This window comes from Lepisma saccharinum, chromosome 2, assembly GCF_977018435.1.
Source record: "Lepisma saccharinum chromosome 2, izLepSacc3.1, whole genome shotgun sequence".
NCBI classification, from domain to species: Eukaryota; Metazoa; Arthropoda; class Insecta; order Zygentoma; family Lepismatidae; genus Lepisma; species Lepisma saccharinum.
The window spans coordinates 185,305,129-185,377,217 of record NC_139230.1 but is presented as its reverse complement, the minus strand read 5'-3'; the positions used below and the strand labels follow the sequence as shown (position 1 = coordinate 185,377,217).

General features: G+C 38.2%; 1 protein-coding gene and 1 pseudogene across 1 annotated transcript; one reads left to right on the top strand and one right to left on the bottom strand.

Annotated features, from left to right (window-relative positions):
- Nucleotides 1-30,841: 30,841 nt before the first annotated feature.
- On the bottom strand, nucleotides 30,842-55,175 carry LOC145980861 (battenin-like). The gene is made up of 9 exons (XM_083113946.1): nucleotides 54,996-55,175; nucleotides 49,907-50,058; nucleotides 45,812-45,945; nucleotides 41,062-41,220; nucleotides 39,488-39,631; nucleotides 36,597-37,077; nucleotides 35,556-35,705; nucleotides 34,367-34,507; nucleotides 30,842-31,778 (listed from the first exon to the last, which is right to left on the bottom strand). The coding sequence occupies exons 1-9, from the start codon at nucleotides 55,015-55,017 to the stop codon at nucleotides 31,650-31,652; spliced, it is 1,512 nt and encodes a 503-aa protein (XP_082970072.1). The 5' UTR covers nucleotides 55,018-55,175; the 3' UTR covers nucleotides 30,842-31,649.
- Nucleotides 55,176-64,563: 9,388 nt separating this feature from the next.
- On the top strand, nucleotides 64,564-64,986 carry LOC145983786 (phospholipase ABHD3 pseudogene; annotated as a pseudogene).
- The last annotated feature ends 7,103 nt before the right edge of the window (nucleotides 64,987-72,089 follow it).

Sequence of the window (72,089 nt, the reverse complement as noted above, 5' to 3'; positions counted from 1 at the left end):
ACGTGTCTCGATACAGCCACGGGGAGACTAACCGAACCCAAGTTAATACGAAAGTACTTACGGGACTCTTATGCAGATCAGTTTAAAGAGAAGGATGATCAACGCTCCCAGCGCACTCCACTGCAAGGGATGGACCTTCCCATGTTAACGGAAGATGACCGTCGCTATTTAGAACAACCATTCTCAAAGAAAGAAGTGTACGAATCTGTTCACAGTGGAAAAAGAGGTAAAGCTCCGGGAATCGATGGTGTCCCGATAGAATTGTTCCAAACCTTTTGGACAACGGTGGCTCCACTGTTCACACGCTGGCTCAATGCTGTGTTTACGAAGAAACGCCTTGGACGAACGAGTCTTACGGGTGTTATGGTATTGATTCCCAAAATATCTCAGCCCAGAAAGCCAGAAGACTTCCGGCCAATCACATTACTATGTGCTGATTATAAAATCTTTGCGCGTTTGATCACCCGAAGGTTGCAACAATTTGCGGATACTTTATTAGGGCCGTATCAATATGTATATGGTACAAGTTGTAAAATATTTCACATTCTAACTAGTGTACGTGACATCATCACTTCTATGCAAGATATTGAAGGTTCTCAAGCTGCTTTAGTGGCGTTAGATTTCAAAAGTGCCTTTGACTCCCTCAGACATGACTATCTTTTCCAATACTTTGGAAAAGTGGGATGTGGTGATTTCTTGGTACAATCTATACAGAGCTTATACAGAGAAGCTCGAGTCCAGTTATCTATCGATGGTTTTCTGTTGCAAGCCTTTTCTATTCAGCGCTCTGTTCGTCAAGGATGACCATTTTCCTTATTTGCATTCTGCGCAGCTCTGGCTCCATTTTTACGACTGATGCATGAAAAACTTCAGGGACTCCGGCTTCTTGGGAGAGACCACAAAATATGTGCGTACGCAGATGATGTGACCGTAATCGTGAAAGATCGGCTAGACTTGACTCGTATGGAGGCAGTACTTGAAACGTTACCAAAGCAGACGGGACTTAGTTTGAACCAGAAGAAATCAAAAATCTTACCCCTAGGGTGTAACCCCACTCTGTGGACTGAATCTGTAACTATACCCATTGTTGAAAAAGTGACAATTTTGGGAATAAACTTCACTACGACCATCACAGAGACTGTCTCCAGAACTTTTACAACTATTCTCCCAAAAATCCAGGCAGTGTTGAACATGAATCGTTATAGACAATTATCCTTACGCTCTAGAATACAGTATGTGAACATGTTTGCATTATCGAAGTTGTGGTATGCTGCGCAAGTTTTGCCTGTTCCTGCGAAAGACGCGGCGGAAGTACGAAAGATGATAACGCGCTTCATATGGCATGCACATTTGTTTCATGTCGCACATGAAACGTTATGCCTCCCAGTAAGTAAAGGAGGACTGAACTTGCGCCAAGTGGAGAGACAAGCCTCAGCCTTGTTTCTACAACGGAACATTGAGTTGCTTCTGCACTACCCTGATAGTTTAACAGCAAGATTACTACATACTCTGATAGATGAAGTGGAACTGCGAACACCCATTTATCCAGGGAAGATCCCTTCCCACTACAACTATTTGAGGACAACTCTTGCCGAGTTTTGCTATCTCCTAATCGGTTCACCTCACATGGATGTCGATGGCATGACAGTGAAATTTTTCTATAACCAATTGACTTGCAGGTTACACCACCAGCCACGAATTGTGCTTCTCCGAACTAATGTAGTGTGGTCAAACGTATGGAGAAATATATCTGCCTCTCATCTTTCTAACCGCGTTCGATCTTTGTGGTACCTAGTAGTTCACGATGCCATTGCGACCGGTGCTCGAGAGTGGCGATACCAAATGACTGACAGTGCTGTATGTTCCAATTGTCATCAAGCTGAAGACACTTTACGACATCGCCTCGTAACATGTCCCGCAACGGTAGATCAATGGAAGTATTTGTGTAAATGCCTTGGTACTATATGTAGAACATCGCCCGATACATTTACTGTAGATCATTTACTGTTACCAGATTTTGTGTTCTTCCCTCTTACTAAAGTAAGAGCGGTCCAGTTTTTAGTAGCTCAATATATTTATTATATTTTAGGACATAATTCAGTGTCAATGCAAATTGCGCTGCAATATCACTACAGTGAGCATTATTACCAAATGGACCAAGCCAACCGCAAAACACTCTATGCAAATTTTTTGCAGGCCCTTTTCTTGTAAATACACCTAATTATGTAATATAGATCTGATATATGTGTAATGTTATCATAGGATCATGTAAGTAGACACTACTGCATAAAATAAAGAATATTAAAAAAGAAAAAAAAGTTGGTATAGAGTTAGGCTTTTAACCTGTTGGTCCAGGGTTCGAGTCCCTGTCTACGCGGTTACAATTTTTTTTTAAAATTTTGTCATCGGATCTTGTGTAGACTAGATATAAAATATGTTTATTGTCTAACAGATTATCATTTTTCTTCAAATGTCGCATGTAAGGTTTTAAGTTACAGAATGACCAGTATTTTTCATGGTAGAAGTGCTTTGGTAGTTGAACCTACACCTACTGTAATATCTCTGTGCTATTAACTTATGTGCAGCCCATAACTTTTGGGGAGTGTTGTCTCCGCTGTTCCATTTTCTCTCCATTTATCCTTAGCGTCGCGATTAGCCTCAAGAGCAAGAAAAGATAAATGGAATAAATATCTTTCCTGAACAGATTAAATTGTATTATTTGAGTAAAAAGTTACATAATGTTGCAAAGTAATAAATTAAAGTTGAACAACACATTTCGTGTGTCCAAAGTGAAATAAAACGTCTTTCCTGAACAGTTTGAATTGTGTTATTTGAGTAAGAAAGTTACATAAAATTGTAAAGTAATAAATTTAAAGTTGAAAAACACACTTCGTGTGTCCAAAGTGGAATAAAAAGTATTTCCTGAACAGAATAAATTGTTTTATTTGATTAAAATATTTACATAAAGTTGTAAAGTAATAAGTTAGAAGTTGAAAAAACACTCTTCGTGTGTCCAAAGTAAAAAAAAAAATTTCCTAAACAGAATACATTGTGTTATTTGAGTAAAAATTTACATAAAGTTGTAAATTAATAAGTTAAAAGTTGAAGAAACACACTTCGTGTGTCCACAGTGCAATAAAAGTTATTTCCTGAACAGAATAAATTGTGTTATTTGAGTAAACATTTACATAAAGTTGTAAAGTAATAAGTTAAAAGTTGAAAAACACACTTCATGTGTCCAAAGTGGAATAAAAAGGCTGTCCTGAACAGATTAAATTGTGTTATTTGAGTAAAAGAGAAGAAGAAGTCTAGCGCTTGGACCTACATTCAGTATAATTCTCTGTAAGGTTATATCCAGTCCATATTCTTTTTTTGGCTGGTTGTCTCCTTCGTTTAATTTTCTCTCCATTCATCTTCAGCGTCGCGATCAAGCAAAAGACAAAAATATATAAAATAATCATATAAAACATTCAAGCATACCCTAGCTGTACCTTTGGCTACATTTTGTAATAAAATTCTTAGTGGTAAAACATAGTATCCTGTGTGTAAGTGTTTGAGAATATATTTCCCTAGGAGTTGTAACAAACACCATATCCCTCAGTGTAATATAAATTGAGGATTGTCTTGTATTATTTTTCTTTATCCTAGTGCCTAACACATTACATTTTGACAATTGTAAACTTGTTCTATACAACATTTTATACTAGTTAGCTATACTTACTTCGTGCGTACTTTATTTGAATATATTGTTTTCTTCTTATATCTGATCGGTACCAATAAATTGAAAAAATAAATAAAATGCTTTCACCTTTTCAGGTTACATTTGTTTATTATCCGAAAATAATTATACATACAACTCACATTAGTGTTGTTGACACAATATGTCTCAGTACATTTCTAAAAGTACACTATTGTTGTGAAAATATATATATTTTTCTTTTTTTTTACTATAATATTTACAATGTCCACATGGATATGAATAGTTAGCCTTACACAGTAATTAATTTAAAATTTTCATTTTTTTTACCCTTATTACATTTGTAAAAGTTTTGGACAAGATTTGATTGTTTCAGTCCTTTGAAATAGACTTTTGCATCAAAACTATTCAGATATATACTTATTTATAAAGTCACATTTTGAACTTTATACACTTCACACCCATTAATATAAGTTTCCTTGATAAACAATTCTTGCAAGCACTTTGATTATTTGTAACCTGTTCAATACCAAGATACACTTCCAATTATAAAATTTTTATTATCCTAATCTCTAGAACTTAGAACTTGCACAGATTTATACACCCCACATTTGATTAACATCCATAGCCTGTATCGCCATGCTCAACTTCGTTCTTTGAAATAGCATCCACAAGCACACACATAATATTAAAGTCATTTTAAATATTCTGCAATATAGCATAAAAATCCACATAGTCCATACCGACATATAACTTTTCCAATTCATCAGCAATATTTTCATGGAATTTCATAAAAAACTTCAAAATATCCAAAGTCTTTTCGGGTTCCTTGAAATAATTGTGTAGGCTTTTAAATCGCCAATTGTAGCATAGTTTATCAGCGTAGGCTAATTGTACTATTGTATCTATTAGACATGTACCATCCAATAGTACTGGAAAACAGGAACAGGTTTCCAATACTCCACCAGCAAAATCTTTCACATTATGTGGTTCGCTGATATCAATAGTGGATAGTTTGGTGACCATCTTCGAAAAATTAGTAAGACTCTGCTCGTAGTTCATAAAGCAAAAAAAAAAATTGAACCTGCAACAATAATTTAACATAAACATATCATATAACTCTCATAAAGTACAGGGTGGCTCAATAAGTCACTTAACACCCCCAGTACAACGCCACTGCGGCATGGAACGTGAAAATGGCGATGACCAATCGTTGCCTGGCCAAGGGGGAACCACATTGACGTCACCCGCATGGTCGGCAGCCATCTTGATGCCCGCCATCTTGAATTCAACTTCAGAAATTTAAATGGGATGGGGTCGTGCGACATATCAAAATGGGCTAGAATTTCACCAGGAAAACAACTGTGACATTTGTTTTCACCTAACTTTAATTGTTGCAGAGTTAACAATACCACAAAGTTATGGCTCAATAAGTCACTTAACACCCCCAGTACAAGGCCACTGCGGCATGGAACGTAAAAATGGCGATGACCAATCGTTGCCTGGCCAAGGGGGAACCACATTGACGTCACCCGCATGGTCGGCAGCCATCTTGATGTCCGCCATCTTGAATTCAACTTCAGAAATTTAAATGGGAAGGGGGCCGTGCGACATATCAAAATGGGCTAGAATTTCACCAGGAAAACAACTGTGACATTTGTTTTTACCTAACTTTAATTGTTACAGAGTTAACAATACCACAAAGTTATGGCTCAATAAGTCACTTAACACCCCCAGTACAAGGCCACTGCGGCATGGAACGTGAAAACGGCGATGACCAATCGTTGCCTGGCCAAGGGGGAACCACATTGACGTCACCCGCATGGTCGGCAGCCATCTTGATGCCCGCCATCTTGAATTCAACTTCAGAAATTTAAATGGGACGGGGGTCGTGCGACATATCAAAAGGGCTAGAATTTCACCAGGAAAACAACTGTGACATTTGTTTTCACCTAACTTTAATTGTTGCAGAGTTAACAATACCACAAAGTTATGGCTCAATAAGTCACTTAACACCCCCAGTACAAGGCCACTGCGGCATGGAACGTAAAAATGGCGATGACCAATCGTTGCCTGGCCAAGGGGGAACCACATTGACGTCACCCGCATGGTCGGCAGCCATCTTGATGTCCGCCATCTTGAATTCAACTTCAGAAATTTAAATGGGAAGGGGGTCGTGCGACATATCAAAATGGGCTAGAATTTCACCAGGAAAACAACTGTGACATTTGTTTTCACCTAACTTTAATTGTTGCAGAGTTAACAATACCACAAAGCTATGGCTCAATAAGTCACTTAACACCCCCAGTACAACGCCACTGCGGCATGGAACGTAAAAATGGCGATGACCAATCGTTGCCTGGCCAAGGGGGAACCACATTGACGTCACCCGCATGGTCGGCAGCCATCTTGATGCCCGCCATCTTGAATTCAACTTCAGAAATTTAAATGGGAAGGGGGTCGTGCGAGATATCAAAATGGGCTAGAATTTCACCAGGAAAACAACTGTGACATTTGTTTTTACCTAACTTTAATTGTTGCAGAGTTAACAATACCACAAAGTTATGGCTCAATAAGTCACTTAACACCCCCAGTACAAGGCCACTGCGGCATGGAACGTGAAAACGGCGATGACCAATCGTTGCCTGGCCAAGGGGGATCCACACTGACATCACCCGCATGGTCGGCAGCCATCTTGATGCCCGCCATCTGGAATTCAACTTCAGAAATTTAAATGGGAAGGGGGTCGTGCGACTATAAAAACCTTTTCATTAGATTTTTTTTTCTATTAAACCTTCTTTCCTTTTTGTATAATATACAAAAAGATTCTTTTTATTAGATTTTCTTTCGTATCGGCCTGCATTTCGATTTACAAAATCTGAACCTATTCACTCAGTACCAATACTTTGTCTTCCCTCTCATATTGTAAAAACCTTTTCACTAAAATTTATTTTGTACAATTGAAAACAGCTGCGCTCTCATAGTTGCAACACAAAAACCTTTTCATTAGATTTTCTTTTCTACACTTATCGGGTAAACCTTTTATCTTTGAAACACCTGCGCTCTCACGGTTGCACTATTGTGAAAAACGCAACCGCCATTAATTTTCCGGTTTCCATTTATATAAATATACAAAACTTTTCTTTCATTTACTTTTCCCGTTCGTTCTTTTTGTTAATAACAAAAGAACATTATTTATTCACCCTCCACTTCTTATACAATATAAACCTTTTTTCCATTTATATAAATATGCAAGACTTTTCTTTTCATGTACTTTTCCTCTCTCGTTCTTTTGTTAATAACAAAAGAACATTGTATATTCACCCTACACTTCTATTCACTACATGTCAAACTTGTTTACAAGTTTTGTGAATACGTGCGCACACGTGTGCAATTGTTTACAACAATAGGAGAAGGGGAGGGAAAACAGTGTAAATTTGTTGTTGTTAACAGAGCGAATACTGTAGCGAATACTACTTCCATTCGTCCAAAAGAAGAGAAATGCCCTTGCAGCCTACTTCAACGACAACTTGCAAAACATCAGAGACTGAGAGTGAATATGAAGAGTCCGAAAATTCAGATGAACAGTCTACAAGGACAAGGAAGAAGTATAAGAAAACCAAATCTGCAACCAAATCCCTAACATATTCAAAGCTATCAACCAGCAAAGCAGCAACCCTTTGCCGACCATTATCTCAAGATGGGATCGACATTGAGACACCTTCACAATCTGGCATTTACAGGTCCACCATTAAAGAACCTACTAAACTTAAAGAAGAAAACACTACACCTAGATTGATTGATTGATTGATTTAGTTTATTTTACTTCGCGTTTTGTGCTTCTTGGCTAATTTGTGAAGATGGGGATGAGTGATGAAATGATGAATGGACATTCACAAACAACCAAGCCCAAGCGGGATTCGAACCCGGGACCCTTGGCATCGCAGCACGATGTGCTAACCATTCGGCCACAGGGTCCGGCTCTACACCTAGAAAACTGGTCGTTGCACTTAGATGGTAAACGTATTGATGACCAAGAATATCAAGTGCTTAGTGTTGAAGAATGAAAGACGAGAAGCTTTGGATCTGTCCGAAAGGTACAGACTTGAAGTATAGACTTGACGAAGTGACGTCACCTAGTACAGTCAACGGCAAAGATAACAGAAGGCAAATTGTCCATCACTATTTTCATTACTCTTTATTCCACACCCTGTGTTGTTTTAAGGAATGAATTCCTGTTCATACAAAGCAGATGTTGTCCTCTGCCGTTTTTACTTCAATTTATGATCATCACAGTGTGGAAAACGGACTGAATGAAAATGGTGATGGACAATTTGCCTACTATTTATTTTGCCGTTGGGTGTACAGTCACGGACACTGCCGGATTGTAATGAATACATTGACTTTCAGAAGAATCGTTACAACCCAGCAGTGTCCGTGACTGTACAAGTCCGCATGTGAACAGCTCGCAGTACAGATGGTTGGTGACTACGTCACGTGATTTTCGCATTCGTTGTTCATTTGTTTGGAGGTAGAAAGTCGGCAGTTGTTGGTTAAAGTTCTTCTAATGTGTGGAAATATATGTGTACGAACATTTGAAAATGCTATGTGATTTCTATGGTGAAAAACAAGTGTTTAAATCACAGGGAAAAAAACGAGTACTCAGTTTTATCTACTGATCGTATTTGGCGCTGCAGTCGAAGTGCAATTCAAAAGACTTTCACCTAATTGAGCAAAGGTTTTTCCATATTCGTGTTTCAGGAAAATAGAATCATAGCCAAAGCCTAAACTGCCTTTTTCTTTTTCTAAAATAACCTCTTCTACTTTTCCGGTAGTTGTTTTTTTTAAACCTTAAGTTTAAGTTTAAGTTTAAACTTGAAGACCGCACTTGAAGACCATACTCGGAGGATGCTCGCTTCAAGTATGGTCTTCCACCTTTCGGACACGGTCTAAGTTAGAAGCACTAGATCTACCAGATGGAAAAGCAGATACTGTTGTCAAAGGAATAACAGCTGTTCTTGATTAATAAAATTTATGGAAGAGTATAAATATGATTTTTGCAGAGCTACGAATGTGAAGAATGGGATTGTAATTCTGTAACAAAGACTGTTTGCTCAAAAGAAACTGGAAGATCCACAATTCATTGGTCATCAACATCATGTTCTTGACCGAGTGCATCGGATAATAATGGATGACGAACTTGGAGGAAACAACACAACGCCCAATATCGAATATCCATTTATTCCGGAACTTGTAAAGAACTACGAGCAGCTCAAGATTAATGTCGAGAATGGTAAAGAAGAGATTACTGAAACAGCAGGATGGCGTGATGATATGAAATTATATTTCATTTAACTCGGGTTTCCACTTTTTTGATGAAACTGGAGGATTCCCTGAAATGAAGTTTCAGAAGATACCTAAATTATGTAATGCAAGATGGAATTCTCAATACTACCTCTTTTCGCATTTATCCAGAGAGAAGAGACTCACTACGCAAAATTTGTAGATTCATCTCTTACAGATGATGAGCTGACCATTGGTTTACTGATCAAATCTACAATGTAGATAATTAGGAGAAGCTATTTAGCAGCTTGCAGGTTCATGAAAAATAATTAAGCTGTGTGTGAAAAAGTTTTGGAATCAAGAACCATCGAGACTGGGAATTCTCAGAACAAATCCACGTGCAGAACGGGCAATCAAGTGTCTTCAAGATCTTAATGACGTCTGTAAAATGAAGGAGAAACTTCAGCTCAGATTTATTTTGTCTAACAAGACATGATAGTTATGAATAATGCTATAATTATGCTATTCCTACTTGCAAGTTTCTAATTTTGTATTCATTTGTAATTTTGTATGTTATGTTATAACAATAAACTACATATAGACTTACGCGTATATGGTAAATCGATTTTTTGGTTTGGGGGTGACCCTTTTCCAAAAACTAAATCAAATTATTTCCTTTTCCATTACCTTTGAACAAAAGTTCATCGATTTATGACACAGGAACATGGAGTTACAAAAAAGTCATAACCATTTTATATACACAAACACACACACACATTCACACACACACACATAATAGGGGCCTCCCAGATGGCACAGTGGTTGCGCCGTCACTTTTTAATCAACTGGTCCCGGGTTCGATACTGGGTGGAGGCACATATAGTGGTTTGGATCCCACTTTAAACAGTAGGTCCAGTCCCGATTAGTCTTACTGTGCAAAAAGTGGACTTAAAACACCAACTCAACTAACCAACAACCAACTCTAACGTCGTTTATCCATCTGTTCTTGGGCCTTCCTTGTGATCTTGTAGCAATAGGTTTCCAGTTGCAAATTTGCTTTACAATTCTTTCTTAGGGCATTCTTTCAATGTGACTGAACCATCTCAATCTTCGAGCTTTGACGAATCTTCTAATGTTCTTGTATTTTATTAAATATATCAAGCTCTTCGTTTGTTTTTATTCAAAATATATCATTAGACAGTCTTGTTGGGCCAAATATTTTCCTTAATATCTTTCATTCAAATATCATCAGTAGGGCTAGGATTTTGATGACCTTAAAATTGTCAAAAAATGTCCTTTAAAAAATGCATTTATGACCTAATACATGCAAGAAAATCCCCTATAAACTTAGAAAAATGACCTAAAAATTCTGAAAGATTTGTAAGACAAATTTATAAACTACCGAGAGAAATTCAAATTACAAATTAACGTTACAGTATCTATCACATGTTCATTGCATATGGTAGTACAGTGTCTTTCAAAAGTTTTAGGGCAACGACATTTTAAACTAGGCAACCCAATTTACACAAGGCGTTGGTGGGTTGCGGGTAGAGTTAGGCTCAATTTTAGGGTTGCCACATGCACAATAGAAAGAAATAAAAACAAGTATTATTGTATAAAATTATAAGAACATCACTATTATATCGCAAATGACAAAAAATATTTCTGAATGAAACAAAAAATAGGTTTTCTAGTATTTCATCGCTGATAGTCTACAGAAAGGAAAATAGGTGAGAGGAAACGAAAGGTGACAAAGGAGAGGAGAAAGAGAAAGCTAAAGGAGAAGATGAAATGTTGAGGTGAGAAGAAATAGAGGATAGACGAGGAGAGGAGAAGTTGTGAGAAGAAAGGAAAAGATTGAAGGAGAGATGAAGAAAATCGAGCAAAGAGAAGGAGAGGTGAGGAGAGGAGAGGAGGAGACGAGGGGAGTGGAGAGTAGAGTAATAGAGAGAAAAAGAGAAGAACGAAAGGAAAAGGAGAAGAGTGCAGTGGAATCGTAATTCAAAGTCAGGAGAGGAGATAAGTGGAGTGGAGAAGAGTGGGATGGAGACAAGATGCGAGAAAAGTAGGGAAGACGATATGAGATAAAAGCAGAGGAGAAGGAAGGGAGAGAAGGAGAAGAGAAGGGACTGGAGACGGAGAGAAGAGGTAGTTGCAAAAATATCGTCTCAGCGTCAAAAATTGATGCGTTGATGAAATTATCGACATGAAACATTCAATAACATTTTGAAATGTACTGGAGAATGTATTCGATCGGTGCGAAATGCCTTTTGGCTGAGTTCAGAGCAAGATAAAACCTTCCACGTAAGATCTTTGATTTTACCTGCGATTATATCACTAAAAACATGAATGTAATTTTAATATTTATAAGAATTATCCAACTTTTCTCCACTTCTCGGTTCGTTAAAATGGATATTTTGTAATTTAATATTTCCCCTCCCCCCATCTTTAATTCCAAACTGAATCGTTACATTTCACACGGCGTGGACAATGAACACAATGGGATATGTCTAAAACGTACGAAAAGTTTCTGCCACGGGACGGGTTTGAACCCACGACCATCAGGTTGAAAATCCTTAATGGTAACCACTACCCTACAAGTTTTCGCTCCTAAAAGCAGGTAGAAGCAGCTGACCAATGTGAAATGTAGATGCAACTCTCCTTCTACATGTAGGTAATGTGCATAAAATACTTTTGTAACAAAGAAAACGAAGGTAATACGATTCAGCGAAAACATGTAATGGAGAATTTCACATGATGAAAACTTTTCAGTCGATATTTGTGGAGGTATCTTTGCATTGAACTCGAGTGGGAAAATAGGTAAAATTAGTATGTCCTGAATTGCCACAAATATAAATAGTTATTTCATTAATATTTGTCAATGTCTTTGAAGCAGTACACAATTAGCGTTAGAGTATCAGAATTCACGATCTTATACATGAAAATATCCCTTTGAACGTGTGTCAATTCAGTTTTTTTTATATACAATATATAAATTCCAGATGCAGAACTATGTAACTTTACTCTGCTATTACAAATAATGTCACCGTGCTCTTCATTAATAAAAAAATAATTTAAAAAAAGAGAACAACTCGTAAGGAGGATCGAACCTGTAACCATTAGCACCCAATCAAGAACTCAAACCACTATTTTTTTTTTTATTGTCTCATTCTGATATACAAGTTATGGAATTACATTATTTTTGACATAAGTGTATTACTGCTATTACAATTTGTATTTCTATCTGGTTAACCTTTACATTTTTGTTTGACCTAAATTAAGTATAAAGCACTAATAAGAAATTTGCATACCATTTCTTCCTTGCTTGGAGAGGAATTTTTTCATATTGTTCTTGCAAAAAGATACTGAATTGTTTCTGAAAACTGCTCTCGTCATTGTGAAATATATATAATAAGTATTCTGTTATCAACCATTGTACTGCTCGTTGTTTTGTTGGAGGAAAAAAATTGAAATCAGGAAGAACTATATCTGTATCCGTAAACTTTATTAATGAGGTGCGGCATATACGACTGAGCATTGTTCTTGTTCGCAATTTGTTCCATGCCGTGGAGGAGTTTCGACACTTCGTTATCCTGTGGGCTAAAGAGTCAGGCACGTTGCATGATATACCTGTACAGTTAGGAGAGTCACTGATTCCATATTGGTATGTCCTATCTCTTGTCACTATAACACGATGAACCACTTTGTACCATATTGATTGGCCAGCTTTTGAAAGGTGTTTGCCGGAGACATTTTCCCATATTTGTGGCCAATTATGTGTATTGAAATCCCTGACTATTCGTGGTACGGTGTGCTTGAAACTATTGATTTCACTATATAACTTTTTAACAGATGGTGTAATTGTCTCATGTCGTAATAACTGGTAGCACACCTGTAAAGCGATGTCCTTATAAAACAAAAACCTTTTGGGGATACTTTGGATATCGATGGGAGCTTCTAATGGAATGTTCCGTATTATCATCTGTATACATGCTTGGGTCGTTGACTCGTGCAGTGAGAAAGCTGTTTGAAGGCCAGTCTGGACAAACAATGCTCTTGCCTGTGTGTTCACGTGTATTAGTGCCAACCCACCTGTCTTCTCTGATAACGTGACCTCATTTATTGCCACCCGGAAAATTGTATCGTGCCACAAAAAGCAGCGAACAGCTTTGTTGACCTTGGCTAAGTGCTGTGGTTTGAAGGGCAGGATTTTTGCTACATACCAAAGTTTAGAAAGAGCAAAAACGTTGATAAATCTTACTCGTGCTTTTAAACTCAGAGAGCGCATCTTGTTCACTCTGAGGACGTAGAAAATCCCTCTCGCACGTGAGTTTACTATTGGCTTCGATCGTTTCATCGATATTTGCATAGAAGTTTATACCTAAAACTTTTATTTTCTTGTCTACAGGGATCTCCGTATTGTTTGTGAAAGGATTCTCCTTGCCAAGGGGCATCAGGAATGACTTTCGATTGTTTAGTTTTGCTCCTGATGTGAGCTCAAAAGTATGTATTTGGCTTTTAACACTGTACAGATCTCTTTCATCCTTGAGAAAAATCGTGACGTCGTCCATAAAACTGCCAACTTGTATTGTGGTGGAAACCACTACACCACGCCCTTACCTTCCGTTGCAAAAACAATTTTTACATATTCTGTCCCTCCAATATAGTAAATGTCGTTGGGTATATATGTAGTTGAACCCTTACTTGCTTTGAATTGCTTTCTTGTATCTTGGAGAAATAATTTTCGAAGTGATGAAGAAAAACTAGAATATTGGTAGTTGTGAAAATGAAAGTTATTTCTTCTAACTTATTATTGTGATTAGACATTATTGATGGAAAATATCTAGAGACTTGAACATTCCAGGACGATGTTATCTTCCTGTGATACAGCAACAGACGAAATGCTTGTTTACTGACGCAGTCACGTGTCCATCACAGTCTGCATCTACATTTCACATTGGTCAGATTCTTCTACCTCTTGATTAACACTTTCAAATGTAATGTGATTTTATGAATATAATTTTCCGCCTGTTTACGTATAACGTTTTGCACATTTGGTAGTTCGCAATCAGTGTAATTATTTCGTGTTACCTTAGGCAACACCAAATACATTTCATAAGACTGTTCTGGAGACGAGACTGCGACAGGAAACAAGCATTTTTGTCTGTTGCAGTATCACAGGAAGAGAACATCGTCCTGGAATGTTCATGCCTCTAGATATTTATCATTAATAATGTCTAATCACAATAATAAGTTAGAAGAAATAACTCGCATTTTCACAACTACCAATATTCTCGTTTTTCTTCATCACTTCGAAAATTATTTATCCAAGATAGTTGTTATACTAAATGTTTTCGCTGATTCGTACTACCTTCGGTTTCTTTGTTACAAACAAGTATTTTTTGCACATTACCTACATGTAGACTAGAGTTGCATCTACATTTCACATTGGTCAGCTGCTTCAGTAGTGGAAAGGTATTGTTTCTACGGCCCTCCTTGTAGGTATACTTGCCTCGTTCTTTGGATCCCCAGGCGGCATCAAAGCGCGCCGGTTTCCTTTGGAAACCAGATCCTCCCACCCTCGAGAATATTGCAATCCTGCGACGCGTGCAGGGTGAGCATGATGTCAACAGGCTGGACGTTGCCAAGTCACTTCATCCCCCAAGGCCTTCTCTTCGCCGCCTTTCACAAACTCCGCAACAAGAGAGCGGTGTGAGGTGCGTATGCGAGTTCATATTCTTGGATTGACAAGTGTATTTTTTTATCGAGTTTATTGTTACATCTTAGAAATATTACGGGAAAACAGAGTTTGTATCGACATGTGGAGACCGTGGGACATATCCGAAGTTCCAGATCATTCAACGAACCAAGATAACCCTCAACCAAGCACTTCCGGAGCACCGAACAGAAAAGTATCCAAAACCAAAACGTTGAACAAACAAAGTCAGTTATTTGTGTGTAATGTGCACGAATATGTCGAAAAGAAAAAGCTAGGAAAAGGAGCCATTGCAGAGACAGCCAAAGTATTAGAGTTAGACAGAAAAACCGTGCGAAATGTGATTCGGAGAGGTCCAGTCACACCAAAGAAGCCTGGAAATAAAAAGAGAAAATTTAACAAAGTGGACGAGTTTACTTGCGATTTTATTAGACGCGAGATTTACAAGTTCTATAGTAAAGGACAGTCACCGACAGTGAGTGAACTATTGAAACTTTTAAAAAGTGTGTCGGACTTCCCTTATGAAGAAACAACGCTTCGAGAACTAATAAAAAAACTTGGTTTTCGGTTTGGTCGCTTAAGGAAAAAGAATGTAATAATGGAATCGGCGAGAATTGTTGCTTGGAGATACCGGTACCTACGGAGACTACAGGAGCTGCGTTCGGAAGGTTGCAAACTCATTTATTTGGACGAGACTTGGTACGACACCTACGATGCAGTCAAGAAGGGTTGGGACGATGGTACATGCAATTGTATTTTGAAGTCGCCATCAGGGAGGGGGAAACGTATTATGGTGCTCCATGCTGGGGGCAGTGAGGGATGCGTACCAAATTGTCTCTATCTGTCGGCAAAGAACATTGGAGATTGCAAAGCGGACAGCCACGATGAAATGACAGGAAAAGTTTTCGAAAATTGGTTCGAAAATTATCTTTTGGCAAATATGCCAATCGATACAAAATGCGTCATTATCATGGATAATGCTAGTTACCATTCGCGCCTGTTGGTCAAAATCCCAACAATGAATACCAAGTTGCAGGATATTGTTTCGTTCATGGGACAGCACAGGATCCCGATACCAAACCCAGTTCCAATAAAAGCAGTTTTGTTAGATGTCATTAAATCTGCAAACATAAAAAAAGATATGTAGTGGACGAGCTTGCACACTCACGTGGACATGAAGTGTTGCGTCTTCCCCCTTACCATTGTGTGCTGAATCCAATCGAACTAGTATGGTCTCAGCTCAAATTGTTCGTGCGGAAAAACAATGTAACCCCTACACTGAGTGCTAGCGTGTGTCAGCTATTGCGGGATGGTGCAGCGACAATTGACTCCCAGCTATGGTCATCATGCATCGAGCATGTTATCAAGGTTGAAAGCCAGTACATGCATCACGACACTGATCGTAACCAGAAGCGATTCATCATTCATGTTGGAGAGAGTGACGACGATGAATAAAGGTAAGCCACATTAAATTCTCTTATTAAACGTTACAAAATGCTATGCAAGATTGGAGGAATCAGATGATTATTATGATGTATTTTCGTGTCACAGAAATAATGAAACACCATAATTAATTATCTGTGTCGATTTATTTATTTATGTCACATGCTTTGAGTGCAGCGCGTCGACTGGCAACAACGCGTTGCCTGGAGCTTTGTTGGGGTGGGCTTGCTAAGGAGGTCCTGGCCCATTAGGAGAGGGGCGGGCAGGGTACGATTCCAAAGGCAGCCGCCTGGGGAACCAATGAACGCGACAACTATATGCCTAGTATTTAACCTTAGTTGTGACATATTTTGATGATTTTGATGATTTTTTTATGGATTTTATTGCGTTCGACGATGTTCTAGCCCAATTTTTTGCTCAATCTCATTTTTGGAGCCTCTTCTTTGTAGGTATGCCATGATCTTACGTGATATAACTTAACCTATTCACTTTTTTACAGCCTTTTACGAGTGTAGACTGCCACTTCAGTGTTTAAGCTGTCGTCAAGTGAGGTACACGTGGTTGTTTCTTGGCATCGTAGAGTGTTATTGAAGCAAGCGCACAACAGCTTTCATAATTATTTTGAAAAGTGATTTACTTACCAGATTTATACAACAAAATGTTCAAACTAGTTGCCTTCGATATGCACGCATTTTTTATACATCTTTATTAAGACACCCACTAACATAAGCTCGCGAGAGGGGCTAGAAACCAATTTTTATGGAGGTACTGAAAATAGACATGAACTAAGTGATAAGGGTCATTGATTTGATTGTGTGGTCTATTTATTAGTCTGACGACTGTGAAGTGATAGGATGCTTGTTATGTTTGTCATTTTTCTAGTGTATTCATCCACAAAGTGTGTTATGGATGAGCAGATGTTTTCTACTGCACAGCATGCATGCATTTATTTATGATTCATATGTGTTAACTCAATTGGCACGTGAAGTTCAAAGCCGATTTGAAACAAGATTCCTGGGTGTAAAAGTTCCATGTCATAAATAAATCACTTGTGAAACTAGTTACGGAAACTTGCAAGCTTGATTCATTCACAGTCTACAGTGTCAACATATGTCCATGAGCACCTTACTTGTTGATAGAGCTAAAACATTGATGCAGCAGTGTACACTTCAATGGATTGCTCTCAGGGCCGTATCAAGGTTTGTGGAGGCCCCCATTTTTTTACTAGGAGCTTTATTAGCTCAATTTGTTAACCACCAATTTTCAGCATTTGAAATGGTGGACCTGATTTTAGAATCAGTAGTCATTCACAATCAAACATATCGCAGATAGGTTAGCAGGGAGAATAGCGCAGTAAAATTCTGCGTCCAAATGTCTACAGTATATTATGAAGAGTGAACACCGTAACTACAATATACAGGGTGTCCATAAAGTCTCACCCCACCCTGGGTATTGTGAGAACGGCTGTAAATAGGAAGAAATGGCGAAACACGTATTCCATGATGTTCAGGGGGAAACGTTTCGAGGCCAACCATTCCCTACCCGGGCCCCCCACAAGGTGGTAGGATGGGGTCGACTCAATTTTTTCAAATAGCAAGGGGGTCGAAGAATATGTCGTTTGAAAGGTCTTATCATAACAACAATAATTCAGCAGATCCGGGGTCTCTACGTAGCTCCAATTGACAATGGCGTGAAATCAAATGTGAAACATGACCAGCATTGGATAAGACTCCAACTCTTACAGTAGTAATCGTAGACAACAGTGGGAGCTGGAAAAATGTTTCTACGCTATAGCATGATTCGGAGATATCGTAGCAGTGTCTACAAATACGTACACTCTCCCCCGCCCCCCAAGAGATGGCAAGCGTTCGTACACAAAATCGCATATCATCTCGCCCGCTGAGATTGCTACCAGGAGGACACGGAACGACATGCACAATCGCAACTCAAGGCAAATGGTGAAGGAGGCACGTAGTTAGTTACATGTACAATGTCAACTGAAGGCAAATGGGGGTGGGGGGTTACAAGATGTTACAACACGTACACCACTAAAAGTCAAATTGAGCTTACGTACTATTTACAGAAGATGTTCGAAATGAGCTCCAATCACCTGTTTGAAGGAGAATGCAGACAGAGTATCGAACCAGACCAAGTAATCAGTGTTACTACCGCGATGAAGATTCAACAGGACCATTCTGCTTGTGTTCTCGTAAGCAAACAGACCGGACCGCAAAAGTTCGAAGTGACTTTGAAATACTGGACGTAGAAGAGTTGTAGTGTCGTACACACTGTGTTCTACTAACGTGTTTCCTGTATCTTCCGTTACCGAGGTTCTGTTTGTGTGTGTGTATTGGTGGTTAAAGTGTTTGCAACGACGAGAAAAATGAATGGTGCCGGAAGGGAGCGTTCTGGCGCAGACAAAGTGGAAATTATCTTTCTTTTCGGTGAATATGGCAGAAACTACCGTGCCACTGTTAGACGATTTAACGAATTGTATCCCAAACGCCCTAATACTGACCATAAGTATGTTTCAGACCTTGTGACAAAATTCCATGAAATGCAAAGCGTCAATGGCAGGCGACGTCCAGGACTACCTCACATCGATGAGGCAACAGTGTTGGAAGTTATAGGACGCGTGACTGTAAACCCTGAAACGTCTCTCAGACAAATAGAAGAAGCAAGTAACATTCCACGGAGTTCTATCAGTAAGGTGTTAAAATTACACAAATTTCATCCTTACAAAATGCAGATAAAGCAAGAACTAGGAGATGATGATTTCGATAGACGAATTGAGTTTTTCCGAAATTATGTGCAACAGGATTGCCAACAACGAGAACTTCTTACACAACATCTGTTTCAGTGACGAAAGTTCGTTTTTCTAAATGGCTGCTTTAATAAACACAATGTTCGAGTATGGGAAGATGTTAATCCCCATGTTGTGAGGGAAGTCCATACGCAAAGACCTGAGAAGGTTAATGTGTGGGCAGGTATTTTAGGAAACCACATAATTGGACCCTTATTTCTTAATGGCAATTTAAACGGTACTCTGTACCTGCAAATTCTACGTGACACAGTGGATCCCTTGGTAACGAATCTTGTAGAAAACTCAGTCGATGTCAACGGTGTGCCTGAATTGGATGCAGAAATATCGTTTTTCAGCAAGATGGATGTCCTGCACACTACAGACTTGAGTACTTGAACGAACATTATCCCAATAGGTGGATAGGCCGTCGTGGTACCATCGAATGACCTGCGAGATCGCCTGATTTGTATCCGAACGATTTTTTCCTTTGGAGACACCTTAAATCTGCTGTGTACAAAACAGAACCTAGTAGTCTTGCTGATCTGCAACAAAGAATAATAGCAGCCTGTAGAGACATTTCAGCAGACACGTTCAGCAAAGTGCAAAGTTCATTTCATACTCGTCTGTTCTACTGCCAATTAGTGAATGGGGCTCATTTCGAACATCTTCTGTAAATAGTACGTAAGCTCAATTTGACTTTTAGTGGTGTACGTGTTGTAACATCTTGTAACCCCCACCCCCATTTGCCTTCAGTTGACATTGTACATGTAACTAACTACGTGCCTCCTTCACCATTTGCCTTGAGTTGCGATTGTGCATGTCGTTCCGTGTCCTCCTGGCAGCAATCTCAGCGGGCGAGATGATATGCGATTTTGTGTACGGACGCTTGCCATCTCTTGGGGGGCGGGGGAGAGTGTACGTATTTGTAGACACTGCTACGATATCTCCGAATCATGCTATAGCGTAGAAACATTTTTCCAGCTCCCACTGTTGTCTACGATTACTACTGTAAGAGTTGGAGTCTTATCCAATGCTGGTCATGTTTCACATTTGATTTCACGCCATTGTCAATTGGAGCTACGTAGAGACTCTGGAGTTGCTGTATTATTGTTGTTATGATAAGACCTTTCAAACGACACATTCTTCGACCCCCTTGCTATTTGAAAAAATTGAGTCGACCCCATCCTACCCCCTTGTGGGGGGCCCGGTTAGGGAATGGTTGACCTCAAAACGTTTCCCCCTGAACATTATGGAATAAGTGTTTCGCTATTTCTTCCTATTTACAGCCGTTCTCACAATACCCAAGGTGGCGTGGGTTCAGACGGAAACAGAGAACTGATCAGTAGACTGTAATTATGTACATACTTTATTATAAATGATATTATTTACAATTAAGAGTAAATATGTCACTGCATATGCACGGTCCACCTACTGGACAATTACCGACAGGTTGATTGTGGAAATTGTAGTAACTACACTTTCTTCAAGAAAATTCACAAAGGCTTAACACTTATAGTAGACACACTTTTCTTACCTTTTTCGCCGACTTTTTTTTTTTTTGGTGGAGGCCCTTCACAGTTTCCTTTTGGTGGGGGCCCCGGGGCAATTGCCTCAGTTGCCCATAGGTTAATCCGGCCCTGATTGCTCTGTATATTGAATATTAAGAAAGTTCTTTTTGGTAAGTTACCAGTATGAGAAGCAATGCAATACCAATATAAATCATACCTAATCTATTTGATTCTCGTTATTTGCATTTAGAATATATTTTAGGACTGTGGAGATGGAGTGTCTACACATTGGAAGAGAGCTGCACCACTTGAAGTCAGCACTTAAGAGCACAAAATTAATTAACTGGAACACTCAATTACTTTTAAAAGTGTTCATGTAAATCATAGACAATCAGTGTTAGATGTTGCTCAAGAGATAGAAAGATTGTCATCAGGTACAGTGGAACCTCGATTTTACGTTTTTCAGGGGACCACACTGAAGAAACTTAAAATATGGGAAAATGTAAAATCGAGGAAAATTTTATAACATTTTGTTATGTTGGGATCATCAACATTGAATGTACGTATAATGCGGGAAAATGTAAAATCTGGAAACGTAAAATCGGGGTTCCACTGTATATGCAACATGTACTGGATCCAGCATGACAAGGCAAAGGACATAGATATTCGATAAGAACCCACATATGTAAATGCAGGAAAAGAGCTTACAAAACAATTGGGTTTCAAAGGTAATGAAGTTCTTGGGGAAACATTTGTAATTATGTTATCAAGATTCTGAAAAGAAGGAAAGTTGAAAGAGGAATATCTTTGACCTGCTATTTATGTGTAAAATAGAACTTGCTGTTATGTTAACTTTTATCTATAGAAGTAAATTCAGACCACATTGGAAGTTTCAATTTGCATCTATCTGCATTACTAAGCTAACTAACTAACTAACTCTCTAGCCTTCTTAAACCCGAAGGTTCATGGCTGCAGCAACACAGGCCTTCCATCTGTCCCTATCTTGTGCAAGATCTATATACTCTTTTCCATCCCTACCGATTTCCCTTAGGTCCATCTCGACGTTGTCCCTCCATCTTCGTCTTGGCCTTCCTACTGGTCTCTTACCATCAGGTTTCCCAACAAGAATCCTGTAAACTCCTCTTTCCTCTCCCATTCGTGCCACATGGCCTGCCCAACTAAGTCTTCTTGATTTAATTATTCTAATAATATCTGGACATGAATACAAATTATGTAGTTCTAAATTATGTAACCTTCTCCACTCACCTGTCTCCTCATCCCTTTTAGGTCCAAATATTTTCCTAAGGATCCTATTTTCAAATACTCTCAATTTATGTTCCTCTTTCAATGTAAGGGACCAAGTTTCACACCCATATAATACTACAGGCAAAATTACTGTTTTGTATATTTTAACTTTTAGTTTCTTAGATATTAAACGAGAAGACAAAAGTTTATGAAGAGAGAAGTAACATGCATTTCCTGAATTAAGCCTACTTTTTATTTCCTCTTTAATATAATTTTCATTTGTTAATATTACTCCTAAGTATTTGAATTTGGAAACTGGTTCAAACGAGTTGTTATCAATAATTAGATTTTGATTATTACCTAACACTTGGTTTTGGCCTGTAAGCATATATTTAGTTTTCTCTTTGTTAACTTCCAAACCTATCTCTTTAGCAGTTTTGAAAAATATTTTAGCATTATTCTTAATTGTATTCACATCATCCCCCAGTAAGTCTACATCATCTGCATATGCTAACAACTGAGTCACACCATTTAATTTTAGTCCTTCTTTATTTTCGTTTACCTTCCTAACAGCATATTCTAAGGCAAAATTAAAGAGCAATGGAGATAATGCATGTCCTTGTTTTAACCCATCATGAATTGTAAATTTGTCAGACATATTAATACCCACACGAATTTTACTTTCTGTTTCACTGGTGCATATTTTTATCATACTAACAAGCTTCTTAGGTATTCCAAACTCTACTAATATATTATATAATTTATCTCTTTTGACCGAATCATATGCTTTTTTGAAATCAATGAATAGCTGATGGACATTTTGATTATATTCCCACTCTTTTTCAAGTGTCTGTCTGATGTGAAAAATTTGATCTGTAGTTGATCTGTTGTGTTTAAATCCACATTGATAATCACCTATAATTTCATTAGCATATGGGGTTAGTCTTGTTAAAAGAATGTTAGATAATATTTTATATGTTGTTGAGAGTAGAGAAATTGCACGGTAATTATTGCAGTTCATTTTATCACCTTTTTTAAACACAGGAACAATTATGGATTCTTTCCACTGTTGAGGGATTTCTTCTTTATTCCATATTAAACAAATTAATTTATGAATTTGACATATTAATGAATTTCCACCATATTTAATTAACTCAGCTGGTATTAAATCAATGCCAGGTGCTTTGTTATTCTTTAGCCTTTTAATAGCTTCTTTAACTTCAGTCAAGTTAGGTTCTGGAACTAAAGGTTCTGCTGTGTGGACTTCATTTACTTCTGATTTATCTCCTACATGGACATTTAAAAGGTCATTAAAGTAGTTCTTCCATCTATTTAGAATATCGCTTGGGTCAGCTAGAAAATCACCGTCTTTATCTTTTATCAAGTTTACTTTAGGTTGCCACCCCTTTCTAAACTCATTTACACCTTTATATAAATCTCTGATATTTTTATTTTTGCTGTTTGTTTCAATTTCGTTAATTTTGCTTTTCAAGTAATCTCTTTTTTTACTTCTAAATGTGCGGTTAACTTCTCGCTTTATTCTATTATAATTGTTTAGATTTGTATCATCAGAGTTATTTAACCACCTAAGTCTAGCCTGATTTCTTATTTCTATTAGATTATGACATTCATTATCAAACCATGGCTTACTTTTTCTCGGTTTATGGTATCCTATACTTTCTATAGCTGCTGATTCTATTGCATTACGTATGTGCTCCCAATTCTTATTTACGTCTGTTTCATTTATATTTTCGTCATCATTTAAATCCTGCAAAACATCAAATCTATTTGACAGTTTAATTTGGTAATCTTTACTAAGCTCCAGCTTTAAATAATAACTGTGTGTTCGGGCATTTTAAAAGAAGACTGGGGCCAAACTACTTCACCAACTAATACTTAATCAGGCATTCTTCTATAAGGTCTGTAAATGGTCGATGTAAGTTATAAAGTTTGATGAGAACATTTTCATTCAAGGTGCCCACCAGATGTTAAGACAGCACTTCTTGAAACTTCACATATACAACAAGTTCTCCAATTCTGGCCATTCGCTACATCGTCATCTAGCAACTTGATTGAGAAAATGATAGAGCTGAACCAAGGATTTGGAATATTTTTCCAGAACAGCTGAATTAATCTCTTGGATATTGTGGACTGAAAATAGAGGTTTAGGATTGTTACACACAATGGAAAATTATCACATAAAGAGGATATGGTAAGGTAGTTGTCAAAGCTCTCTGTACTGAAATGCACAAACAAGGAATGCATCCACTTGCTACAAACGTGGAAGGCAATGTTGCTTCACAACAAATGTTTGAAAAACTAGGTTTCAAATGTATTTGTAAGATAGACTGGATCCAGTATGAACCATATGCTTCTGAATAAAAGGAAGAAAGAAGTTTGTTTTCTTTTGCAATTCAACAAACATACTTCCTTTCCAATGCCAAACATATATTTCAGTGATAAAAAAACAAAAATTGAATGAGTCATGCATGAACACAGGTAAATCTTTGAAACTGAGTTTTCAGTCCCATCTACGGGACATCACAAAAATTTACAGGTTGAGCTTGAAGTAGAAATTCCTAGACCCAGGATGTTTGCTTGAGCCTTGGCATCTCCACCTTGTAATAAAGGGCTCTCAGGTTCAATATCCAATGAAGGCAATTGCACAGTGATTGAGATCCCACTTTAGACTGTAGATCCAGTCCTAATTAGCCTATCTGTGCATAAAGTGGACTTAAAAACTCAAAACTTAGGAATAGACTGGAAAGGAGTGCTTTATGTAATTTATCCTAACTGAGGGATAAATTACTTTGAATTCTGTATTCAATATGTGGGGGAAATTCGGGGTGGAACAGGGTACTTAATAAAAGGCAATATAAGGGAACTTATAATGATGAGAGAATACTAAAACTGAATGGAATTTATTATTTTATGTCTTAGTTACAAAAAACACCTGTACTTGCAGTATATTTGTCCAAACCTAAATATCTAGAGGCTTTTTTCTAAAGTAGTGTTTTTTGGTTTTCACTTGAACCCACGGGGCACAATGGGGTACTCAGATTTAAGGCTGGAATAACTCACGTACATACACATATTCGTCATCACTCTCGGCACCTGCACACACGTTATGTGACCACTTCTTGCACTGCATACACACAATCCATCCCTCGTTGGACTGGGAATACCATTCATCACAATGAAGACATGCGGCGTCCGCTGATGAACTAGCGCTCAATCTCTTCTTTCCTTTTTCTGTTGTCACCTCTGATGAACTAGTGCTCAATTTCTTGTTCTCTTTTGGTGCTGTCACCCCTCCTGCATTCAGAAGCATGTCACCTTTCCACTTTGCCAAATTCCTCTTGCACCCCTGCTTCCCTGATGGCAACATCTTAGACAGAGCTCTTCTTGCCCAACATGTTGCTTCCTCGTCCTTCTTCCTCGTTTCCAATACTGCTTTATAAGGCGATGATGTCAATATTGCTGTTTTTTTGTGCCTTCTTGGCAGTCTTGTGGTACCATCTTTAACTTTGGGGAAAGGTAAAATGTCTGTCGTCGACATTCTTGAAAAAGTGGTCACATCTGGTAGGTCTGTTTCTGTTGTTGAAGTCGAAGGTCCTGGTTTCGGTTCGTCAATAGGTCTAGGCATACTTGCTGGAACCGTTTGCAGACGTTGCTCGCTTGTGTGGGTGTGTTATCTTTCTTGTACTGTGATATCAGTAGGCAATGATGGCAGGAAGTCATCATCACTGAAAATGTTCATATTCGGGGGCCATATTCTCAAATGCATAAAGCGCATTCTTCATTGTGGCAGTATTCACAAATGCAGCTCCAAATAAGGTGGAAATCTGGAACAGTGTCACTACCTTCCCTGGATTCATGTGCAACAACCGTCGCACTTCTTCTTCAAAATAGAGGCTTAAAGGTCTCATTACAGCAATGTCCAGTGGCTGGAGTCTGTGAGAGCAATGTGGTGGAATACAAAGTAATGTCACACCATTGTCTCGTGCAGAATCAATTAGTGCAAGATTCTTCATGTGTGTAGCATGTCCATCCAAGATGAGTAGCACACAGTGGTTTTTACTTGCGTTTGAGAAAACAATCAACTTGTAGAGCCACATCACAAAAATGTCAGATGTCATCCACCCACTTTCATTCATCATGACAGAAGAACCTGGCGGCAGTCCGAGCTCAAATTCTTTATGTGTCCTTTTCCTAGGGAATAATAACATTGGCGGCATGCAAGAACTCGATGCAGAAACACACAACTCAACACTCATATCTTGTCCGGGTTCTGCAGATGTCATAACCCCAACTTGAGAATTACCTTTTGTGGCTACAATTCGTGAAGTAGTCTTTAGATTAACACTAATACCTGTTTCATCACAATTGTAGATCTGAGATGCGGTTAACTTGTATTACTCTATAGTTTCTGTAAGCAACTGAAATAACTGGGCCACTGCAACTCTGTTAAAGCCCATGGCTCAGGCTCCTGACATTGCTTCCGGCTTCCTGATGCTCAAATCAGGATGTCTAGAAATAAAATTATTCATCCGGTCCTGCCCGGCCATCTGTTGGGACGAGTTGAAGTTATTAGCAATTCCGTTGCATTGCACAAGTTCATATGCTAATTTTCGGCAATCTTTCATTGTTAATCCGAACAGCCTCTTCTCCATACCCTTCAAATGGTCACCTAATTCTTATTCTTGTTCCTTGGTAAATACAGATTTGAATTTACCAGCACTTTTATCAATAACAAATTGTTCATTGTCTCTTTTCTTACTGACGTATCTCTCGAGAGTGGTTTGCAGTACCCCTGTACTGTGTAGCAGCTTTCTTGTACCCCATGATTCCAGTTCTAACATCAGATATTGCTTGATTCATGGATAGTACAGGCCAGTTCTGCCTGTTGGTCTTCCTGATGTAATCACGAACCATCTGGAATCATAAGGGAGAAAATCAGACTGTTAGAATATTACGGGGCACAATGGGGTACTATCCTCTTCTGCCCCGATATACATAATATATAGGAACTGCATATGACGTCAGCGAAAACTGGCCGCGAAGGATTACACACTATAGCCACTAAAACATGCCCCGTATATGCTACTGTCAAACTATAATTAGAACTTATACATTCTTTATGTTACTGCTGTGCCTACCTTGAGTTGATGCTGATATTACAACTCACTTCGAAAACAGGGAGAAAACAGAGCAAAGATTCACACGTGCCACTTTACTTCTGTAACACCGAGGTCATTTTCTCCTCTGATGGGCAAGGAGTAAACACTTCGTTTCATGAAGCTTCCGCTAGGTTGCAGCAGCATAGCGCAGAAATATGTACATGCATTCAATAAATAACTGGAAAAGAAGTATAAAAAATCTAAAATACGACTGTGATTGTTATAGGTTTTGTGAAAGTATCTGTAAGCTATTCATAGCTAGGCATGCCTGCATCGCTCATGGGACGCTGGGAAACAGTTACACAAGATGGCAGCACCCTTACAGGAGTGCTCCAAGCTGGGGTAGCGAATTGTCGTGAGATTTTTGTTGAGTGAAGGCATGAAACCGATAGAAATTCATCGCCGCATGACAGTTCAGAATGGTGACAACTGTATGACTTGATCACAAGTGTACAAGTGGGCTGAGAAGTTCAAACAGGGCATAACCAGTGTTGAAGATTCTCTGCATCCAGGTCACTCTGTCACTGAAGTCATGGAAAGCAACATTACTCAAGTGGAGGGCTTGATACGGGAGAACCGGCATATTACTCTAAGTGAAATTGCTTCCCAGATGGAAATAAGTGAAAGATCAGCCCACCATATCAGTCATGACATACTGAGGTTCAGGAAAGTGTGCATAAGGTGAGTTCCGAAACGTTTGACACCGGAAATAAAGGAGAGACGTGTTGATGTGTGTAGGAAGATTTTGTGCCGTTATGAAGCTGATGATGAGGTATTTCTTCATCGCATTTTCACTGGAGATGAAAGTTGGGTTCACCTCCATGAACCAGAATCTAAGAGGACAACAATTGAATGGTGACATCTTTTGTCTCTGAGACCGAAGAAAGTGTGTACACAACGGAGTGCCGAAAAGGTCATGTTAACTTTGTTTTGGGACCACAAGAGGCCCAATTCTTAAACATTACATGCCCCGAGGTCATAGTGTAAACAGTACCACCTACTCCAAATTTTTGCATGAAAAACTGAAACCAGTCATTCTGCAGAGATGACGTGGTCTGGTGTCCAGTGGTGTGCTTTTGCTCCATGACAATGCAAGACCACACACTGCCAGTGTCACATTGCCTGCCATCGAAGAGATAAAAGTTTGAGTGCTTACCCCACCCTTCATATTCACCTAATCTCACACCTTCCGATTTCCACACCTTTGGCCCACTGAAAGATGCACTAAGTGGACCGATGTTCCAGAATGATGATGAAGTCCAGTCAGTGGTGCATGAGTGGTTACACATGCGTCCAAAAGAATTATTTTCCTGTGGAATCAGTGCCTTATCATTCAACTAGGGGGGGAGGGGGAACTATGTTGAAACATAGTATTGTCTTTTGGTGCTTGTAGTAAATACAGTTTGTAAAGAAAAAATAGCGACATTAGCTCGCACACCGTTTACAAAAGATATATTAACCAGAATGAAGGTTGATCACAGTACAATCTATATTGTCAATGACCATTACAATCTCCTCGTTTACACCACAAATTGAAACAAACAAACACATTATATTGAATTTATATGCATATATATGTGTGTGGCCTACAATAATACAATTATGTGCTTTAATTAAAAATTGCGAATTAATATCAAAACATCAACTGAAAATGATCAAGAGTGAGTTTCTTGTACAAAACAGCTCACTAGTATTTGGTACCCCCCTCCCCCCCTTGGCTTCTTCATGTAGCCAATCGTCGAGGCTGCTTGCAACAAGATTACAGCAAAGTTCAACCTGGATTGATGAAACCACACCCTGACGATCTGGTCTATGAGTTCCAGCCTACTCGAAAATGTCTTGTTGCACATTTTTGTACTCATAATGACCCACAGATTTTCAATGGGATTCTTATCAGGGGAGTTAGGTAGCCAATGAAGTCTCAAGAATATCCATGTCCGTGAACTACTGATTAACCATTCGTGATAGATGCCATGATGCATTGTCATCCTGGTAGATGAAGTAGTTCATATTTGACCCAGAAAACTGATCTCTGGCTGTTACCAGTACTTTTGCTGTAGAATGTGCAGATATTTTTGAGAATCGACTGATTCTTCATATATCTCGATCCTTCCAACACCTTTAGCTGCAAAGCAAAGCAAGCACATACCATTACTCCCCCAGAGAATTCCTGTGTCTCAGAAATACAATCATTTTGAAGTTCCTTGTCCTTTCTTAGCCACAACTTCAGTCCTGCATTGTATTTTCATCTGTGAAAATCAGGTGTTTCTAATCATCCTCAGTCCAGCTTGCGTATGGGCTCACAAACTCACATCTTTCTGTCCTGTGAGCTTGTGTCAGCTGCGGCTTCTTACGTGTTTTTTTCTTGGTAATACCCACATCTTGCAATCGAGGCACTACACTAGTATGACTGAGATCAATTAAAAGACTGTTCGTGGAACAGATGCAATTTGGAGGAAACTTGGTCCTCGATTTGTCAATGCTGTTGTTCTATTTTGCGATCTGCCCTAGGTGATGTTTTCTTCCTTCTGCCACAATGTTGTCGGAGAGACGATTTATGATGTTCATTCTGTTCTCTGCCTGCTTTTGAATTATGAATTATCAGTATTCCACCAATCTGTCTCAGGGATTTGCTTTCACTATGCAAAGCAAGAATTTGCCCTTGCTTACAAGGTGAAATGTCACATTTTTTACCCATTTTGGCTCATTCACACTTTCCAGATACCAACAATACTATCATGTAACACTGTTGAAACAATACACAGTCACTGCACAAAACAATAAAAAGTCACCACGCGGTCAGTTAACGCAGATTAAAAAGGAACTCCTCACACAGACTTCTTACACCTTCACAGTAACTGCTTTCTCAGAAAAATAATGAATGTACGATTTCAGCATCATCTGGATGGTAAAGGTAAAATGCTCCCCTGTGCATAGCACTACGCCATGAAGGCGTATAGGGGGTGACGCCCAACACTTTTTTGATCCGGTCGTGAGTGGGGGTGATGTGATCAGCATCATGCCCCTGACCGCCTTTACCCCCCAGGGTTTCCCCCAGGTACCCATTTTATTCAACGCTGGGTGGGCACCGGGGCTGCTTCCATTGTTAGAAAAGTTCCCGGATTTGAACTGGCCGGGGATCGAACCTGGGACCTTTAGCATGGTAGTCAGATGCATTACTGACTGAGCCACCGCGGCTACAGCATCATCTGGTGGTTGTATTAACAATACAGAAACAAGTGACTAGCACTGCTCATGGGAGAAGATGTCCCATAAAACCCATTAGTATTCTGCTTTCATTTGCTTCTTATATGCCTGTGTTATGTACTGATATTCATGAAAATTTCTGTGAGGATGATGTGTCACTGTTATTTCTTTACAAACTGTATTTGTTACAACATATTTCCGGTTATATATTGAATGAAACTTGTATTATATGATCATAAGCTTAATGGTGAAATGGAATCATTTGCAGCTGCTTGCCTAAACCCAAATGTCACCACATGCTCCTGTTTCCTATGATGTTCTGAAGATTACATTGTAAGAAGTATTTTTAAAATTATATTTAGATTTTTTTATGATTCTTGGTGTAAATGATTGCACACACAGAACAAAGTAAAGTTTCAACATGTAAACTTACTGTTTTTGCACTGAACGTACTGTCATTCATGCCATTTACCTACTTAATGTTATTACAATTTTCCTTGCCTATGATAAACCAAGTGTTTTCACATTTAAAAGTCCACTTTTAGAAATCCCCATTCCATCACCACAAAAATCAGAAGCAATATAAAGGGTTATGGCAGCTGAACATAGAAATTTCTGTTTCATAGATCATTACTCTATTGGGCCCTACAACACATTTATTATGTAGCAATGTAATGGAACACAACTGTGTGTGGATTGAACAAGAATGAAACAGCTGACAAATTTATCGAAATAATAAGTTTTAATAAGATTCATCTGAACAACAATTTTGCTTCAACACAAAACCATATTAATTATTGTCACATGTTAATAATATGACTTACATTTTCTTTGATACACATGAAACTTTTATGACTTAACATGAAGAGTTTGGATAAGAAAAACTTCTTAACTATTAACAAATACACTTCAAACTTTCTACATTAATTTTCTGCCAGTACTTAAAATGCTGATAGAAAGGCTTTAGGAAAAATATGTTAAGTACCACTCAGTAACGTTTCTGAATGTGGAATGATATATGGCAGTATCAGCCAAATAATGTGTGTGTATGTAACAGACTAGATTTATTTGAACAGTTTTTCACTTTTAAAATCTTATATCACTAGTATCACAATGTTTCTTTGGTTTCATTCATAAATATCACACTTGAAATCTCCCATAATACTTAATATCATTCATGAAAAATGAATTTTATTTAATATACATGAGTCAAACAAATTCAAAAAAGTAATTGTATCACCTGACAAAAATTCTGTTTATAGCTGTATCTAATAAAAAATTTTCATCATATAGCACTTACAGATCAATAATTAAAATAAACATGTGATAGTTAAAAAGTCATTGTTTCAAAATATTTAAAAAAAACTCTCCGAACTGTCCTTTAATATTTTGGAAACAAGAAATCTGGACTAACTACATATAGACAACACCAATTTAAAATCGTAGGTGGTTGACCACATGAACACTTAAAAAAAAATTAGAATATTGAACAACATTAAACACTGAACAAATCTTAGTACTGAAAATATAAAGCTTCGTTACTGCCACTTTCCAGAAATGTTGTTCTTTATTGAGGCTCTGGCAGGGCACACAATATATTATGAACTGGGATAGAAAGCAATCCTGCCAAGGTAATTCCAATAGCATCTGCAACACAAGTTATTCCCATAGAGAATTCTCTCTTGTCTTCTGGAATCTAGAAAAGAGAAAAAACATCAATTTTCATCACTCTATATCTTCATGACACTACCATTATGAAGTGGTGTGTGTTCTATATTTGACTGAGGGTTTATGAGCATCTATGTTACTTATTCTACAGTTATGTATCCCTAGAGAGGGATGACTTAGGCACTTACCCAAGGCCTTGCACTTGAGGAGACCATTAACCAGATATAAATTACTTGGGTCACAAGTTTGTAGGACACTGGCACTTCAAACTGAGAAAGTAAGATCTTCATTTTTTTTCCATGCTGAAGGAATTCATATGAACCAATTTGTTGGTCATAATTTCTGTGCATGCCTGGCCTTTCAGTGATTCTTCCATGGTGCATGTATTTAAGGGAGCTTTCAGACCAAAGCAGCAGGTGATAGGTGACACAACCAGTGACTCGGGGATTAATTACACACCTTCATTGTGTAATTGAAGCGAGATAGGCCTCTTTAGTCTAAAGCAAAACATTTATCATGCATGTGTGAACAACAGACCGAGATGACACAATGCACAGTATTGAGAAAACTGCCCAGAGGCATGCAAGTGACATGTGCAGCTTGTCATGTTCCTTGTCACCCATCACTCCTCTTAGGGTTTCCACATTTTGTGAAGTAAAACGAAGAACATTTTTACATCAAGATGATTGTTCATACTTTATTACATCTTTTTTATAACAACTTTCTACTGTAACTATAAAATGCAATAAAAAAGCACACTAAATCATCTGGATGCCACATGATACCGTGTAATGTAGTAGACACAAGTTTGAATCTGAGATGAAGCAACATGAGAGATGGTTTGTGTAGGTTTCTGATATTGACTTATTGGTCACTATCAACATTATCTGAGAATTAAATTTAGTGATGATTGTATTCAAGTTTGAAATACAGTACCATGACATCCAGTGAGCATGTTGTGACTTGCTATGCATATTTTTAACATTTTAAATTTTTGTTAAGGGTTTGTAAGAAAACCCAGGTATTTTTACTCTGAAAAGAAAATCCACCTGGTTGACCCTTTTATTATCTAAAGAAGAATTATTTGGGGAAGAGAGAACATATGTTAACCTTGGTGTATTCTGTAAATGAAGACCAAAAGAGTTTAGTCAAAATTTGTTTGTTTAAAGACCACATGCTCAGAAAGGCTCAACATGGCTGGATCCACAGTTTAAAGTGGGGTCCGAACAACTATGCAATGTGCCTCCAATGGGGATCAAACCCAGGACCTCTTGATTACAAGGCTTCAGCATTACCACTAATCATAATTCCAATTGACACGAAATATGAAATAACACATTGAAATGATAATTTTTCATGTTTCAGAAAGGTGAAACTCAAACAGGTGCCCTGTTTTGTCACGAAATGAACTGCAAAATGTGAAATGGACTCTTAAAACGAAATTTAGTGTTTATTTACCGACGCAACACTTTCTGAAGTTTGAATTATCCTGCAAGTTATGCAATTCACGGAAAATTTATTAATTTTGCTGTAAATATTTCAGAAGCAAAAATGACCCCTTTATAAACGAATAAACTTAATACTCTGTTAACTACATAAATGTACTATTAGAAGGGATATGTTTATTTTGTGTAATAAGTGCAGTGCAAATTTAGGATTATATTCACAATTTTCAAACCAAAATGTCATTTTTGCATACTGCTTTTGGTCCGATATTTCACCACAAAAATACCAGAACTTTATTTTATTTACAACTTTTGACCCTGAAATCAACTGTTTTTGTACCAAAATTTTGCTTTTTTATTTTCCAAAAATTTGTGCATCTATGTATTTATAATTATTTTAATTTTATTTATTCCAATGAATCTCTAAAGTTCATAAGTACTGAATTGGTAGTGATGGCAAGCTAACACAGGAACACGTACTTACAATTTACAACATAAATTGATTGTTAATTAAATTTCATACTATATATTATTACATTTCCATTACATAAGATATTGCCGTGTTAAAGACTGGTTGGTCTCTTGAATTCACAGGAATATAAAAAAAAAATACCTTTGGGGACAAGTAGAAAATGTATCCCCCTTCCGCCTCTCCTCAAAATGAACAATAAAAGACATAGTGAGAACAAAGGCATGCTATGTGGCTTTTTCAATGGGTCAAATATGATCTTAAAATAATTCAGTTCTTCAGTTAAAATTTCCAGTTTCCTTGGAGTTTCATAGTCCAGCACAATACATCACTCATAACAGGAGGATTTCCATTTATCAAAAGCAGTTATGCTAATTCAACAATATTTAAAAAAAGATACAGTAAACCTTAAGTTATGAGTAAAATAGGAATCAAATGCAGAATTTAAGATGTATTTTGTTACCCTTGGAAAATGTGTGATATGTTCCAAGTTTTTAGAAAATTCCAATTTGTTTAATTTACAATTCTTCTCTGTTTGCTTGATATGTTTTGTTAATTTAGAACTCGCAATGTTACCTGGTTCCTGTATATAACTAATGAAACTAATATCTAATTTTCAATAAAAACATAACTACCGTAAATATAATGCTGTTTAAATTTATTATTTATTCAAGTTCAAAGTAGCTGGTGTTATATACTTACACTGTACAAAATTTTATTGTATGTGTTAACATACGCAGCTCCTCCGAGCAAGCCTTCCCACAGGATTAAACCAAAAACAATCCATATCACTGGGATGTATTTGTAAATCACTTGAAACGTAAACATGCCCACATTTATTGCCTGAAAAAAAAAAATATTTAGAAACTTACAGATATAGTACATTCTACAAATTGCTTAAGGCTGACCTTCCACCAAATTATTATTATTATTGACATTAATGATGCAACTGATCTCACTTAATTGATATAGTTTATTTTACTATGCTTTTCTGCCACTTTGAGCTAATTGTGAAGACGAGGATGAGTGATGATACGATGAAATTGAATAAGGGACACTGACAAAGAACATCCACACCCAGGCCAGGATTCGATCCTAGGACCCCTGGCAACATAGTATACTGCTCTAACCACTCTGGCATGGAGGTCAGCTACCTCACTTGAGGATGAACTTGTGGCAAGCGTTACAATGCTACATATATTTTAAGCATTTCATTAAATATATTAACCTGTCACATGCAAAGAATAGTCCTTTTCTTTTACTCTGGAGTAACAAGCCTCCACAATCAAACAGAAGGCATTCAAGATTGATGCATAAAGCTAACAAGGAAATGTGTAAAATATGTTGCTGCACAGATAAGATTCCTCTGAATCTCTAGGCTTTCATGATAATGATAATGAGTCATGATTAGACGAAATTAATGAAAGGATGCTCACAAGGGAATGTCCATGCAAGACCTGAACACTGAATGTTAGGTGGCAAGATTTTGAGTCAAGTACTCAATGTTCCATCAAGGTGGAACATTTTATTTATGTTATTTAGTGCCACTTTTGACTAATCATGATGATGTAGAAGAGTGATATGATGAAATTGATTAACAGACACTCACAAAGAATGCCCAAGACAGGATTCGAACTCAGGACCTCTGGCAACATAGCTCCCTGTGCTAACCACTCTGCCTCACAGGCAGGTGGCAAAATATATAATCCATAAAATATATCACTGCTATGGGCTATAACTAAAGGAGATGCTGGCTTTCAAATGTCAAATGGAAACATGAATGAAACAAGACTAAAGCATATATAATGAATTAGATTATTATTTCCATTTGTCAAAGATGATAACAACAATTATCATGTAACATTTTAGAGTAGGCACATGACATAATTACCTGCCATACTGATAACACCCACAGACGGTCAATAGTGCAACAATTAACCGATGATCTAGACAAAAAGACTCCAATCTGGTATACAACTTGAAACCATCTGTACTGCTCTTGGTGGCTTATTGAAGTGTTATCAAAGTAGATCAGTTCAAACTAAATGAAGGAAGAAATAACGAAAATAAAAATATAAAACATGAAAAATACATCGTCACAGATAACAGGTTTGTAAAGTAAATTTAACAAGTGTAGAGGAATCAACATAAAATAAATTAGAGAAGGAAACATAGAAAAATTAGAAAGAAAAGCTAAAATATAATTTTAGTCAAATAAGTGTCTCCTGATTATACCTTGAATTTGCGAGGATGGTGATATCTTGAGAATTTTCATAATGCCATTTGCAACATTACATTTTTAATCACACACATTCCTACCAATCCATCTTCACCTTTCTTTCCTCTCTGAATGATTTACAAATTACTATGTTGTCTCAATGACAGTGGAGTTTGCGGCCAGCAGAAGAAGCAGTTGCCTGAACATCTTTTGCCTTCATCTGTTATGGTTTTACAAAAACTCCCACTGATGTTCAAATACACACTTACAGAAAAATGTGATCACGAGATGCAGTCACAATAAGAGAACCTCTAATTTTCTATTTGTCATATTCAAAGCAGAAATAGGAAAAGGACTCAACGAGTCTCTGATTTAACAATATTTTCTCAAGATTTTCCAGGTGACTGTAATAGATTTTACCTTAGTTTGAATTTTTGTTTTAAGTCCACTTTATGCACATATAGGCTAATTGGGACTAGACCTACAGTTTAAAGTGGGATCTGAACCAATATGTGCCTCCACTGGGTATCAAACCTAGGACCCCTTGATTACAAGATGATGGTGTTACCACTAAACCATTGGGGAGGCCCCTGATTTTGCCATACAAAAACAAACCATGTATCAAAACAAAAGTAGAGTACATGAATTACATGAAAAATAATTATGATAATTTATATTAATCTATAATATAAACACATTTTGCATGCAACTTACCAATCCCTGGTTGATGAAATATTCAAACAAGAAGACCGTTCCCAGAGCAAGCATGTAGTTAATTAGCGCTGGCACAGACTTAAGCTTGTCCACAAACTCAGAAAATATATTTCTACTCAAATCAGCACTTTCGGATGGAGGAGTGCCTGGTGGACTGCCTGCTGGACTGCATGGTGGACTGCCTGGTGGACTGCCTGGTGGACTGCCTGGTTGACTGCCTGGTGGTGTGGGTTCGGTTGATGTCTCCACATCGCTGGGCATTTCAGTTTTAATTTCAACGCTAGCTCCAATGGGAAGTTCAAGATAAATTTCCTTGCTGGAAGATTCAGTTTCAATGGTCAAGTGAGTAGCAGCACTACCAACAGTGCTAACGGCAGTACTGACGGCAGATTGAGGGCGCACTGCAGATGTACTTTTACTGGCAACCTTTCTTGGACCGCATACACCTTGTCCTTCTGGATGCTTAAGTAAGCACCAAAATCTATGGACAGAAAGAATATAAAAGATGAAGTTAAGTTGCAGTGTAACAAAATGTTGAAATACTGAATAAAGTCTAGCACCAAAAAAAAATCACTTGTAGGGAAAATATTAACAAAATAATATATTTTTCCTGTAAGGCCTTTTAATGTGCTTTTAAGTACATATCCATTAAGGTAAGAATTGACCTCTGTGGACTGAGCACATTTTTCCGATGGGGACTTTTTAGAAAACCCCACCTAAAAAACACCAAAAATGCACGTTTTTCCAGGAAACTTTTGCATCATCAAGATAGAAGTCATGATTAGTGAACAGATTGGGGTAGAATTCTGAAAACAATGCTTAATAGAGCTTCTAATACCTCCACTGAAGTAATGGCTCATTTTTATACAGATAATTTTCTGCATTTAGTGTTGATTATACTTCACGAAGGTTAGTGTTTTAAAAAGTTTGTTTCAAGTTGAGTTAATGCTCAAATAGGTTAATTGGGGATGATCCTACAGTTAAAGTGGGAACTAAACCTCTATGTTCATCTATGGATATCAAACCTGGTTTAATGGGTGATATTTAGTGGTTAATGTTGTGATCTCAGGATAACCACCGCTATGCTATTGAGGAGCTGAATGCACTCAGCATTGATAACAATAATTACTTGCTTGTTAGAATGATTGGCTGAAATTTCTACAAAGTGCATCCCCTATGTTTGCCATATTATGAGGTAATATACAGCTCCATGCTGGAAGAAACTAGGCACTGTCAACATATCAGTGTTTCAAGGGCAACACATCCTGTAGTGATAGCACAGAAAGACAATTCCACACATGTCAAATAGCAGCAGCAAAACCAGGCAGACTCTCTAGCTCAGTTGGTAGAGAAATGGCACAGTATGAAATGGATCCAGGTTCAAGTCCTGGTTCAGCCTGCCTTTTTCACTAAAGTTCCTACATACTTATTTTTCTTTAAAAATACATTTCACACAGGTAAGGTAAAAAAAGGTAAAAGGAGCTAAAGGTTGTAGGGTAGTGGCTATCGTTCAGGATTGTCAAACTGATGGTCGTAGGTTCAAACCCTTCCGGTGGCAGAAAATTTTCGTAAGTTTTAGACATATCCCATCGTGTTCATTGTCCACGCCGTGTGAAACGGAATGATTCCGTTTGAAATTAACGATGGGGGGAGGGGAAATATTGAATTACAAAATCTCCATTTCAACGAACCGAGAAGTGGAGAAAAATTGAATAAATATTAAAAATTACGTTCATTTTTTTTAGTGGTGTAATCGCAGGTAAAATCAAAGATTTTAACTTGCTCTGAACTCAGCCAAAAGGCATTTCGCACCGATCTAATATATTCTCCAATACATTTCAAAATTTTATTGAATGTTTCATGTCGATAATTTGACCAATGCATCCATTCTTGACGCTCAGAGGATATTTTCTGCAACTACCTCTTCTCTCCAGTTCCTTCTCCTTCTTCTCTCCCCTCTTTCTGTTATGCTTTTATCTCATATCGCCTTCCCTACTTTTCTTGCATCTTATCTCCATCCCACTCTTCTCCACTCCTCTTATCTCCTTTCCTGTCTTAGATTTCCGACTCCACTGCACTATTCTCTCTTTTTTCGTTCTTCTCCTTTTCTCTCCTTTACTCTACTCTCCACTTCCCTCTCTCATCTCCTCCTCTCCTCTCGTCTCGTTTTCCTTCTCTTTTCTCTTCTTTGTTCTTTTTTCCTCATCTCTCCTCGAATCTTTTTCCATTCTCCTCACTACATCTCCTCTCCTCGTCTATACTCTCTTTCTTCTCTCCTCCTTTCGCTTTCTCTTTCTCCTCTCCTTTGTAACCTTTCGTTTCCTCTCACCTCTTTTCCTTACTAGAAACTCATCAGCGATGAAATACTAGAAAAGCTATTTTTTTCTTTCAGAAATAATTTTGTCATTTGCGATATAATAGTGATATTTTTAATAATTTTATACAATAATACTTGTTTATATTTCTTTCGTGTATTTTATAAATATCTATTGTGCATGTGGCAACCCTGAAATTGAGCCTAACTCTGCACGCAACCCACCAACGGCTTGTGTAAATTGGGTTGCCTAGTTTAAAATGTCGTTGTCCTAAAACTTTTGAGAGACACTGTACCATCAAAAGGGCTTTGCACAAAACATGCATGTGCAATCAGAGCCATATTAATCGAATCATACTACCTATGCAAATAAGTTTAAAGATGGCAGCATCAAAATTAGTAAGTGCACCTAGCCTTCATTGTGAGGGAATAATATGTTTAAGTTGAGACCTGTGCAAACTTTCATTGCAGAGTGAGGGGGAGGGATTGTGGATGAGGGAAGTAAGATGCCAATTACATAACAAACCATATAAGCATACCAAATGGAAATGTTTTTTTAAAAAAAGTATCCACTTACGTGAATGCCATGATAACTTGAACAGACAGCATGAGAAGCAATGAATTCCTTGGTGAAATTCCTCCAGCCGTAAGCCAGGCATAGGACACAGCGCCTGCTATGCCTGCGCCACCAGTACCAGATGACCACGTGGAAATGACATTTCTAATTTCGGGAAAAAAGCAATTGTGTCTTAATAAATTAAATCAATGTGAAAGTAGCATGATTTGATCACAATAAAAGATGATGATGAACATGATGAAATGGAAGTTATAAAGCTATAATGTATGATATTAAGGTCTTTATTTCGCACGGAGGATAATCTGAATTAGATCTGTTCTAAATAGGACTGAACAATAGTCACACAAAGAAATCAAACATAAGACTTAACCCATAATGTATCATGAATTTCCACATAGTTAAAAAAGTCTTCCATTTGGAATATTAATTGAATATAGGATACTTCAAAAACTGATCAAATATTACACAAAAATGACATTGTTTCATCTTCTACTGCCCTGTAAAGAAGTTTTGTCTGTTATATGGAAACTTAATTCATCTGAGATACGAGGGCAATTCAGAATAAAACCTCAGTTTTGTTATCAATGACAGACACTCGTAGATTCAGAACTTTTATTATACACATTACAAAAGTACAATATTACATTATTTTTCAACATAATCACCATTCAAATTGAAGCACTTGTCATAACGTTTTACAAGGTTTGAAATTCCTTCTGCAAAAAAATTTCCCTCGTGGGAATGAAGCCACTCTCTACCAGCACCGTGCAGCGTATTGTCCTTGCCGAAGCGCAAGTGACGCAAGCCACTGTTTCATGTGCCTGAAGAGCAATTGTGTGACTCTGTTACTGTTGTGGACACGGGTGTCATTAGCTGGAACAATGTTGTATGTATTTGTTCGGTGCAAAATCTGAGCTATAGGGAGAATGATCATAAACATCCCAACGGAACTACTCCAAACGTTCTTGTGTGTGTCCATCAGTGTGCGGGCGAGCATTATTGTGAACCAAAACCACACCGTAAGTCAGCATCCCCCGACGCTTGTCAATTTCATTGCTGACTACAGATGGGCGCCCACTTCTTGCCACATCATGCACGTTAGTTAGTCCATCTTTAAACATACAACCATTCATGTATGACACCTTCACTCATCACGTTTGGTCCATAAACATTGCACAGTTCGCGATGAATCGCAGCTGCCGAAAGGTTTTTGCACACAGAAATTGTATTACTGCACGAACTTCACATTTGGCGGGATTTTTTATTGTAGCGTTCATTTTCAATTGTTGTAGCAGATGAGTCAACTGAAACACAACCTTCTCCTTTCACTTCTCACTGCCTGCTGAACTACTGCGCACAGCACCACAAGACTGACGTCGCTATCCCGAGCTATTTCACGCATATGCGCAAACGGAGTTTTTTTTCTGAATTGCCCTCGTACAATTAACTGATTTGTATAACAAAGGAGACTGAACCAGTAGCTTAGAAATGAACAACTTATTTTCAGATAGCGAAACAAATTATATTGTACATAAATATCATGTGAAATATATGAATTATTAAAAAATAATCACCTTTCAAAAAAGGCTGAGTAAGATAGAAAGGTGCCTTCTCCCAACCCAGAACCCAAAGCTGTGCAAACTACACCACAAATAGCAACCCATCGAGCAGATGACAACGCAACAAGCAAAAATCCAGCAGCTCCTAGGATGATGACCATGAGCACCCTTATGCTAGAAGAAAGAACAATATTTTAAGTAAAAAATTCTCAACCATATTTTTTGCAAACACTTGAACATAGAAGTTATGTTTCTTGACATACAGTGCTCAAAAAAAGTTTTGCATATTATGATTGCATGCGGTTTGAGTCGCGATATTCCCAAAAGGTATACAATGTTCATTATGTGAGCAATGCTCGAGACAGAAACCGACATAATGCCCCAAGTGAGTTCGATATTCAGCAGATAGAGGGCAGCCACATGATCCCTGAGCAGATTTGAAAGCAGCCCGATGGGAGGCATTGTCCGTGTCTTATCCGCACCAGATTCGAATTGTAACGCTGCTGCAAGAGGGATATGGCCAAGTAGACGTCAATGCCCGTGTTGGAGTGAGCCAAGGTGATGTCTCTTGAGTGTGGAAGAAGTTCAGGGAGACACAATAAGTTGCTAATCGACCAAGGACAGGGCAGCCACGCAAAACAACACTCAGGGAAGATCGGTACGTGGTGATTTCGGCACGTCATAGACCCATTGCAACTGCTACCAGATTGTGCCAAGATCTGCGGATAGCCTCAGGAGCGAATGTTTCCAATCAGACAGTGCGGAATCGACTTCATGAGGATGGATTGACGTCAAGAAGACTCATACCCAAGTTTCCTCTTAATCCACACCATAAGGGAGACCATGTAAGGTGGGCAACAATGCACAGTGAATGGAGTCAGGAACAGTGAGAGCACACGTACTTTACAGACGAGGTCACCATCAGTTTGCACCCATTAAGCAAAAGCATAAGGGTTTGGAGACTATCAGATGAGAGATTGAACGAGCCCCTCATCCAGGAACGTCACCAACAGCAGGCGGGCTCCATCATGTTTTGGGGTGGAATCATGTTTGGTCGATGTACGCCCCAAATTCCTCTCCAGGGTCACCTGACCGGTCTTATGTACAGAAACGCTATTCTCGAACCCATGGTAGCAGGTTTCTCTACAACTTTGGGGGATGGCTTCATGCTGGTGGATGATAACGCTCTACCACATCGAGCCAGAGTGATTCAAGAGTTCCTCGATGTGCATGGCATTCGACACATGGTGTGGCCGGCGTATTCACCAGATATGAACTGTGTGGAACATGCATGGGGACACCTGAAACCAGCAATTGTCAGCCGCGAAAATTCTCCTGTGAACAAGGTGCAATTGTGGGAGGCTGCCATTCAAGAGTGGGACAGTCTTCCTCAGGAGAAGTTGAATGATCTGTCCTTAGCATGCCCCGTCGTGTTCAAGCATGCTTTCGGGCTCGAGGTGGCTAAACACGGTACTGAACTCCCATCTGTTGATCCCAAGCATGCCTGTGAGACGTAGAGCATGGCTGCACTGTTTTCTTTCTGTTTGTATATCTCCCCTGTACTCTTGGATATGATTCCATGTATCTAGTACAATAAAATGATCATAAACCCTGAATATGCAAAACTTTTTTTGAGCACTGTATATACATATACAGGGTGGCTCAATAAGTCACTTAACACCCCCAGTACAACGACACTGACATGGAACGTGAAAATGGCGATGACCAATCGTTATCAGGCCAAGGGGGAACCACATTGACGTCACCTGCATGGTCGGCAGCCATCTTGATGTCTGCCATCTTGAATTCAACTTCAGAAATTTAAATGGGAAGGGGTCGTGCGACATATCAAAATGGGCTAGAATTTCACCAGGAAAACAACTATGACATTTGTTTTCACCTAACTTTAATTGTTGCAGAGTTAACAATACCACAAAGTTATGGCTCAATAAGTCACTTAACACCCCCAGTACAAGGCCACTGCAGCATGGGACGTGAAAATGGCGATGACCAATTGTTGCCTAGCCAAGGGGGAACCACATTGACGTCACCCGCATGGTCGGCAGCCATCTTGAATTCAACTTCAGAAATTTAAATGGGAAGGAGGTCGTGCGACATATCAAAATGGGCTAGAATTTCACCAGGAAAACAACTGTGACATTTGTTTTCACCTAACTTTAATTGTTGCAGAGTTAACAGTACCACAAAGTTATGGCTCAATAAGTCACTTAACACCCCCAGTACAAGGCCACTGCGGCATGGAACGTGAAAATGGCGATGACCAATCGTTGCCTGGCCAAGGGGGAACCACATTGACGTCACCCACATGGTCGGCAGCCATCTTGAATTCAACTTCAGAAATTTAAATGGGAAGGGGGTCGTGTGACATATCAAAATGGGCTAGAATTTCACCAGGAAAACAACTGTGACATTTGTTTTGACCTAACTTTAAATTTAAGGGTGATTTCTGCATGGGAGAGTGACACATCCTTTCCATTTTGCTTAAATGTTTAATGTTCAAATAATCGTTAGTATGTGATGATGTGCTATTTATTGTTAGACCAATCACTGAAAATGTCCAGATATTTACTTACCGGTATGTACATATCTTGTAGTATTGGTTGGCATGGGAATTACGATTGTGTTTTGTCTTTACATAAAAGTTTAAAAGAGTGATGATGTGAATTGATCATGTCAAGTAGCATATTTCCTTTTTCACTGATCTGAACGAAAATGCCACTAACACGTGAGGAACGGATTGCCATCATATTGATGTCAGGGGAGAGAAGTACGCGTGACATTGCCGCAGACTTCAATAACCGCAATCCTGCAAGACAACCGGTGTCACATGTGGCCGTCAGCCACAGCCGTCAGGGATCTGGCCCACTTGCGCACACGCATTGTGGATGCCTGTACTGCAATAACTCCTGAAGTTCTTCAGAATGTGGTAAGGTCATGGGAGAGACGTGTGTGTTGCGCAAGAGGGACGTCATATTGAGCATGTGTTATAACTTTGTGGTATTGTTAACTCTGCAACAATTAAAGTTAGGTGAAAACAAATGTCACAGTTGTTTTCCTGGTGAAATTCTAGCCCATTTTGATATGTCGCACGAGCCCCTTCCCATTTAAATTTCTGAAGTTGAATTCAAGATGGCGGACATCAAGATGGCTGCCGACCATGCGGGTGACGTCAATGTGGTTCCCCCTTGGCCTGATAACGATTGGTCATTGCCATTTTCACGTTCCATGCCGCAGTGGCGTTGTACTGGAGGTGTTAAGTGACTTATTGAGCCATAGCTTTGTGGTATTGTTAACTCTGCAACAATTAAAGTTAGGTGAAAACAAATGTCACAGTTGTTTTCCTGGTGAAATTCTAGCCCATTTTGATATGTCACACGACCCCCTTCCCATTTAAATTTCTGAAGTTGAATTCAAGATGGCTGCCGACCATGCGGGTGACGTCAATGTGGTTCCCCCTTGGACAGGCAACGATTGGTCATCGCCATTTTCACGTTCCATGCCGCAGTGGCCTTGTACTGGGGGTGTTAAGTGACTTATTGAGCCATAACTTTGTGGTATTGTTAACTCTGCAACAATTAAAGTTAGGTGAAAACAAATGTCACAGTTGTTTTCCTGGTGAAATTCTAGCCCATTTTGATATGTCGCACGACCCCTTCCCATTTAAATTTCTGAAGTTGAATTCAAGATGGCGGACATCAAGATGGTTGCCGACCATGCAGGTGAAGTCAATGTGGTTCCCCCTTGGCCTGATAACGATTGGTCATCGCCATTTTCACGTTCCATGCCGCAGTGGTGTTGTACTGGGGGTGTTAAGTGACTTATTGAGCCACCCTGTATAATAAACAAGAAGAAAACAATTACAATACAAATGACTTGCAATGATTGTGTTGTTTAGTGTTACCTGATTTTGGTGCTTTTTCCATCATGAAGAAACCATCTGCACAAATTAAAAATATGACAAATAGCCCCACATATTGTTTTATAAATCTGATCCTGGCAAAATATGTGCTCATAAAAAAAATACATATTCTCTCCCTTCTTTTGCAGTAGACATTTGTGAAGAAAATTCACTCAAACATTCTAACAAAACTCCTGAATTTTACTAATTATAGAATACTCTCAGTTCACAGTCTTTCCAAATTTCATCTCACATTCTACTGAAATACGCAATCTGCCTGTATGCCCCATATACTGAGAAAGAGATGTTTTTATCTCTCTGAAATGGAAACCTCTACTATACTGTTAAGTCCCGCACCATGGCCATGAGTTCTAAGGTGCAAGCTTTGGGCTATGGGAAAGCGCAAGTTCAAATCTTTTGGAGGAAGTGTTACAAATTTTCTGAGATTTCAGCCAGTGGTCATCCACCATGATGAGGAAATGTACAATAACCCAGTCAGAGAAAACCTACGATGAGAACTTGGGGTCGACCGACCACATGTTGCCCCAAAACTGGATGATCTAACAAGTCTGATGGGAGTGAGGCTGGCAGTCTGTAGGTAGGCACTGACCCTCACAGGCTGTTATACCATGGGTTATTATTATACTGTTAAACCTAAATCAGTTCTTCAGACATGTTATCTTCTTCTATGGCCTTTCGACCCATCTGCATCTTCCCTCAATTTTTATCTACTGAGTAGCTACAGCTTGCAATTTAAAATGTAGTTATTGTTTTTTACATGGTTGTTTTAATATTTTTAAAGATCTGCTTTACACATGTATGTCATATTTTCAGTCAGATACTTACTGCACTAGAAATGGGAGAAAAGGAGCTATCAACTTAATAGTAAGAGATGGAATCACATCAGCCAGCAGAATGGCACCAGTTGAGGTAGGGTTGCAGTCTCTTGAACCGTTGGTAACATTTTTAACAGTCTCCCCCTGCAACAAAAAAGGAAATCTGCTAATAAAATTGGTATTCTTTGTTTTCAGCATATCCTGGAATTTTTCAGTTATTTCTTAATTATCCTTTTCTATTTCATATCTACCACAGCCACTCAGTTTTCATAAGTTAAGGTTAACACCCACCGAGATGCCAGAAATGAGCCCCTCTGAATAGAAAATTACATGTGCCTTTCCAAGGGCAGTCAGTCCATATACTGTGCCATCATACTGCAATGCGGAACATTTTCCATGCTCATCTGTAGCGGGGCCGAGCATGACACTTCCTGGAGCTAAACAAAGACATGCGGAATTACAAAAGAGTACAAAATAAATATGTAAATAGTATCAAAACTGTTCAAACTTACGTGAGTGAATATATGTTAATCCGGGCGACGTTTCAGAGGTAAATACTTCCTCCTTATTCAGGTCTAACTAGAAGCCTAGACACCGGACATGGTGTCACGTGAAATAGTGTTAAATAGGAATATGGTTGAAGGAATTGGTAAAAAACACTTAAAAATCCTAGTTATTAAAATGGTAAAAATCCCTTTCCAGGTAAAACATTCTAAAAAATACTCATATTCAAAACTAAAAACCAGGTGCCCACATGGCAGCCGAGTAACTCCCGTCCAGCAGTAAGGTGAAGCGCATGGGTAATGGTCTACACGCACAGAGTTGGAGATTACCTCCTCCCCCACGGGACTGATTCCCCTCAACTGCAACGTCACCAATCCAATGAGAATTCACGTTCTTCCCCTACAACTCTCAAAACTTCAGCGGCGACATGAAAACCCAACTTAGCGTAATTTTTACCGACATTATCCCATTTTCTAAGGAAATGTATCCACCCCTCTAGACCGGTGTCAAAACCTCTAGTTAGACCTGAAGAAGGAGGAAGTATTTACCTCTGAAACGTCATCCGGATTAACATATACTCACTCACGTAAGTTTGGAAAGTTTTGATACTACTTACGTATTTATTTTGTATTCAATAGTGAGTAATACGCACTTTCTCATCATGTTATTACAAAAGAGAGCTTTTGGAGATGCGGCAAATGGAAAATTTGCACCCTAGAAACCTGCAGACATCTGGCACAGAAATTCTGCACTTCAGTTCCGTGTGTTTCACTGTAGTAGGTTTTACACCATTTGATTACAATAGAAGCAGACAGCAGAAGTTCTGTTGCTGCATTTCTCCTTGTCTTAGTGGGCATTAAGTTTTAAACAGGAGCTGAGAACTACCTGTTGTAAATCTCACATTCTTGTCTTGCAAACATGACTCGCACACACATGGAACTTGTAGCACGATACTATGGCAGAGGGTCTACCAATGCAACAGTCAATGATTTCTTGGAATCTCTTAGAATTTGCACTGAAGCGACAAGCAACACGTGCCACTTAGCATTTCACCAATGGAATGCAGGCTTGTGTAGCCTGTCATGCCATTATGGTGTGAAATGTTGCGGTTGATTGGCTCGTTCCCAAGCTACATGCATCATATGTTACTTGTTCCTTCGATCTGAAATCTCCTTAGGTGTCCTGTGCATATTCCCTGAAACAGGTTTCTTGCACCTGGACCATATAATTAGATGTGAATAATTTAAATTTTTGAAATGCAGTTTTAGGTCCTGAAATGTGCCTCTATCCTTTAGCATTTGAGCAAAATGGCTCCCCATCCTGTTCTGTGGAGACATTCAGTGTCAGCTCATACATATCCCATTCCACTTAGAATTCCATGCATGTATGGGGCCAAACTTATTCACTTTGGGAAAAAATACTCAATACCAAGATTTAGAAAATCACAAATACTTGGTAGAATAAAATATTACATAAAATAAATCAGTATTCACAGCAATTTTCTCACATGTCTCATGAAATAAAATGGATTCTCTAATGAATCAAAGAGGAAATTATGTATTCAGTGGTACTGATGTTAATCAAGGAAGATCTATGCCCTTTGCAAGATGGTCAATGATTTTTTAATGACTATATAATTAGATGTGAATAATTTAAATTTTTGAAATGCAGTTTTAGGTCCTGAAATGTGCCTCTATCCTTTAGCATTTGAGCAAAATGGCTCCCCATCCTGTTCTGTGGAGACATTCAGTGTCAGCTCATACATATCCCATTCCACTTATAATTCCATGCATGTATGGGGCCAAACTTATTCACTTTGGGAAAAAATACTCAATACCAAGATTTAGAAAATCACAAATACTTGGTAGAATAAAATATTACATAAAATAAATCAGTATTCACAGCAATTTTCTCACATGTCTCATGAAATAAAATGGATTCTCTAATGAATCAAAGAGGAAATTATGTATTCAGTGGTACTGATGTTAATCAAGGAAGATCTATGCCCTTTGCAAGATGGTCAATGATTTTTTAATGACCATATAATTAGATGTGAATAATTTAAATTTTTGAAATGCAGTTTTAGGTCCTGAAATGTGCCTCTATCCTTTAGCATTTGAGCAAAATGGCTCCCCATCCTGTTCTGTGGAGACATTCAGTGTCAGCTCATACATATCCCATTCCACTTATAATTCCATGCATGTATGGGGCCAAACTTATTCACTTTGGGAAAAAATACTCAATACCAAGATTTAGAAAATCACAAATACTTGGTAGAATAAAATATTACATAAAATAAATCAGTATTCACAGCAATTTTCTCACATGTCTCATGAAATAAAATGGATTCTCTAATGAATCAAAGAGGAAATTATGTATTCAGTGGTACTGATGTTAATCAAGGAAGATCTATGCCCTTTGCAAGATGGTCAATGATTTTTTAATGACCATATAATTAGATGTGAATAATTTAAATTTTTGAAATGCAGTTTTAGGTCCTGAAATGTGCCTCTATCCTTTAGCATTTGAGCAAAATGGCTCCCCATCCTGTTGTGTGGAGACATTCAGTGTCAGCTCATACATATCCCATTCCACTTAGAATTCCATGCATGTATGGGGCCAAACTTATTCACTTTGGGAAAAAATACTCAATACCAAGATTTAGAAAATCACAAATACTTGGTAGAATAAAATATTACATAAAATAAATCAGTATTCACAGCAATTTTCTCACATGTCTCATGAAATAAAATGGATTCTCTAATGAATCAAAGAGGAAATTATGTATTCAGTGGTACTGATGTTAATCAAGGAAGATCTATGCCCTTTGCAAGATGGTCAATGATTTTTTATGGTACAATTAAAAGGGTCATCTACTTGCCAATGTACACTACAATATAGATAACTTTCAGGTGATACAAGTTCTGTTTGTCATATAAAAATGTCTTCTTCTGTTCAATAATACACAGGGTAATTCAAAAGTCCAGTTACATAGGACAACTCCATTATTAGTGTACATAGCAAAACATGGGAAGAGGGGAAATTTGTTAACACTATGTGGGTTTCAATTTAAAGCATTGGGATTATTAACACATGCACAGCTGAGGCTGTACCCTGATATGAGACTCAATGGTAGCTGAAAATGCCCTGTGAATCATGAACTGATGATGATAATCATAGGCAAAGTAAAAAGTGTGAACACGTGACTTGTGCAGTCCCTTCCAACTGTCCACATCAACCCACAGAAAAGGAAAAACATGTACAAATGAAAATCTGGCTATATTACACTTGATACTGTTGGATGGTAAACTCTGTTGTTTCCTGCACTGAAGGAGAGACTGATGGATGTCTGTGACTGGCAGCACAGTCCAAGTTTCGTAAGTGTAGGATGGGGAGGGGCCTGCATTTGTCACATGTTCACATCTTATTTTGCCTCAAATTATGGTTAAGGTATTTTGGATAAAGATGGCAACATTTTTTTTTTTTTTTTTGCAACAATAATGGAGTTGTGTTGTCCTACGGGATGGGGCTCTTGAATCAGCCTGTACACTGGGAGAAGAAGGATGAATGAAAACATCACAATCCACAAATATATACATACGGCAGCATGAAAATCAGAACTCAGTATGTCGTGAGCAGCACTCAGCATAACAACATATCCATAGTTGTTGCAAAGACCCAGCAGCCAGTAGGCAAGCAGATTCCATTTGTTACGGGGGCCTTCTCCAGATGCTGCTGTCATGGTGCTGCTACCTGTAAGGGAAGACAAGTGATATAAAATATACCAATGCCAATAGTTCAAGTATTTAGTCAAAACCCGAATTCAATAATAAAAGCTTATGTGTGAAATGTGAAGTCAGGTGGTCACGAGTAGATTTACCTTAGAAAGAGAAATTAAACATTAAAAATGTTGCTTGTTTATGCACACATAGGCTAATTGTGACTGAGCCTATAATTTAAAGTGGGATCTGAACCACTGTACAATGTGCCTCCACTGGGGATTGAACGTGGGACTCCTTGATTATGGCAGAGGCCGAAATTATACATCTAATGAGTGTACCAGGGTTATTTACAAAATAAAGCAACATGGAAATATTGCCACTGCTGTGCTGGGCTCACAATGGCATGCATGCTTGCCAAGTTTGTTGATTCTTTGGAAAGGCATGAATGCCATTTGCAGACATTCAAGCAGCATTTAAACATTGTGATGTGTGTTTGTATTGTTTAACCCTTCATCGGTCACACCTGGAAAAGTAACACGATCAGTTGTGTTGTATCTGTGAAATACAGGTACAGTTTTATTACCATATCCATGATTAATTTTTAATTTTCACTTATTTTATTTTAGTCTTACATATAATGATTCTTAAGCATCTAAAAAATACTTCTTTAGCACTACATATGATATTTAATGTCACCTAACAAACATTTATATACATCACTCTGTTGTTCATCGTAATCATTATTACATTCCAGTTCAGTCTCCAAATCACCTTCTATATTCTCTACATTATCACAATCGCCAAGAGACCCATATCACTGATATCCTCATATTACCTGCATTCACCACACTGCTGCAGAGAATGGAACAAATGAGTTCAGTGTTTTTCCGGATCCTGACAGTCCTTTCTGCGAGCAAACTGTGATATCATTAACCCGACTGGAATCAGTCACTATGTATCTCCGAGATACAAAAAAAGCTTGCTAAGCCCAGACATGAAGGGTGCCAGGCAGAGACCGTGGTCATCTGTATTCAGACAAAGAGGAAAGAAGCTACCGACAAGCTTAGAACAGCATGCCTAATCATAAGCAATTTTATTTGCATGTGCCTTCGAGATACAGCATGACCAATGGAGGATAAAGAATATCGAGGAATCTGCTGCATGTGTAAAGCAGTCTGTAATCTGTTTCTTGAATGCAAGGAACATGAAACCAACTTAAATTTGTTAACTTTGTGAGATGTATGGAGAACATAACATGACTAATGCAATGGCATGGAAATGGGTGTGACTTCAATGAAGGATGTGGAAATGTGCATGATGATCCATGGAGTAGCTAACTGTCTGTGGTGCATACAATTGAAGAAAATATTAGAGAAAACAGACAACATTATATCACTTTCCTGTGTGATTAGCCATGGCTTTCATGTGCGGAACATTTTTTTCATCCCATTTCTATATGCTTCGGTGAGTAGGTTAAGCAGATCAGATTTTGGTGTTCATAGCACAATAATTAAGTTTCTACAGGCTCATCACTATTTATACTCTTTAAGTAAGGGTTGTTTGTCTTGAACCCACACTTTCCTTCATCTCCTGCATGTGTAAACAACATTTGTTTTGTAAGAAGAGTGCCTCCCTAATGGCATAGTGGTAACATCATCACCTTGTAATCATGATGTCCCAGGTTTGATACAAATTGGAGGCACATGGTGGTTCAGATTCCACTTTAAACTGTAGGCCTGGTTCCAATTAGTGTAGATATGCATAAAGTGGACATTAAACAAAAACTCAAGCACATGTGAGAGGAAATTTTTGGCAGAGGTGATCTACAAGCATGGTCACTTGCGCAATCTATACGGCTCAAGTTCCTTTTATTTTATTGAGATTTCATCATGCCATGTATGCAATTTTTACAATATTTATGTTGAAAAAAAGAATTAAAAAATTACCTTATGAAAGCATGCACGCTTCCCATGGACAATGTATTTTCCATTAACAAGCGACTGCATTTAGTGATTTTATTATAATGCTAAGAGAACCAAACCTGGCCTGCCTAACCTAACTACAAAAGCATACATTGAACAAAATCTTAAGGGTAAAATTTAAGTATACCCGAAACATATTTCTTCAATCTTACAGGAGAAAGTACTTACCGAAAAGAGTTTCTGTATACTCTACGAAGGTTTCGGAAGTGTTTTTTCCCCCTTGGTGAATGAATTTTCGTGGAAAACCATATATTTTTCAACATTAATGTCTCTCCGATGCACGAAACCTGTTCCATTGATGTCCTTCTACTACGTGAACAAAATTTTGCATGCGCTTGATGACATGACAACAACCGGTCAGTGTTTCCAAACACACGATTTTCCTACTGTGTATAATGTAAATGAACGTGCATGTAACTGTGGGGCTATCCGTGAATGGTCCGTGGGGCTATTTATGAATGTTTTTAACAATTTTGAAGATGACAATTTGAACTATGTTTACCGAACCTAACCTTGCCGTGCATGGTTTGTTGGGCTATTTATGAATGGTTCATGGGGCTATTTATGAATGTTTTTAACAATTTTCAAGATGACAATTTTAACTATGTTTGTCTAACCTAACCGAACCTTGCCATGCATGGTTCGTGGGGTTTTCAAAACTGGAAAAAAAAATACAAAATCAGTAACATGAAAGTAGGTATTTTTCGATGAAGAAGGTTGTGCAACACTGCATAACCACCAATCATCGACAATGCTAGTCAAGATTTCTCCGCCATATTGTGTGTAACGCAAATGAAAACGAACAAACAAGAATTACTCGATATGTTGAAAATTGAGATTATTTGCATGAAAAAAAACAACTAAATGGCACCTTCAAGAAAATAAAGGAATTCCAGACATTTCGGGGATACTTAACATTTAATAATCTTAAGTAATCGCTAAAACTCAGCAGTATGCGTTAACAGAAGTAAATCAAAATCAAACCATGTGAAAATTGCATAAGCAAAAAAAAAGGAACTTGGGCCATACAATTTAGTTTCCCCAAACTTCAAACTTCCATCCACAATCATTTCCAGTATTATAAATATTGAAGTATTTTCTCTATCCTAGATATTTAAGTATCTGAATATTTTCCTTTACAACTTGCAAAAATCATTATACAATTGGAGCAATAGTAAGTTTGAAAGTAGTATCTTACTAGAGCATCACAACAGCTGTCACCTCAGAAAAAAAATATGCACATTTCAGGCTTCCAAATGTTCTAAACATGTGAGAAACACCACTGCTCCCAAAAGTACAGGTGTGGTGGTTGATCAGTAGATACAGTAGTTCCAATAAATATATTTAGTGACAGGTGACATCATAACATGTTATTTCAGTACTATTATCTTGCTTTAATTTGAAATATGTTGCATCTTTTACAAATGGTTCAGCCCTACTCAGAAAAATCTCTTGCCTACACACCCATGACTACAATATTTTAGATGATTTTGCACACTGTACAGAAAAAAGAAAAGCATTCACAGGATTAGAAAGTAGTATGAAAATATCATAGAAGCTTTGAAGATTTCGAGGTAGTCCTTTTTATTCTTTATTTATGAGTGAAGTTCTGTCCTCAAGTACAGGTTTTTCGTTTGTTTTTGCATGCATTTTATGTTCAATATCCTACAGGAAAAAGGAAGTAGAAAAAATTCAAGCAACCAAATCTAACTGACCTAACTCACTCAAAACATTATCAAAAATTCCTACTCTATTTAGTTTAACCTACTACAATACCATATAACATTCAGTAGTTGAACCCATCTTACTTTCACAGGATGATTTTTATTACAACTATCGAACCTCACACTGCATAAAATTAAGTCACTGTAAATGGTGGATAATTTTAGTACACGCTCATTTTAATCAACCATATCTCAATTTCAACCCACTGTAAAAGTAAAAGTGTTAAAAAAGTAGGTACCAGTTTCATAGATCGGAGACACATTAAAATCGCATATTCGCATGGTTCGTAGTTACCAATTGTGTATTGCGGAACATAGTTCAAGGTGCCATTATGCTTTTTACACGAAAACAAACACAATTTTTCACATTCTGAGTGCTTTTTTTTTTATTCATTTCTTCGCTTCCAGAACACACAATATGGCAGGCATATCTTGAGTCACATTGTATGCAGTGTTTCAACCTTCTTCACTGAAAAATACCTACTACCGTGTTTGTCACCAGTGGAAATTATAACTATGCACGGGTAGCTGATGGATAGCCCCACGAACCATTATGCACGGTAGCTGACCGATAACCCCATGAAACATTCACGGATAGCCCCACGAACCATTTCCGGTAAGGTTAGGTTAGGTCTGGTTGTTAGGCAAGCATAGTAAACAAAAGGGGGTTGAAATACTGACATGGACTTACATCATCAAACGGTTGTCGTAGGGCAAGGAAATGAAAGCAATGCCAATTGTGCATTGGTGAGATATTCCTCTTGAAAAATACATGCTTTCCCGGTCAAATATATTCCACGGTGAAAGAAAATACCTCGACGAACGTTGTAAACCTTGGAGAAACTCATTTCCGTAAGTAGTTTCTTGTGTAAAATTGAAGAAATGTGTCTCCGATGTATGAAACTGTTATTGTATTCTCAAAAAAGTTATGTTTATGGTATAACCATAAAGCATCAAAGTATGGATAGGCTTGCAACATACAATTGCCGGGTTTCAATCGAAGAATAGGTTAACATTAGTTTGTGTTAGCATTATATTTTGTTTTACCCTACGAATTCTATGTAATTGTTTTTGCTATTGGTATGAAATATTTGTATTTTCAAGAATTACTAATACAATACGCGAGAAACCACAACGGCTTAGTTTCATATGCAATGGCCTTTTCCATTTGTAAATTCATACTCAGTTTTCATTTTCAAAATAGTATTACGGGCAAAAAAACAGTTCGTTTGTTTAAAGTTACCATTACTTAACTAACTTACCATAATGCAAGAATTCAAGCATTGTCACTTATATTTGTTTATGTGGGCATTAGTTACTCTTCTTAGTCAGCTTCTCTTTAAAGCTCTTCACAGACTACCACCATTCAGTTACATAAAATCGGTATTAAAAAGAGTGATTTGAGGTTGGAACGTAAGCTCACTTCACGTCTTTTGAAAGCGGCCGCGTTGTATCCAATGTCAGAGAGCAGCCAATGTTGTCGTCACAATTTCCCTTTTAAAGGTGAAATATTTCCCTTTTTCTTCCAATGTATCTCGTTTCATCCAAAATTTCCCTTCATCTTAGAAAAACCACTGGAAAAACTGATATCGCTATCACAACTTCATAATTTTTTATTATTGTCTCTGACATTACGATTTAGTAGTAATAATAATAATAATAGAACTATTACTATTATTTCCACTTGTTCACAGAACAATTCGCAGAAATATTGAAATTGAATTATTAATAGATTAAAATAAGGAAGGAGAAATGAGTAAATGAGTGATACCAATATCAATACGTTTATTATTCATTAAGCATTATTTATCAGTCTTTTGTAAGGCAAAGTTCTCCGTGCATGTTGCACCGTACCATGCATGAAGGCACATTTAGGGGATGTGGTCAGTGGCGCATCCACAGAGGGGGGATTGCCACCCAAACTTGGACGGAATATTATTAATGCATTGCAAATTACCAGAGAGAGAAGTAAGACCAAATATGTACTTCCGACTGTTGCTGCTGAACAGTTTTGTCTTAAATGCATTAACATGCGAAAGGCAATTGTAGACTGAAAATAAAAACCGGGCTAAGTGCCACAACAATCGATTTCCATTTTATTGCTAAAATATGGGCCATGGGCCTATGCCAGTGCGGTATAAACCGGGCTATGTGATATTCAGTCTGCAAGTAGTTCAAACTTTGGCCATAAGAATGCACCTTGGTCTAAGTGCCACCTGCTGTGTATCAAAATACGGGCTATGTGCCAAGCGACATGTGACTGGTTTTGTGGTCACTTGGACGTCTTGGAGGTTATTGTGTGGTGTGTTTCCTTCAAAACACGCCCCGTCTAATGAGGTAAGCCTAGAACGGTAATGTTAACCTTGTAGGATATCTTCCAAGACAATGTTTTTTTCTGTTTTTCTCGGAACTTAGATTTTGGCACTTAGCTCGGTTTTTGTTTTCAGTCTACAATTTATAATATTATTATTGTTGGTTTGTTATGAGATGGACGAATTGATTATGTAATGTATTTAAGTAATATGTTTCTCTCTCTCTCTCTCACACACACACACACCCACACACACACACACACACACACACACACACACACACACACAGGGCCGTACTTAGGATCTGTAGATCCCTAGGCTCGCTCAACCTGTGGTGCAGGCCCTACCGGGAGGAAATTATTTGAAAATAATATTTTAATTTTAAAAATAACATACTGTAATTTTAAGTAAATATGTTACACAATTTTTTTGAAAATAATATTTTAATTTTAAAAATAACATAGGGGAGAGTTGTACAGTACCGACCGTCCTACAATATCGGCCAATTGTTAGTTCGGACATTTGACGCTACACAGCAGTAGTTCACGGGAGTAGGAGGGAAGGGTATGTGTTCGTGTACTCTATAGTTCGGGGTCACCCCCTTTCACGTAGTATTGTGAGAGCTGTGCCTGTGTTACTCAGGCCCGTAGATAGAGGGGGGCAGGGGGGCAACTGCCCTCCCTGAGAGCCTGCTTTGCCCACCTGTGAAAAGTACAGAACACATTCCTACCTGGAATTCTCACTAATCTTTCCAATTATATCCTGTATTACTAAGCAACATAACAAATACATTTATTGATTTTGTGATTTATGAAGGTGTGTGGGATTCCGTATAATGTCGTATCAGGATTGAGGGGAAGCATTCCCTTCCAGATTCAGACTTCGGGAAATGATTTCGCAATTTTCAGTATCTAGAACAGTTGTGGCATTTTGGGTAGCCTTGTATGAAAGGTGCCTAATTTATTTGAATGTTTTTCTTGAATGTGTTGCTATGAAGTTTGAACTGCATATTTTCTTGTTTCCCAAGTCTACCTTTTGGTAATAGCGATTCATATGATAGAGAGAGGGAGTGGATATTTGATTTTTGTTACTTAGTGTTGCTTTTCTGCCACTTCTAGCTAATCGTGACAATGAGTTTTGACGTGAAATTGATGAAGAGACACTCACAAACAGTACTGCAACCACGGGTGGGGGTAGGGGCATTGTCCCTCCCCCAATCTTGGACGGAAGTCCAATGTACGGGGGGCAAACATTGAAGTAAAGAAACATGACTAGCAGAATCTAATAATATCAGGACAAATGGATACTCAAGATGTAATTAGTTTTCAAGCATTTCTTGCATTTTTCTCCCAGACGGCTAAGGGCACTTGCAGGGGGCACAACGGGGCCCCCTCGATTTCAAATTTTATACAAATAATAGTACATTTCCTAAAATTTTCAATATCTGCTGCTCTTATAGACCAAGTTCAGAGCCATAGAAAGGGGGCGGCGGGAGTCAGCTCTGGGAGCCGAAAAAGAAAGTTAAAGAGAATTCCATGGCCGCCCCGTGAAATTATTTGCGCCTTATTAAATCAATATTGTTTTCAGTTTGCAAATACTTGGATCTAAAAATTTTCCTGCTCGCTACGATCCCAATATGATTACTTTTTTTGTAATGCTTTCTAAATTACCCGAGAGAGAAGTAAGGCCATATATATACACAAAGCAGTGGCGTAGCTGCCGCCCTTGCAGCCCCCGCAATTCGGGGGTCCCCGAGTTGTAGTGGGCCCGCAATGTGCTTCTGAAATTTTATGTAACTGCAGAAATTCCACACAATTAGTGTCGCTTACAAAAAGAAAAAAAATTATAATAATGAAAAAAGTCGATTTGCGAAACAGAAATCTGGTTTCCAGTAATATCATGTGACGACGTCTGTGATAATAAGCAGTGGTGCATTATCTCAGCAGGAGGGGCCCGGTTAACTTGTCATATGGGTTCCCTCTGAAATGCAGAATTAACTTATTTGCTCCGCAGATAGTAATCGATAGGAAAATATCCCTCATTTATAGCTGCGCAGTTTGTGGTAAATGTAGTGTAGTGAGATTCAGTTGCTCAACCAGTCAATTCCTTATTGCTACACAATAAACATCAAACTTGGTAATTCTTAACCATTTTACCGCTAATATTAGTGCTACACGTGATATTTAAAATGTAACTTCACGTCAAATATTTTCAAAGGAGCCCCAAGCATTTTCATGTTGAAATAAGAACTGAAATGAATTTCCAACATTGTCTACACCTGATACGTTTTACTTCAAAGGGCACCAAGAATTCAGTAGAAGGTGAGGCCCAGGGGCAATTATCCCTTCTTTGCCCTGAGGGCCATTATCCCCTTCTCTGCTATGCAGGGTATATGACGTATGAGTGAAATATGTCCATTATTTTGTGTAATTTTGTGAAGTTCATTTTTCTTATGTATTGAAATTTTGTGGACATTTCTGTCAAACTAATTTTTTCTTTTCCAATGTGTTAAGATTTCTGTGATTTGCAGTATTCGAAGTGAAAATTCCTAGCTGCGAATTTCCTTGTTCTAGTTTGGGATAGAAGGAAAAAGGAAGTATCCTTGTATGGATCAGCTTGAAGACAATGCAGTACACTCTGTCCCTAATATCTCTGGAGCAGGCGAACGAAAACAAGTATCTGTGCAATTAGTGACACGAGACGGGTCCACCAATGAACACGTGAGAGGAAGTGGGTTGCGTGGAGAGGGGAGGGGGGAGCGACTGCAGTTACCAGCATTGCGTGTACTGCTTCGCTCTGTCCAGTCGATTTCGCCTCCCTTCTCTGCCGCTATGCACGGCCTTGCTCCAGAGATACCTGAGACAGGGTATATAGGTGGAGGAGGATGCTTATGCAAATTCGAGCACTGATGATCTATTAATGAAACGGTTCTTGTTTCATGAAAAAGTCTTTGAAATATATGATCAATAGTCTATCGAAAAGAAGTGGCAACGTTAAAATTATGAATAATGAATGATATTGAGGTCCAATAACACCAAAATTAAACATTATGTCTGTGGCAACCTTTCTCTGGGAGGAAGGGTCATCCTTCCAAGCAGCATTTCATTGAGAGACAAATTTTCAGCGAATAGAGTCCTATCGCGGCTTTATCTCTCAAGACCGGAGACCGCGGCCATTTCTTCGTACCATATAGCAATTGATTTTATGTGATGTTAGGTCACCACCGACAATCTAGAGGTCCGGTTCAACCCCCATAACTGCTTGAGTATAATACTCACTATTAGTCAGTGGCGTGCGGTGACATTTTCAGTTGAGGAAGCAGATCCCGAAAAATTAAGAAAATCAAGAATTCATTGCTTCTACATGGTACGTTATAATGAAAATAGGGCACTCTACCGGATACTGTTTCCTTAACGCCTCTAAGGGAGAGATTAATGTCCTGGCGCAGTTGTTCAGTTTTTCGAATTTCAGTTGGTGTGTTGTCAAACCCATTTAATGCAACAGACGATCGCGGACGATTGAATGAATTTTCAAAATTTTCACACATTGCAATATTCACAAATCCACTTTGGCACCACGTAGTTCTCTCCGTAGTAAATAGTAAACAATACCAACACTAAAGTTTTTGAAGCAAACAAATAGAAATTCACCCGACTGAAAAACCGTAACTTTTCACCTCGCAAAGTGCTTGAAAAAGTGTGACCGCGGCCAGTGAGTTTTACCAACTCTATTTGGCGGATGTGTCCAGGGACATGTCAGCTGTCTTAATAGACCGAAAGCTCGGAAACGTTAATCTTCACATAGAATATGTCATCTGTGTGTCAGCAATCATATTTTTGTGTATCTCCTGTGTTTTGAAACATTATAGCTTATTTAGGAATATAAATTTTAACTAGCTTGTTGGATATGCTACATCGCTGACAGTATACAGTACACTTGGACACTTAATCGTGCTGTTTGCAACACTGAGGACATCAGCAAACTGAACCGATGGCACTCTCGGCTTTCTTCCAGCCCTTACGGGTTGGAAAACAAACTTTGTCTCCACACAACTTACCCTCCCATTGGATCCCTCAAGGTCACCGGGGTATTTTTCGGGCTCCTGGTGGCATTGCCAGGGAGATACTACGCAGATGTTTTGTCAACACGCCGCGAGAGGGTGTTGATGGCCCCATATCGGAAAAGGAGGAACCTTGGAGGCTTGCAGGTTGATATTCTGTTGAGGCAACCCGGAAGAAATAATGAGAAAACCAAAAGTTAAATAATTAATTTGTAACAGTTATGCTGTGTGCCACTACTGCTGGCCTTGCTGTACCGGAGTGCACGCGCATACTATTAGTATTAGAAGGCTAATGTGAGCGACTCTTACATTGAATTTTGGCTTGGCGCAACCAGGGATGGCTTAGGGGTTGAAGGCGCATCCACCTCAATGTCCAAAAGAAGAGTGTTTACTATACTTTAACAATTCCCCCAAAACAGTATTTTTTTAAATATCTTTGTAACCTCGTTAAAAAATGTTTCAAGCAAAAAACACAAAGGATCAGGAACAAAATATTTGGCAGTGGGAAGATCCCCCCCTCCTCCAAAAAAGATTCCTAGCTGTGCCGCTGCATTGAAATAAAATAAAATATTTCCAGATTCTTTTTCCAGTTATTTATCAGAGATTCAGATCATCCTGATTTAGTTTCAAGAAGGTACTATACTGATATACAATATAAGTCGATAACAAAAATGAGAAGGCAGAGTATTTGGGGTAAAAGTTAATTTCTTGTACAACTTAAGTGGGAGGAGGATTAGCTAACTATTGCACGTCCGTTCCACTCCGGCATCATGATTTTTTTGTCACTAAGAGCGGGTTCCCCATGTTTTACTTGTAGGGTGACACAAGACTGCGCTACGCCACTGATACAGAGCATTCCCTGACATTCGCTACGAGACTCGGCGGCAAGCGGCCCGCATCAGCGCTTGTCTTTCCCGGTGAACGGGGTCCGCAACAGTCACTAGAGTCGGCTATTAAAATTACAGTTTTCTTATTGTGTACTAACCTTGACTACAGAAAGTGTTGACAATGGTGTCCCTCTCCTGCAACACATTCCTGGCATCTCCGAAGGAAATTGGCATTTACACGTGCAAGTTCGTCTACTGTAATTCTCCCGATTTATCGTACAATACTCTCTTTTAACTCACCGATGGTGTGCGGATTGTCTTTGCATACTTTATTTTTTAGATTTCCCCATCTTTCTTTCTACTTTTATTAAGAACTGATCCTGTTACTCTAAACTTTTTTACGAGGTTTAATATAGTGGTCCTATGGAACACCAGGAAATTTCGATGTAAAACGTCGTCGCACTTCTCCACAATTCCTCTTTCCGAAGTAACACTCGACAACATAAATCCTTTGTTGTAATGTAAACTTTTGTGGTACCATATTAGAGCCACAATCTTCAACACACGGATACGATACAACACAACTTCCGAGCGAGGATTATACTGGCGTCAGTCTGCAACGTCAACAGAAAGGGAAAGAGAGCGAAGGCAGGGAGAGCGAAAAAAAACAGACTGTAGCGTGCCACTGTCGCGGACCCGTTCACCGGGAAAGACAAGCGCTGACGCCGGGCCGCTTGCCGCCGAGTCTCGTAGCGAATGTCAGGGAATGCTCTGTATACACTACTTCAGATTGTTGCTGCTTAAATGCATGAACAATTATTTTGAGGAAAAGGAGCGCGCGTATTTGAGAGACAATTTGGCGGATGAATTGATCATATAATGTATTTAAATAATATACAGAGCATTCCCTGACATTCGCTACGAGACTCGGTGGCAAGCGGTTCGGCATCAGCGCTTGTCTTTCCCGGTGAACGGTTCCGCGACAGTAGCTTATATTAAACCTCGTAAAAAAGTTTAGAGTAACAGGGTCAGTTCTGAATAAAAGTGGAAAGAAAAATGGGGAAATAAAGTATACAAAGACAATCCACACACCATCCGTGAGTTAAAAGAGAGTATTGTACGAAAAATCGGGAGAATTACAGTAAACGAACTTACACGTGTAAATGCCAATTTCCTTCGAAGATGCCAGGAATGTGTTGCAGCAGAAGGACATCATTTTCAACACTTTCTGTAGTCAAGGTTAGTACACAATATGAAAACTGTAATTTTAATAGCCGACTGTCGCTGACCCGTTCACCGGGAAAGACAAGCGCTAATGCCGGGCAGCTTACCGCCGAGTCTCGTAGCGAATGTCAGGGAATGCTCTTTATATATATTAAAGATACTTTGAATACGTACACAATTTAGCGTTAACATGTTGCATATACGTATGTATTTTCTTATTTTATATCGCTCCATGTTGCATATGTATAAAATATATGTTGCACATGAAAGTTATACGTGTCATATGTACAAAAAGAATAATGTTCGTCATGCATATTCTGTCTTTCAAAAATATAGTTTGTGTGCTTGTTTTCCATTATTAGCTAATATGAAATTGAATGTGTGAAAAAATATTTGAAATAATTTTTTCGAACACAAACGCTTTAGCACCGACCTCTACCCCCTTTTGCATGATTTACGATGATAATAACGTCTTTTAATGCTACTATTATTACTACCACCACTATATTACTATTATTATTATTGGCACGTTTGTACTGGTACTTGACCCCGCCCCCTCTCCAGATAAAAAAATTGTGGTTTCGCCTCTGCTCACAAAGAACACTCATACCCAGGCTCGAACCTGGAACCCCTGGCTTCGTAGTGTGTTATGTAACCATCCCATCATGGAGGTCGGCTAGTGAAAGATGTAGGACATCTTACTGGTTCAAATTATTATCAAACACGATAAAAATGTGATAGTGTTTCACATTCATTACTTCGGTTAGAAAGCGATAACATTTGTAGTTTGATACGGGTTACACTAAGCATCTTATGGAGTGTAAATATCAATTTCAAATCTTATGAATCATTTCTGTATGCAAACGCATCAAATATGATAAGCAACATAGGTGTGCGTTATGATATCCATTTTACAAAGGAAAAGTTAAGTTTTAACCCTGACTGTTTGCATGATATCGTTTCCATAGCATGTTATATATTGCTCTCAGCATTTTAAACGGCACTAAAAATAAATGACATTTGCAACTGCGAAGCTATGAATGGGATTGCATACATTAAGGACAGAAGATGCCATATTTCGATTGCTTGTAACATCGAAAGAATTGGACGAGCAAATAGTACTGAGAAAAGTTGTTTGCCTTGATGTTGTGAAAGTTATCTATGTTATCAGGTGGCACCCTATGAATATAGGTTCAAGAAAATGACAAGTAGAAAAAAGCTGCAGTGAAATAAATACGATTGAAAATCTCTCAAATTATATTCTATTTATATTCCTATATTTATAATATTACACTGTGTCTGTAGAAGACGTTGTCTGTTAAAACACCTCAGCACAACCTAATTTTTTGACAAATAATTATGTCAACTCTTCTGCTGCGGAGTGGATTCTCCTAATTTTATTCGGCTCCGGTACCCCTTTCTACACCCTCGATTTCAGGCACATTTCAAATATTTTCGTGAAAATATTTAGTTCCTCATAACAAACAGTGTTTGCAAATAGCGCGGAAGTTCATTTTTTAGATCTACGTGCTACGAAACTTAAGTTTTTTATGAAATTAAAATTCCTTGCGTAAGGTCAAAAAAGTTTTTCAGAATTTCTATGATGGCGAATGATGGATTCATGTCACAGGCGCAAGTCTGAAGATTTGGGATCATGGATTCATGTCACAGGTGCACGTCTGATTTTTTCCTTTTTCTTCTTATGATTGACTTGTGCAATGGGAACATTTGCGATTGCGATATGTTATTTGTGTGATATATTGGCGGATTGGACATTTCATTTATGCGACTTCAGAAATTGGAATTAATTATTTCTTTTTGGCAATTGCAGGCCGTAAAGGGGAGGGTTGCTTTTTCTAAATGACTTGTGGGATGGGATAATTTGCGACTTCTTATTTTTATGATGGGAAGGTAGTGGGGGGTAGTATTCTGTGGAAAAGAACAACAAGGACTTTCAACGTAAGAGTTACTTCATTTATGGACTTACAAATTTAACTTCGACCCGCAATTCAGTGTCTGGCCTTGGTAAGAAGAGGTAAGTTACTTTCTTAGGTTTAATTTTAGCCTTCATTTTTCGTATGTTCATGTGTCAATGCGAAAAACAGTGAGATATAGTGTTGGGAGCAGGTGACTCCGGACAATTTCTAACATGCCTTTAAAAGGGACTCCATAGATAAAGGCGGGGCCGCGGTAGCGGTAGGGGGCGTAAGTCAATTACCACAGGGGCGGAGCCCTGAATCGGTGGGAAATTTCGACTCAACAATTCCAAACGACAAAACCTCAACTTTAAACGGCTGTACAGTCGTAAATACTTCTTTCGCAATCCAATTTTTTTATTCACAATTAGGATCACATAATCTTCATAATGAAAGAAAAAAAATTGAAAATTCCAGGGTGTAGAATAGGTGTTTCAATGGGTGGGCTCATTCTTGGCAATTACTTAGCGGCAAAGGGGTCGGAGGCAGCCGAGAAGCTCACGGCCTGCATGGTTATATCTGTTCCATGGAATGTCGCAAAAGGAGTGGAGAGCATTGAGAAGCCAGTGATAAATCTGCTTCTCAATTATCATCTGTGCTCAAACCTTCGCAGCGTTCTCCAGAATTTGAAACACCATTTTCAAGAAGGCCAGTGGAATATTGATCATGTGTTTAAGAGCAGAACCATCAGAGAATTCGACTCCACCTTCACAGCCAAGCAGTTTGGATACAAGGATGTTGATGACTACTACTCCGCAGCCACAATCCACAACAAAATCCAGATGATTAAAACACCACTGCTTTGTTTGAATGCTGCTGATGACCCATTCCAGCCCTTGGAAGGTGAGTTCTAGATAGCCAGACTGAGGCATTTTCTCTTCTAGTGTGTTAAATGGGTTCTTGTTTCAAGATGATATATGAACAATATGAATCCAACTTTTTGGCTGTTTGTTCGAAGTGTACGTATTCGCAGCCCTGCACCGTGGCTGTGTCATCTAAGGCATCAGGGTTGGCATGTTTAAAACAAAAGTGTTTAAAACAACATTTAAAACACATGGCTTCGCTTTTTACGAATGTTTAAAACATACATACTCGCGGCGACTGATTTTTCAACCCGGTATATGGTCGCACGTTCGACTCCCGACGTGTCGGCTCAAACGGCGGCCGACTTTCTGTATGAAGAGATTATACTCCGGTTTGGGATCCCAGAGACCATCCATACGGATAAAGGAAGCGCATTTACGTCTAAGCTTTTTCAGGAGTTGAATGAAAAGCTAGGAGTAAACCTCAAGTTCGCGCCCACGGCGTGCCATAATCCGCTGGGCCTCCAGGAAAAAGGACATTTTTCCTTTCAGCAGATTCTTTTCCCAATCACGCGAACGTTCAAATGTCCGGAACACAGGTCACTGTTAACTGTCCACGAGGCAGACGACATCTACAAAAACAGTCCACGAATAACTAACTGCAACTTGCTGCCGATAGCACAATCAAATTCGCAAATTGTCCATACCCAGAGATCTCGACGCCAACTGCTGCATGTAAACTTCTGCAGCCTACGCGCGAAGTAAATCGGCCTTTCACTCAAAGGCTCTACAGACACTGCTCGAAAAACTTCACCGCGTTTTTTCTTTGTCCCATTACACAATGCATAGTAAGGACAGTTCATTTTGCCCGAGGGGTGTTAATCTCTATATCCTCCTTCTTCTTGGAAGAAATAATCAGTCCTCAACATAATCTGTTATATGTGTAGTTCATGTCAAGAGTTCATGTTTATGTTAAAGTTCACAATTTGTCTTCATTAATTTTGTTATGTGTTTGTGTGTCTTGTGCAGTAGTTGTGCGGTGTAGTGTGTGAGTTTGTCTTGTGTAGTAGCTGTGGTGTCTAATGTGTTTGTGTTTGTCTTGTGTAGTAGTTGTGGTGTGCTTGTATGTGGGTTTGTCTTGTGTAGTAGGTGTGCTGTCTAGTGTGGTTGGGATTGTCTTGTGTAGTAGTTGTGCTGTCTAGTGTGTTTGTGTTTATCTTATGTAGTAGTTATGCTGTCTAATGTATTTCTGTTTGTCTTGTGTAGTATCGGTGATGTGTATGTATGTGTCTTGTGTTGTAGTTGTACTGTCTAGTATGTTTGTGTAGTAGTTGTGCTGTCTAGTATGTTTGTTTTGTCTTGCGTAGTAGTTGTGCTGTCTAATTTGTTTGTTTGTCTTGTGTAGTAGTTGTAGTGTGTAGTTTGTTTATGTTTATATTGTGTAGTAGTTGTGGTGTGTGTGTGTTTATATTGTGTTATAGTTGTGATGTGTGTGTGTGTGTCTTGTGTAGTAGTTGTGCTGCCTAATGTGTTTGTGTTCGTCTTGTGTAGTAATTGTCCTGTCTAATGTGTTTGTGTTTGTCTTGTGTAGTAGTTCCTCCATTCATATTGGGGGTTAGGCGTAGAGCTGACAACTCTGCACTGTAAAAAAAATGTCAAGAAACAGCAATATAAGGCCATGGATGTTCCCAAGGTAAAATATTCCGGAGGTAAAATAGTCCCCCGTTCGGATCTCCGGGTGGGGACTACTTTGGGAGGTCCCTGGACTAAGGATAAGATCTACGTTAGGAATAAGGATATTAAATTAGGCACCTGGAATGTTCTGAGCCTTTACCGGCCTGAGGCATTTCAGTGTACAGTTAATGAGATAGTTAAATATAAATTAGATGTAGTAGCTGTCCAGGAAGTTAGGTGGCCAGGAGAAGGGAATTGTAAAACTAAAAATTATACTTTTTTCTATGGTGGTACTGAAAATCATAATTTTGGAACAGGCTTTTTCATAAATAATAGAATTATCTCGGCTCTTAAAACAGTAGAATTTATTAATGATAGGATATCATATGCAGTTTTACAGGGTAGATGGTGTAAAATTATTTTAATAAACATGGCAAGATGGCGCCAACGAGTGAAGACGTACTTTTATCAGCTCCTCTCAAATTGAAGACGAAATATGATGATAAACGTGCAAAGTTTTAAAGATCTGTAAAAAATTGAATTCTTTGCGACATGTGTGACGAATGGTTACACTTTATGTGCGGCAACTTGAATGCCGATGAAGAAATCGACCAAAGCAGTGAATGGTTCTGTCCGCAATGTGAAAACGGAGAAAAAAGTGTTGAAAATGAGGAACTCGCGAATCTTTTACAGGTAGTGAATCTACTACAAAGTGATATAAAGGAGTTAAAAAATGAAAATGAAGCCCTGAAAAACAGACTAGAAACTATTGAAAAGGCAAAGGAAATAACAAATTCTACATCCTCATGGACTCAAGTGGTTAAGAAATCAACAACGAAAAAACATCACATCGATAGCATAAATTTCGAGAGTAAAAACAGATTTTCTACACTACAAGATTTCCAGACTGAAGAAATACACCCAGAAACTAATTCAAGAATGTACAGAAGAAATGTGAAGTCAAAAAACACAACCACAAACATCTCGAAAATAAAGAAATCGAGTGTTAGTCAATCAGAAGTGATCATCTATGCTGATAGTCATGGCAGAGGAATGGCAGAAAAAGTGAAGAGTCAGCTAGGCGATGTTTCAGTGTTAGGTTTTGTCAAGCCAGGTGCAAAAATTGGGCAGATTGTAAGTAGCCTAAAACCTCAAAACAAAGAAATCAGCAGCTGTGTAGTGCTAATGGCAGGTTCAAACAATGTAGCATGCAATGAGGGTCACAATGTGATATATACATTGGAAAAGAAACTGCCTGAAATAAGAAACTCTAAAGTGATCATAGTTAATATACCAACGAGATACGATCTCATACCGGAATCTTGTGTTAATGTGGCCATAAAAGAGACAAACAAGAATATCAGACACCTGTGTAAAAACTTTAGTAATGTCGATATTGTTGATGTAAGCAGGCTAGAGAGAAACAATTTCACAAATCACGGCATGCATCTGAACCGATCTGGAAAAGAAAAGGTGTCAAAAGCAATAGGTACGGTGATAACTGAATACATTATAAACCAAAGAAGAAAGTGCAATCCTATTGAACTGAAATGGCACCCCATAAATAATCAGGGAAGTGAAGTGGTAAATGGAAAGAAATATAGTGATGTGGTAAATAGCGGAAAAGTCTGTCTTGTGATGAATGGTGAAAAATGCAGTCAAATGGTAAGTGATGAAAATGGTAGTGAAGAAAATGAAGATTACAGTGAAGTGAGAAAAGATGAAAAAGACAAGGAAGTGGAAAATGATAAAAGAGTTAATGTAAAACAAAAATAACCATCTGCACGAACATCCGATAGAATAAGGAGTGTTCCGGGCAAATTTAAAGATGATTTTTTATTGTAAAATGTAAAAATGCAACAAATATTGTAAATGTTAAACCTAAGGAACAAGGTCTTACACCCAATAGTTTCTCTCAAATGAAAAAGAGAGTTATACAATGCAATATTGTGCATCTAAACATTCAAGGTATTACAGGCAAAGTGTTAGATTTAGAAATGCTCCTAACCGATGAATGTTTAGATGCACATGTACTGTGTGTTACTGAGCACTGGCTGTCCAAAGATGAAATTACTTATCTTCAAATTCCAAATTTCCACCTAGCTAGTTTCTCATCAAGGTCTCTAATAAAAGGAGGGGGAACAGGCATATTTACAAAAAATGATATAATTGCCAAACCAATTGTCCCCAAAACTGTGAGACCTATAGAAAAACATTTTGAAGTTAGTGTTGTACGTCTTGCACAATATAATTTAATAATAGTATGTTGCTACAGAACGCCTGATGCAGACTATACAATATTCATAAAAAATCTGTCAGTATTGTTAGATGAATTAAAAAGTTATACATCTGAAATTTTGGTATGCGGGGACCTAAACATTGATTTTCTAAAAAAATACAGGACGGAAACTGCACTTTGAAGCCACAATAAACACTTTTGGCCTAAAGCAAATTGTAACTACACCCACGCGCATAACGAAAGAGACACTCTCCCTCATAGACCACATGTTAATAAGTGTACACTCAAAAGAGTTTCAATGTGAAAATATATCAGTCCACTTCTCCGACCATGAAGCACAATTTTTATGTCTCACATGTAAAAGAGAAGCTACTGAATATCATAGAAAGCCACTAAAAATGCAGAAACGTAAATATGATGAAGGTTCTATACTCATGTTTATTGGAAAACTAAACAGCGAAAATTGGGAAGATATTTATAACTTACCTTCCACAAACGAAAAATTTAATCTCTTTCTGAACAAAATTATCTTGTTACACAATGAATGTTTTCCACCTAAACAAGTAAACATATCCACTGAGTGTAAACCATGGGTCACAAACGGAATCAAAATCTCATATAGAGAACTAAAAACGCTCCATTCTGAAAGTAAGGTGAATCCCAATCCATCTTTTCTGAAATATTACAAGAGGTATAAGCAAATATATAAAAATGTACTCCACCAATCAAAAATTAATCATAATGACCGTAAAATCAATAATTCAAACAATAAATGTAAAACAATGTGGGAAATTATAAGAAATGCATCAACAAAACACCAATCTTTAGGTAATAATATGGTGATATGCATTAATGGAAAAGAAGTCCAACATCCCCCTAATATTGCGAATGCTTTCAATGAGTATTTTGTAAATGCAGTTCCAAATAGAAGGAATGGGTTTATGGCTGCTCCAGAAGAATGTTCTACACACATAAAAGTGAATGACAAATCCTTGTTCATTTCCCCCACTACTGAACAGGAATTAAAGATAATCTTCTGGCGTATAAAAAACAAACTATCTTCCGGCATTGATGAAATACCAGACTTCCTAATTAAGAAATGTTATAGTTCCCTATGTCAACCATTACTACATATAATAAACAATTCCATTGAACAGGGTATTTTCCCAGACAGGCTAAAGATAGCTGTTGTTAAACCATTACTGAAGAAAAAGGACCCAAAGGATTAATCAAATTACAGGCCCATTTCGCAACTCTCAGTCTTCTCAAAAATTATTGAACATGCAATAATGATGAGAGTAGAAAATTTCTGTAGTAAACACTCAATCTTAAGCTTGTCGCAGCATGGTTTTAGGTCCGAACGAAGCACGAAAACAGCGTTAGCAGACTTAGTAGAATGTGTCACACAATCTCTGAATAATTGTAATCACACGGTAGGAGTCTTTTGTGACCTATCAAAAGCTTTCGATTCTATAAATCACGAGATATTGCTGTGGAAACTTCAAAAACTTGGTATTCGTGGACTACCACAAAAGTGGTTTCAATCTTATCTTACCAATAGAAAGCAAATTGTAGAAATCGCTCACACCACAGCAAAAGGATACGTAACACATCAACACTCCACCATGAAAAGTGTAACATGTGGGGTGCCTCAGGGAAGTATTCTTGGCCCTCTTTTGTTTCTTATGTACATAAATGATTTACCAAATGTTATACCTGAGGCAAATGCAATATTATATGCTGATGATACAAATATTATAGTAACAGACACTTCCAAAGATGCTCTACAATCTAAGGCTAATAACGTATTAAACAAATTAGATGACTGGTTTTTAAATAATAATCTACTCCTCAACAGCAAAAAAACAAATTACATTACATTTTCTACAATCCAAACCAGAAACCAAATAAGCCTCAATCTAATATCTGGGAATGCACAACTAGAGCCTAAAAAAAAAAAAATCAAAATTTCCGGGTATTATTCTGGATGAACACCTTAGCTATACAGAACACATAAACACGCTACAATCAAAATTAAGTAGTGTGTGCTATGCCCTTCGAGAAATGGTAGACATCTCAAGCACCCAAACTGTAAAGTGCCTTTATATGACAAATTTTGATGCTTTACTAAGATACGGTATTATGGTTTGGGGTAACAAGCGCCACTCCAATGTCCTTTTTATGCTTCAAAAAAGAGCTATAAGAATCATAGGTGGAGTAAAGAAAACTTATTCATGTAGAACTCTTTTCCGTAAACTCAATGTGTTAACTCTCCCCTGCATATATATTTATGAATGCTTAATTTATGTTAAGCAAAATATTTCCAACTTTGCCACAAATGAGGAAATACATGGCCTAAACACAAGAAATAAAGACAAACTTCACATAAAACACTGCCGCCTTAACTTATGTAAGAAAGGTCCCTTAAATTCTTCCATAGATCTCTACAATAAACTACCACAAGATGTGAGGAAAGAACCAAAATTGATGATATTCAAGCACAAGATAAAATCAATGCTTTTGAAGCATGTTTTTTATTCTATAGCTGAATACATGGAAGCGACTTTTACATAAGACAAATGTACATAATGTAGTATAATCACATATTATTCTTGTAAAATTAAATGTCAAATGAAAGTGGGTAATTAGTATATCTTCTCATGCTATATTTTTTGTGAATTTGATATAATAGCAGAGTAAGGGCCGGTTGCACCATCTCCGCTTAACGTCTTATTCCCCACTTAACACCATTTTGCGGTTGTTCATTGTCCGCCTAACGTTACCTAGCACTTAAAGTCCCGTGTAACGTAAGTGGCGGTCGGGGCTCCGCCTAACGCGTTAAGTGCCAGGTAAACATGGAAAAGCAGTACACTGTGCAGCCAACAGATACGTGCAGCACCTAGTATAATCTGTGTTTACACTTTTATAGTTGATAAAATGGCAAAGTCTCGATCAGCTGTTGCAAATTGCGAAAGTTTGCTGCATGTTTTGCATTACCAAATAACAGCAAAAAAAGGCGGATTTGTTAATTATCCCAGAAACGGCAATAAATAAAGCAACGTTTTTAAATATATGTGTAGAAATGAATATTAGGTGGTCATTTTCGTGTGTGTACCGAAAATGTTGTATATTGATATTAGCATTAGCAGTTTCACTGTAATTTCGTATGTAGGATTTGAGTGCATGCGGGTACAGAAAATAAAACCAGGTTAAAGTAATGCGTTTGATGCTTGCAAAATTG

What these genes read in the sequence shown, in the direction of transcription:
- LOC145980861 (XM_083113946.1), bottom strand. Translation starts at nt 55,017, where the DNA reads ATGCTTGAATTCTTGCATTATG. An exon ending in ATTTCATCAACCAGGGATTG is followed by an intron (nt 35,706 to 36,596) that starts GTAAGTTGCATG and finishes TCCTTCATTTAG; the next exon opens with TTTGAACTGATCTACTTTGA. An exon ending in ACAATAAAATTTTGTACAGT is followed by an intron (nt 31,779 to 34,366) that starts GTAAGTATATAA and finishes TCTCTTTTCTAG; the next exon opens with ATTCCAGAAGACAAGAGAGA.